At 48.8% G+C, this 71,403-nt stretch overlaps 2 protein-coding genes and 1 long non-coding RNA gene across 3 annotated transcripts in view; 1 reads left to right on the top strand and 2 right to left on the bottom strand.

Annotated features, from left to right (window-relative positions):
• LOC125137739 (uncharacterized) overlaps positions 1-925 on the top strand; it is a 6,019-nt gene extending 5,094 nt beyond the window's left edge. The window contains exon 2 of the mRNA XM_047798777.1: positions 1-925. This exon is cut by the window's left edge and continues 1,982 nt beyond it. The gene's annotated coding sequence lies outside the window, so the exon portion shown is untranslated.
• Positions 926-12,507: 11,582 nt separating this feature from the next.
• On the bottom strand, positions 12,508-15,447 carry LOC125113774 (uncharacterized). Its single transcript, XR_007131591.1, has 3 exons — positions 14,825-15,447; positions 13,439-13,530; positions 12,508-12,699 (listed from the first exon to the last, which is right to left on the bottom strand). It is a non-coding gene; the product is annotated as an uncharacterized LOC125113774 (long non-coding RNA).
• A 12,472-nt stretch (positions 15,448-27,919) lies between these two features.
• Positions 27,920-53,918, bottom strand: PRMT2 (protein arginine methyltransferase 2). Its single transcript, XM_047798760.1, has 11 exons — positions 53,743-53,918; positions 52,279-52,375; positions 46,305-46,418; positions 45,321-45,503; positions 40,896-41,057; positions 39,847-40,011; positions 32,912-33,087; positions 31,758-31,887; positions 30,868-31,004; positions 29,139-29,310; positions 27,920-28,470 (listed from the first exon to the last, which is right to left on the bottom strand). Exons 1-11 carry the CDS (start codon positions 53,901-53,903, stop codon positions 28,438-28,440), a joined length of 1,530 nt encoding a protein of 509 aa, XP_047654716.1. The 5' UTR covers positions 53,904-53,918; the 3' UTR covers positions 27,920-28,437.
• Between the last annotated feature and the right edge of the window lie 17,485 nt (positions 53,919-71,403).

The following is a 71,403-nucleotide window of genomic DNA, read 5'->3' as shown; positions in this document are numbered from 1 at the left end:
ATGGAGCCCTGGATCCCTCCTGTTGCCCACCCGCTGCCACACCTCACTGCCTCCCCCAGATCTGGGGAGAATTCGGGAGGAGAGAAGGCCCAAGGTGCACACCTCACTGAACAGAATCCACAGAGACGTGAACGGCTGGGGGGCCCACCCTCCCAAGGTGCTGACGTTGTGCAGAGGGTGTTGACTCACTGATCTCCTTGGGGCATCTCCCAAACCCGGCAGACTGGTGAGGCTGAGAACACTGACCCTAGCAGTCCTGCCCTCCCCAGAGACTCACAACACACCTGGCTTATCTGCTAAGGCAGATGGAGACAGGGCAGGTGGCGTTTCGCATCGACCATTCCAGCGAGCTGGACTCTCTGGGCCGCTGACCTCTCAGGGGACAGGGTGTAGGGGTGCAGAGGCACAAGGTTAGGAAGCCAGGCTCAGGATGTCAGCATAGCAACCACACTGTGCCCCAATCTGAAGAACCAGTTAAAGACAACCCTGAGCACATAAACTCATTTTGCAGTAGGCAGCGCCACGTTCTTTTCGTGGGGGCCTGCTGGTCAGTGCTGACACGCTGCCAGCTGTGTGACTGCCCGAGGTGATGTCCGGCTGGGGTCTGCCCTCCTCGCCACAGAATGTGCGCCCACCGCCTGGGAGCCTTCAGTCTCTTGTGAACTGCACTCTTGTCCTGGGAGCTCCAGGAACCCTCAGTAGCCTCGGTGCCGTTGGATTGTCCCAGAATGACGAATCTCTCAAGGGAACAAGTAATACGCCCTAATAATTGGGATGTACGGTGTAAGAAAGACTACACTTGGTTTAATTAACGTCTTGGAAATAACAACCTTTAATCGAATATGCATGCGCCTGGCAAGATATTATCCTTTATTCAAAAAAAGAAGACGGGTGGAGTTCCCGTCGCGGCTCAGTGGTTAACGAATCCGACTAGGAACCTTGAGGTTGTGGGTTCGATCCCTGGCCTCGCTCAGTGGGTTAAAGATCTGTGAGCTGTGGTGTAGGTCACAGATGCCGCTCAGATCCCAAGTTGCTGGGGCTCTGGCGTAGGCCCGCAGCTACAGCTCCAATTAGACCCCTAGCCTGGGAACCTCCATATGCCGCGAGTGCGGCCCTAAAAAGCAAAAAAAAAAATGTGTCTTACATGGCCAATATCCTATCCTCCTTCTGACACAATCTGTGACTTAGCATGTTAAAGCAGGTAGCATGTGCACATTTGTGTGTTTATAGTTCTAGGTGTGACTTATCTTTGGTGAGCGTAGCTTTCTCAAACCATTGTGTTTGTGGTTTGTGCCAAGCAGGAGGAGTTGAAGTAAATGTGTGTTAAAACTACCCTGACTCATGAGGTCAGATGATTGAGCTGTGTTCTTCCTTTCTCCTGATTGTGATTTGAAAATGACTTGACGATTGTCCTTTTAAGTTGGCACATATGCTTCAGGACACTGTAGACAGTTCCTGAAACATGTCCCACAGCTGCTATAATTCAGAATGTGCTGGGGAACTGATGAAGGGGACTGATGGGCCACCTGAAGACCCAGGCACGCGGTTTCTCAAAGCCAGGGCAGAGGGAGGGCTGGCCCAGGGCTTCATCGCCCAGGGCTAGGACTGGCCAGAGGGGGCGAGACGGGAGGTTGGAGTGAAGGAAAAGAGAGTGGGCTTGCAGGGTCACAAAGAGCAGTCACAGTGGCTGGAGGGGCTGCGCTGTCTTCACCCTATTTTAGATGAGTGCCACACCCACCCCTGCGGTCCCAGGTTCAGGTGCTAGGGAACAGATTCTTGCATCAGATCTCAAAGGAAAGCCCAGATTCTTTGGCATAAAGATAACCAGAGGGACCCCCATTGCCGCAGCCCTGGAGAGGCTGCATTTGGTCCCCCTCAAGGACCTGCATGGGCTGGAAACATGCCCCTGGCTTAGCCAAGGTCATGGGCACCACTCCTGCAGTGGGAGAGGGGCCGCATCCCCAACCTAATAAATGGGCTGAGAGTGGGGTACAGGGTTTTCCGGGGGGAATTTGGAGCTCTCATAGGGGATCATCAGAAGGAATGCTGTTGGATGGCATCAACAGAAAACCCAACTCTGTCTGGTTTGAACATTGAGACCCAGGGGAAAAGCCCAGGGCATAGAAGAGACTTTGGCGACATCCACTGTTGCTGGTGTTTCTCTCCACGTTTTGGTGCTGCCCTCTGCAGTGTGTTTGCCAAGCCCATGTCACATCCACACATGGCACAAGAGACACTGTCCTTCCTTCCTTTTCCTCTCTCTCAAGAGCAAGTAAAATTTCCCTAGAAGTTCCCAGCAATCACCTTCCACTGATCCAAGATGAGTCATGTGCATGCACTTGAATTAATCTTAGGAGAAGAACTCAGGGAGGATGGGGTTGCCTGGATTGTCTGGAATTTCTCTGGTAGGTCTGGGAGATGCAGAGCCCAGCACTGGATCTAGGTCCACCTTTTGTTCCCAGTGGAGGAAAGGTGGCTGGACAGTAGGCAGAGATGCCTGGGGAACCCGGCAGCCATGGGCCCTCCGAAGGCTTGGTGGGTGCTCTGTCTTTGCCTTTGATGAGCTCTGATTCCTGAAGCTGTTAGGCTCACAGGAAACCCTATAAAAGCCTGGAGACACAAGGAGACCTGTGAAAGTCCAGGGAAGTTCTCATTCCAGTTTTGGTGGAAAACCCAGCACCATAAAGTTTCTGACCTAAGCACCATAAAGTTTCTGACCTAAGGATTCAGTGCAATTCCAGTCAAAATCTCAGGGTTTCTCAGGGACCTTGACAAGTTGTATGTATGGAAATCAGTAATAAAAACATCAAGTGGAAAACTGCCAAACATTTTACAATGAGGAAATGAGGAAAGAGGGCAGTGCATTTAAAAAGACACAACCTGAGCAGAAACAAAATTAAATTAAGATGGTGACAATTTTACACCATCTTGACTGGCAAAAGTTTTAAAGTCTGGCAGTACCAAGCTTTGGCAAAGATGTGGAACATGTTGCCTTCCAGCGGTGGGAGTGTAAGTTGGTACAAATTTGGAAAGTACTTTGGCATTATAATGTAAAGTTGAACTAGGGTACACTCTGATTCAACCCAACTCTTTACAGGTACACACTCAGGATAAGTGCTTGCACAGGTATAGACATTGTGACTGCAAACACCTGGAAGCAACCCAGTGACCACCAACAAGGCAAACAAACTTGGAAGAGTCGTATGATGGGACTAATTCACCAGTGGACACCAGTGGACCACTGCTGCTGCACCAACATGAGTGAATCTCAGACATGTCAGATGAAACATGAAAACTGCAGAAGAATACATGCAGTACGATACCTTTTTTAAAGTTTAAAATAATTAAAACTAAATATTAAGAATACATGCATATGTATTAGAGAATGATAAACACAAAACATCAGAATGGTGGGCAGGAGTGGTAAAAAGAAGAGTGTGGCTGGGAGGGGCAAGAAGAGGTTCTCAGTACTGGTAAAATTCCACTTCTCTCACCAGTGGTAGGAGGTCATTTTATTATTCATTTTTGTGTATGATGCTTGATAAAGTTTAAAAGTAATTTTAAAAAGTCATCCCTATGCTTCTAGTACAAGGGATCAGTTACAAATATTGACACTTCCTAGAGTGTGGGCTCCTCAGGATATGATGTAGGGTCTTATTAATGTAAAGGGAATGCCCCAGTCTGCACACCACCAAACATCTGCTCATCCTTTTAAGCAGAAGCTGGGCTCAACCGGGTGCTTTCCCATAACAGATCTAGATGGCATTGCATTGCCTCATTTTCATGTCGTTTAGATTTTCTGCTTTTCTATTCATGGCTAAGTATACTGATTTTCCATTTTAAAAATTAAGACAAACTTTTACTTCTGGGAAAATGGATTAGACTTTTTGCTCTATTCCTTAACTAAGTACAACTAAAAATCCTGTAAAGTATATATAAACACACATAAGGAGACTAAAGCAGAAAGAATAATACAGACCAACTAGGGACATTGGGACCCAAGGAAAAACACAGCACTGAGTCCCCATTTTGCTTATTTTTTTCAGTTGATGAAGAAGCCAACATCAGTGGGCATAGATTTATGAAATCTCCAACAAAAATTGGCTCCCTCTAATCAGAAAAAAAAAAAAAAAAGCCTAGGAAGACAGAAAACTTTTAAACATAGTCACTGTATTCCAGCAAAACATCACAGAAAATACTGATGCCCTGTGCCACTCAGGTGAGCAAAGACCTAGGAGTCACCCTCTCCAGGCATCACAGATTCTCCACTCAGGGGTATTCAGAGAACGCCAGATTGGGAGCCAGGGCTTTTACCCCAATGGTTACTAACAAGGTCCTCAAACCCAGCAGGGTCAGTAGAGAGACCACATGAGGACCTCAACTACCTCCAAGCAACAATAAGGCACACCTCCTGCTCCCACCTCGGGTGGCATCAGAGGAGGCCTAGTGAGCAGTCAGGAACTTCATGCCACCCAGTGGTAATGAGTCCACACCCTGCTCTGTCATGGTGTCAGTGGAGGCCAGGTGGGGAAGAGCAAAAAGCCACTCCAACCTCTCTTAGAGATTCATATCTGTGGCAGCCTCATGGACAGCCAGAACTCACATTCCTGCCCAGAAATAATGAGCGCCCCTTACTTCAGGTGTCAGTGAGGGCCAAGTGGGGAACCTGGACTTCAATGCACACCTGGCTGTAATAAGGCAGTGCTCCCACTTACCCTGCTGAGACACTGTCAGGAGAATCCAGCTAAAATGGAAGATTTCAATAAGATCCAGAGTTTCCTAACATAATACCCAAAGTATCAGGTTTCAATGGAAAGTTATTTGTCATACCACAAACCAGGAAGAGCCTGAAATGAATGAAAAAGGATTGTCAATTGATGCCAACACAAGATGAAGGAACTATTAGAATTCCCTAACAAAGATTTTAAAGCAATCATCATAAAAATGCTTCAGTGAGCAATTATGAACACATGTGAGATAAATGAAAAAAATAGTCTCGGAAAGTAGAGAACTATAAAACATTAATCAAGGAAATTAAAGAAGATGTAAAAAAATGGAAAGATATTTCATGCTCCTGGGTTGGAAAAACTAATCTTGTAAAAATGGCCATACTACCCAAAGCAATCTACAGAGTCAATGCAATCCCTATCAAATTACCCAAGACATTTCTCACAGAACTAGAAGAAACAATCCAAAAATTTATATGGAACCACAAAAGACCCAGAATTGCTAAAGCAATCCTCAGAAACAAAAACCAAGCAGGAGGCATAACTCTCCCAGACCTCAAGCAATATTACAAAGTCACGGTCATCAAGACAGTGTGGCACTGGTGCCAAAACTAACATACAGACCAATGGAACAGAATAGAGAACCCAGAAATAAACCCTGACATCTATGGTCAATTAATCTTTGACAAAGGAGGCAAGAGCATAAACTGGGGAAAAGACGGTCTATTCAGCAAGCATTGCTGGGAAACCTGGACAGCTGCATGCAAAGAAATGAAACTAGAACACACCCTCACACCGTGCACAAACATAAACTCAAAATGGCTGAAAGACTTAAATATAAGACAAGACACCATCAAAGTCCTGGAAGAGAACATAGGCAAAACATTCTCTGACATCAACCTCATGAATATTTTCTCAGGTCATTCTCCCAAGGCAACAGAAATAAGAGCAAAAATAAACCAATGAGACCTAATCAAACTGACAAGCTTTTCCCCAGCAAAGGAAACCAAAAAGAAAACCATTACAGAATGGGAGAAAATAGTTTCAAATGATGCAATGGACAAGGGCTTAACCTCCAGGATATACAAGCAACTTATACAACACAACAGCAAAAAAGCCAACAATCCAATGGAAAAATGGGCAAAAGACCTGAATAGACATTTTCCCAAGGAGGATATACAGATGGCGAACAAGCACATGAAAAAATGCTCAACATCCCTGATTATTAGGGAAATGCAAATGAAAACTACCACGAGATACCACCTCACACCAGTCAGAACGGCCGTCATTAATAAGTCCACAAATAACAAGTGCTGGAGGGGGTGTGGCAAAAAGGGAACACTCCTGCACTGCTGGTGGGACTGTAAGCTGGTACAACCACTATGGAGAACAGTATGGAGGTACCTTAGAAATCTACACATAGAACTACCATATAACCTAGCAATCCCACTCTTGGACATATATCCAGACAAAACTTTCCTTTAAAAAGACACATGCACCCGCATGTTCATTGCAGCTCTATTCACAATAGCCAAGACTTGGAATCAACCCAAATGTCCATTGACAGATGATTGGATTAGGAAGAAGTGGTATATATACACAATGGAATACTACTCAGCCTTAAAAAAGGATGACATAATGCCATTTGAAGCAACATGGATGGAACTAGAGACTCTCATCCTGAGTGAAGTAAGTCAGAGAGAGAAAGACAAATACCATATGATATCACTTATAACTGGAATCTAATATCCAGCACAAATGAACCTTTCCACAGAAAAGAAAATCAAGGACTTGGAGAATAGACTTGTGACTGCCTGAGGGGAGAGGGAGGGAGTGGAAGGGATTGGGAGCTTGGGGTTAATGGATGCAAACTATTGCTCTTGGAATGGATTTATAATGAGATCCCACTGTGTAGCATTGAGAATTATGTCTAGATACTTACATTGCAACACAGCAATGAAAGGAAAAATTATGTATACATGTATGTGTAACTTGGTCCCCATGCTGTACAGTGGGGAAAAAAAAAACTAATAGAGTTAGCCCTGTTAGATTCTAAAAAAAGAATAAAATACATCTCTCAAAAAAAAAAAAAAAGTCTTGGCAAGTAAATAGAAAATATAAAGAACCAAATTAAAAGTTTAGAGCAGAAAAAATATAATAAATAAAAATGTAACTGTATGGGCTCAAAAACGAGAGAATGAGAAGAAGAAAAGCATCAGTGAACTGGAAGGTAGGACAAGAGAAATTACACAATCTAAACAGAGAGAAAGTAGATTGAAAAAAATTAGCAGAGCCTTAGGGACTTAGGGAGCTGTAACAGAAGATGTGATATATGTGCCATCAGAGCTCAAAAAAAAAAAAAAAAAGGAAGGGGCAGATCTGAAAAAATACGCAGAGAAATAATGTCTAAAGTCTTCCCGAATTGGCAAAAGACATAAACCTATAGATTCAAGAGCTGAGAAGATCCAAAACAGGATGAAGTCAAAGAAAGCCATACCCACACATATAGCCAAACTTATGAAAACCAAAGACAAAAACAAAAAACAAAACACAAAAACAAGCAAATAAACGAAACCTTCAAACACTAACTGAGAGATAACACCTACCTGCAGTGGAAAAACAACTTGAATGACAGTGATTTTTTTTTTTTTAATCAGAAACCATGGAGGAGGGTAGCACTACCTTTTCAAGTTCTGAAAGAAAAGAAATGTTAATGCAAATTGCTATGTCCAGCAAAAATATCATTCAGAAATAAAGAGGAAATTTAGACATTAGCAAAGGAAGAAAAATTAAGAGAATTTATCACTAACAGAACTACCCTAAAAATTGGCTAACGGAAGATGTTTGAAGAGAAAAGGAACAGTAACAGAGGAAACTCTGGAACATCAGAAAAGAAGAAAGACCATGGTAAAATCAAAAATATGAGGAAATGAAAAAGAAAAAAAAAAAAAAGGAGTTCCCGTCGTGGCGCAGTGGTTAACGAATCTGACTAGGAACCATGAGGTTGCGGGTTTGATCCCTGCCCTTGCTCAGTGGGTTAACGATCCGGCGTTGCCGTGAGCTGTGGTGTAGGTTGCAGACGCGGCTCGGATCCCGCGTTGCTGTGGCTCTGGTGTAGGCTGGCAGCTATAGCTCCGATTGGACCCCTAGCCTGGGAACCTCCATATGCCGCGGGAGCGGCCCAAGAAATAACAACAACAACAAAAAATATATGAGGAAATGAAATAGCCCTTCTCCTCACAAGTCATCTAAATCGTGTTTGACAGGTGCAACAAAAAGTATAACACCATCCGAAGTGGTTCTAAATTCATGTAGAGGAAACATTCAAGATAATTAGACGATAAATAAGTTCAAGAAATGCAAGTTAGCCGTACTTTATTAGACTTGGTAAAACACGGACACCAGTAGACTTTGATAAGTTATGTGTAAGCTGAGTATGAGGGTTCTCCAGAAAAACAGAAGACCTATAAATTAAAGCCCATGTATCTATATCGCAGGTCTGGAGCTGAGGAGAGAGGCTTGAGACCCTCGGGTGAGACCGCAGGGGCGGGCGGGCGGGCCGCGGGGAGGCCGGGCCCCTCACGGGGAAGGGGGAGCGGAGTCGTGCGGAGCGTCCGGCTCGTGGGGAGGCGGCCCGGCAGAGGGTGGCGGTGCGGCCGCGCGGGCAGGGCTGGTGAAGGGCCCCCGGTGGGGGGGGGGGGGGCCAGGGGCGGTGGCCCACCGTCTGCAGAAAGGTGATGGGAAAAGCAGTTGTCGTCCAGGGCGGGACTGCCGTCCTCTCTGACGTCACCGTACCTCCAAGTGCTCCCTAGAGGGAAGGCTTTGGTTATGTCACGGAAAAAAAGTGCTCAGAAATCACAGCGAGCCGAACCCACGAGGCCGTGCTCTCTGGAGTGGGAGCCCCTCGCTGGTCTCGCGCTGGGCCCGGCTGCGGTGCTTTGGGCGGGAAGCCTGAGAGCACTGCACCCCGCTGCTCCCGCTAAGCTCCATGACCGAAATTCGGTGGCTCCATGCAGGGGATTCCAGTGACGAAAATGAAACCTGAAAGAGGGCTGATAACCTTGTCCATTTCTATGGTTGTTGTCGTTTGTTCCTGAGAGTCGGCCTCCCTCTGCTTGTACATAAAGTGACACTCTTGTCACTCAGCAGGTGACCCGCGGAGGCTGTGTGGAGAAGAAAAAAGGCGTCGACGCTCGAAAAGTGTTTGTGACCATGGCATGCCTTTCAAAGTGCAAAGGAGCCCTTCCAGCCTTCCTCTTTCTTCCAGGTAACAGATTTGCGTGGCTACTTGGAATAACGTCCTTAAAGGGACAAAGGCACTAACTGGGGCCCCATGGACAGGGCAGGCCGGGTCCAAGGGGCAGCCTGTCCCCACCATCCCTGGAGACAACCATCTTCCCTGGTGCCTGGTCTATCTGGCACACGTTTCCTTTGGAAAAAGTAATACAGACATGTGTGTATCTAAATTCTCTCTTCTCACACAAAGAGCAGCGTACATCCACACTCTTTTGCTCCTTGTTATTGTCACTTAACAATATATCCTGGGACTCAGGCCATAGCAGTGCACAGAGGTTTTCTGGGGTTTTGGCAGCTACACAGCTCCCCATTCTGGGGGTGTCCTGGAGTTCTCTCCAGGTCTCCCATGGCTGGGCTGAGCTTATTCCAGTACTTGGCTATTACCAAGAAAACCTCAGTGATAACCGCACAGGTATCTCTGCAGGCTTACAAGGACCACGCCTCAAATGCTGACTTTAACCCTCGGGATGCGGGGGGGGGGGCGTGTGTGCGTGTGTGCACGCGCGCAGGGGAAGGACATTTGATGTGACTCGTGAGGTGATTTAACGTCTCTCTGAAATGGACGGTCTTCTCTACTGGGAAAAAAAAACAAAACCTTGGTAATCCACTCTGGGTGTGAAAAGCTTGGCTGCCAAGTCTTGAAGGGAGTCAGAGAAACAAAGATGTTAAAAATGACTTCATCTGAGGAAAAACCCAATCTTATGGTGGGAAGACAGGGGACAGGAACGATGTGAGGACAGAGAGAGGCACCCAGAGCCGGGGCGGGGGCTGCGTGCGCTGCCAAGGCTGTCCCCACAGCACCTTGCTTCGCTCCGCCCTCAGGACAGGCCGCTGCCCAGCCACGAGGACACAGGCCTGCGCTCAAAAGCCAGGGACAGAATGGTGACAGCGGGAGAGATACGAAAAGGCAACGTTTAGAGGAATCAGGTGAGCCAACAACAGCAGGCAGAGGACAGAACACCTGGAGTTTTACGGATCTTCCAGGATGGCTCTGAAGCTTGACATAAGTTTTCTGAGCAAAGGCCATGTTCAGCCTCAAAGAACAGGGTAACCTCAGCTGCCGTCTGGATCTCAGCAGAAAAGCTGCCTACAGCCACATACGATAAGCTACATGCCGTCTGTGTCCTAAAAATTCTCATCCAACAACACAGAACCGCCTCTGTGCCTCAGAGTCTCTTTGGGGGACTCCCACAGGGTTTTACAGGATGAGGGGGGCTTGGATGGACATGGGGACAGACACTGGACAATGCCGCTCCCCAGAGGACACAACTCACAGACAGTTTGGCGATGCAATCAACGTCTGGTTCTGGAGAGAATTTCATGAGCTCATGCTGGGGCAAAAACCTGTGCTATTAATATGATCACACCTAGAAAATAACCTTTTGTATAACCAGATTTCTACTTACTGTCATAGTCCATTGTGTGTCTCGAAACAGTCACATTTGTGTGATATGTGACTAGAGAAGAAGCACATACACGTACACACAAACCCTTAAACAGCGTCACTCCAAAGAGGTGTTTGCCACTTCCTTATCTTGCCTGTAGGGGTCTGATTTTATTTCACAAAATTCGGCTCATGATTTTATCAACAAGAGGCAAAGGCGGGTGTGGGAAAGGAACGAAAGGGATGCTCTGATTACTGAGGAAATGACTGCAAAAGGCACTTTGTGAAAATAAATCAGACCCAGCGGGAGGAACGAGAAGCGGCTTTCAGTACTGCTAACCAAGCAGAAGCCCCCTGTGTCGGTGAGCTTGCTGCCTTAAAAACCTCTCTAGGACGCAGTGGTTTAAACAAGGCTCATTTACAGCGGTTCAGGGGTCTGTGGGCAGCAGTGCTGAGGGGCCTGCACTGCCTCTGCTGGTCCCCTCAGGCTCAAGCCCATGTCACAGTCAGAGGGCCCTCAGCTGTGGAGCTGTGGGTTGAAAAACGGCCCTGAAATATCAGGCCCTGACCCCTGAAACCGGTAAATGTTACCTTATATGGAACACTGTCTCTGTGGATGACAGAATGAAGGATCTTGGGGCAACCGTCCTGGAGAGAACCTGGTCCCAGTCACCCTGGTCTCCGCCTCGCCTCGCGGCCCCCAGGACCAGCCTGTTCCTTATGCAGCCAGAGAGGCCTTCTCCAAACACACCCGGGATCCGGTCAGGCCTCTGCCCTCCACACGCGCCTGGCACTCCATGGCGCTTTAGACCACGTCCGAACTCGGGATCGGCCAAATGTCAGCCCCAGGAACCTCCTTGGCCGCCCAGAGCTACTCCCATCCACACCTCGTCACCACCACGCTCATCTCACTCTGCTTGCTGAGCGGCCCTGGAACACCTCCCTCTGCAGGATCCCCCGCTCTGGGAGGGGAGGCCTTTCACGTCTCGCTCACCTGTGTGTCTCGAGGACCGCAGAGACCCAACTTGCAATGAACGGATGGCCACAGTTAGGGAATCTACCCAAGGAAAGTCCTTGGTCACTGAAGAGTGTTAGGACTTGATGCCATCAAGATTGTCACTGAAAGCTTTGGAGTGGCTTTTTCTTACTTGATAGGGGGGAATTCTGTATTCACCCTGGACCCTCTCAATGCCACCAGGTCCTGTAAGAAAGAAGGAGACTGCAGGAAGCAGTATCAGGCCTTCAACCCCAGCCTCATCGTTTTCCAGGGGCTTCCCAATGCCTCTGGGGAACAAGGACTTAATTGCAGTTGCTGGGCTGGAACAAATGGGGTTGTTCCCTTAAAACAGCTCCACCTTATTCGCTTGCTGGTTTGGGGGTTGAAGGGCTTGCTGTGCAGCTGAGGTCAGTGTCACAGGGGCTGCATATCCCCTGGAGGCTCACCTGGCCTGACAGTGACACTGTGAGGCCAGTGCCACACCTCTCACCCGTCATGACTTAAGCCACCCCAAAGCCTGCTCTTTCTCTCCCTCCCTCCCTCTCCCTGTCTCCCCTCCTCTCTCCCCTTCTATCTCACCCTCTCCCTCCCTCTCTCCCTCCCTCTCCCTCTCTCTCCCTCTTTCTCAGCCTTCTCTCCTAACAAACACTTTATTCACTATTTTTGAATTCTTTCTTCAAAGCAGAAAAAGAGCCAGAGCCCTTACTGCCAGCTTCTAGCCCCTGGTGGTCTAATGGCTGGGAAGGTCCACCTGTTATGTTACAGTGAGTCTTTCTTCTCCTCTCGGACCTTCTTCTGTGCTGGGTTCATCAGCGAACAAAGAAATCGTTTGCCCAATGAAATCTACACCCTAGTGGACAGATGGGGGTGTAGAGAGAACACTGGGGTTTATCAATGTAACAAACTAGGCAGCTTGTGACCTTGGTCTTGGAGAAAAGAAACTATAAAGCGCACTTGAATGACGCCTAAACGAATTTCAACCAATGCAATTTTACCGACACAAATTCAAACTATATAAGATTTTTGATAAGGAAAATCAGAACAATATTTTAATAGATTTATTTGTATCTATATGCACATGTAAACTTGAAATTTTAATACTTAATGGATCTACTTATTTTAATGTTTATCGATGAAAGTTTCTGAACACACGCAATGGTAGAAGGGCCGTGGGCCCCGTGTGCATCACCCATACTCACCATGCATGAGCATTTGGCCGCAGTGGTTTCACTATCCTCACCTTTCCTTTTGCTGGAGTAACTTCCAAGGAAATCCCAAACGTCGTGTTATTTCACCTGCAAAAACATCCGTTGCATTTCAAACTAAAAAGGACATTTTCTTCCTTAACCGTAATGGCGTTTCCAACCTGTGAAGATTTACCGTCGTCTCTTACTATCGGCTTGTGCTCAGTTCAAGTTCACACTTTCCACACTGTCTGAACAGAAAATGCTACTTCACACTGGTTTTATGCCTGTCAGGACCCAGCATGGTCCACACACGGCATTTGTCGCTCTGCCTCGTCAGCGTGTCCTCACCACAGGCCTCAGCCCTCTCTCCCCACTTTGCGCGTGTGGCTGTCCCGTCCCTGACACTCCAGTTACCCAGTCATTCCCCCCACAGATCTCCCAGTTCCCATCCAGCTTCCTCGGGCTGCCGGTCATTTGTCGTCTCCAAGTCAGCTCTAGATGCTCCATTACATGCAGCGTGTTTTCTTTTCAAGAATGTTTAAATAACTAAATAGGGGTTTTGGGGTTTTTTTTTTTTTTTTTTTTTTCAGAATAAGCTAATGAAACTTGTGCAGACTAATTCTGTGTCACTTTGGCCAGGCAGGTGATGGCCAGATATTTAGTCAAACATTACCCTAGATTTTTCTGGGAGGGTCTCTTTTAGGTGTGATTAACATTTAAATCAGCAGGTGGAGCAAAGCAGATAATCCTACCCAGCCAGAAGGGCCTCATTCAATCTGTTAAAGACCTCAGACGAACAAACCTGACCCCGAGGAGAAAGAATTCAGACAGCGCACTGCCTCCAGACCTGAACTTCAACGTCGCCTCTTCCTGGGTCTCCAGCCTGCCAGTCTAACCGATTTTGGACGTGCCAGCCTCCACAGCCACACAAACCAGTTCCTGAAAACAGAGGGGAAGAGTGGCATTGCTGTGGCTGTGGTGGAGGCCAGCAGCTGTAGCTCTGATCCAACCCCCCTAGCCTGGGAACTGCCATGCGCCACAGGTGCGGCCCTAAAAAGCCAATAAAAAGGAGTTCCCGTCGTGGCGCAGTGGTTAACGAAGCTGACTAGGAACCATGAGATTGCGGGTTCGATCCCTAGCCTTGCTCAGTGGGTTAACGATCCGGCGTTGCCGTGAGCTGTGGTGTAGCTCGCAGACGCGGCTCGGATCCCGCATTGCTGTGGCTCTGGCGTAGGCTGGTGGCTATAGCTCCGATTCGACCCCTAGCCTGGGAACCTCCATATGCCGCGGGAGCGGCCCAAGAAAATGGCAAAAAGACGGAAAAAGCCAATAAAAAAAGGAAAAACAAAAAACAGAGGGAAGAGGAGGAGGAAGAGAGAGAACAGAGATAGAGAAGATGTGGATATAGACAGACAGACGCATATACACCCGCTTTGCCGTTTCCCTGCAGACCCTTGACAAATAAGGGACTTGTAAAAGGAAATTTAAGGGAGAATGTTTAAACAAATACAGCTTCCCCAAATAGGAAAAGGACAATACGAAACATCAAATCACTAAAAGTATTGCTAAAAGTGTTGAAGTTATGCTTGCCCCCACTTTTGGGGGTGAATTTGGGAGATGAACTTGTGTTCTCGGATGGAAAAGAGAGTAAATGGTTGAGCGTTGGGGCCATGTTTTCCTATTTATTTTATTAAAGGTCATTTAAGGAGTTTCCCCTGTGGCACAGTGGGTTAAGGCTCCAACTGCAACGGCTCAGGTTGCTGCGGAGGCAAGCGTTCAATCCCCAGCCCAGTGTAGCCAGTGAAAGGATCCAGGATTTCCACAGCTGCAGCCTGGATTCAATCCCTGGCCCAGGAACTTCCATATGCCACAAGTACGGCCATTAAAAAAAAATCATTTAATATTAATTTTGTTCTAGAACCTTAAAAACTAACACATTTACTCCTATTATAGCTTCTCTCAACCTCCACTTTTACATTTTTTTTAAGAGGTAACAATTTGTTCTTTAAAATTGCCGTGATGGTACCTGCTTCCAAAGTTGCAGTGAATGCTGGTGCTCATCACTCTGGCCATTTCCCCCCGCTCCCCCCCCCACCCCCGCCATCGTCACCATAATCTGCTTTGCTCTGGACCAGCAGAGCTCATGTGGAAGAGGAGGCACTCACTTCCAGTGAGTCCATAAAGTTGCATTTTCCTTTTTTGAAAATGGAACCCATTCCCAGGCCACACTTACTTTACTTCCAGCTGATGCGGCCCGTCTTCCCCCAAAGCTGGTTCTTTTCTTTCCCCAGAGGTACCAGCTCCAGCAGCATTAGTCACGGCCCTCTGGGTATGTGCAGTGGAGCAGAATAGCTCAAATGAGGTGCGTGCATTAGGGAGAAAGCAAGGACTTGAGAGCAATGCAGGGGCAGCCGGGGCCAGCCCAGCCCCACCACGTTTCCAGCCCACAAGGGGCCTCCGCCTAACACCCGAAATCACCAGCCACCACTCCAGCGCCTGTCACAACACATGGTCAGTCTGGTGCCTGCCTGGCAGCTGGGCGACCTTGGGGAAACCTCTTAACCTCTTCAAGCTCCGTTTATTAACCTATAAAAGAGGCATAATGTGACTTCCAGGCTCTGTGGGCACCCACGCTCATGAGTGTGAATGGAGCCAGCTAGCAAAGAGCTTAAAGGAGCTCAAGGGACACTGGACCATGGCTGGATGGCGTGCGTCTCCAGCCTTGCAGATTCCATGCATTTCCATATACCTGAGCCTCACTTTGTCCGTGTCACATGGGCTGTGGAGGTCAAGTCCACCTGAAAATGGGCGGCTACCAGAGTTCCCATTGTGGCTGAGCAGAAACGAACCCAACTAGTATCCATGAGGACACAGGTTTGACCCCTGGCCTCGATCAGTGGGTTAAAGATCCAGCGTTGCCGTGAGCTATGGTGTAAGTCACAGACACAGCTCAGATCCCAAGTTGCTGTGGCTGCGGTGTAGGCCCGTAGCTACAGCTCCAACTCGACCCCTAGGCTGGGAACTTCTGCATGCCATCATGAGTGCAGTCCTTAAAAGCAAAAAAAAAAAGGAAAGAAAGAAAATAGGCAGCTATCCCAATCTGGCTGTAGGGGATGAGAGTACCGGTTTTCACAGCACAATGCATCATATCCTGGTCAGTTTTCACCACATTGCAAAGCTGTGGACATGCGTCTTTGCCAGTATTTCTTGCATGAATAACTAACATCAATTTAAACTAGTTTTATCACATAACTTAGATATATACTAATGTGAACTACACATAAACCCAAAACGAACGTGTAAGTCGAATCCCAGCAAACCTCTGGTGCTCAGGCTGCAGCCAGCAGCCTGAGGGATGTTCCCACGACGCGCCGCGCAGCCTGGAGCAGGTCCTCCTCCCCTCGTCCTTCTCCAGGTCCAGTCCAGGCTCTCCTGGCCTTTGCACGGGGTCACTTTGTGTCCTCTTCTCGTTTCCGTGAAATCAGAGCCGCTCTTCTTGGCACCTGAGCAGTCGAGAACACAAACACACACCACACTGGTCACGCAGTGGGGTTCCGGGACGCCAGCCAGTCCCAGGGGGGCTTTCATCAACATTTCGTCAACATTTTGGGCCTTGACGGAGACCAGGTCACGTCTAACGTCCAGCGGGAGATCTGCAGACAAGGGGAAGGCAGCATCCAGCCCTAACCCACCCAGGCCCACCCAGGCCTTGCTGGGGGTCACCCCCGGCTGGGGGTCACAACTGTCCTCACGTCGACCCCCTCTCATGCCTGGGGAGGGGTGCCACCCAAGAACCTCCTCCCCCGCGCACGGCCAGCTTGCTCTTCTTGCAAGGCAGGGGAATGGACACAGGTTGCCAGCACCCAAGGCACAGCTTGAGGGGAAAGACTGACCCAGTTTCCTCCAGGTTCCAATTCACTGAAGGGACCTCGAGAGCCCCCAGCTCTGAGAAGCCGCCAAACACGCGAGGCAAAGGACCCCAGGCACCAGCGGGCTTCAGGAGGGCCACGCAGCGTGGAGGCCAGCTTCGGACCTGAGTGAGGCTGCCCTCCGGTGGTGGCAGGACAGAGGCTCTGATGACAGACAGAGGCTCCCATCCACCCAGAGGGCCAGTGTCCTGCGCCTTCCACATCCGCACTCCGCCTGCCCTGTTCAGACTCACACCTGCGTGGTGCTGGGCCCACCGTGGGGAAGGCGCTCCTGTCCTTGACGCCAGGTGAGATGCAACTCTGAGGACGCCTCGGCCCCACTGGGCTGAAAACCGCCCTCAGCTGCCTGCATCCCGCCCCTCTCGCTGTGGGTCAGGGTCCCACGCAGGTGAGCAGCCGTCTGGCCACACCCAGAGGACTCCCAGGGAGAACTGGCCGGGGTGCAGGCGCAACGCCAGCGGCAGGTCTTCTGCGCCCACACCAGGGGGGGGGGCAGCCCCTGCCGGGCGAGGTGAGCCCTTCGGGGTGATTTTCCTCCGAGACCTGCAGAGAGATGGTGGGGCTGGCGGCTCCCGCACTAGAGTTTCATCTGAGTTCACGCGGCTGCACGCGCATTTATCGCTCCCCGCTGTGCTGCTGCCCCTGACAGCTGAAGTCCAGAGAAAGGAGCCCCGAGCCCTGTCTGGACCCCTGGGGCAGGGCGAGAGCATGTTTTGTAGAGAGCCAGCCAAGTGCGCCTCTCATGAGGCCTTCCTGTCACAATGTTGAGATCGCTTCATGGCCCCTGGGGTCAGACACTCACAGCTGTCCGCTCGAGGATGTGAAGGACTGGGATGGCAGAACGACACAGCAGGGCCCCGGGCCGAACGTCGCCTTAACCCGAGGCTCACCGGGGCCGTGGCAGCCCTGGCCCCACCTGGGCCCCCAGGACTGCGCCTGCTTCTCCCACACGCCGGACCACGTCACCTCCCTGGGCTGCTGCCTGGGACCCTCACAGCGGGTTTGTTCTCTAAAGACGCCCATGAAAAAAGTACCAAAATGGCACCATAAGCGCAGCCCTTGGTGGATGGGTGACGGAAGATTTGCTGCCAGGGGCTCTCTGGGAACTGAGCTCTGCAGAGCCAAGGGGGCCGTGAAAGGCGTCACCACAGCCCGTGAGACTCTGCCCGGGATGGGCTGCTTCCCACGCCAGGGCCAAGGTCACGCACTGACACGCACACAGCCACCCACAGACACACAGATTCCAGTCTTCACGAGAACCTGCCCAGACTCAGCCCGGACCAGAGACACGCAGCACGCTGCCCCTCCGGAAACAGCCCTCCGCTGTCTCGGGCCTCAGACCCAGCGGAAGAAGGCAGCGGGCGGTACCCGGGGGCGCATTTGCGGTTACAATGTGGCGAGGAAAGGTGCCCGTCTCTGCAACAACGCACTTGTTCTACAGGTGACATGAGGGTTGCCCATGCCCTGGGCACAGAGAGAGGCAGCCTGCAGCCTCCTGGGACTGGGCAGGGCAGGACCCAACAGCGCGGAGGGTTCGAAGCGGGCAGTGTGGCTGCGGTCACGTGGGATGGCTGAAGCCCTGCTCCCCGATATGTATATCAATCACAAAGAAACAGCTGTGGTTTCACTTATTTTCTCTATTGTTTCCTACTTCACTGATTTCTCCTTTGATATTTATTATTTATTCAACTTACTTTGGGTTTAATCCGCTCCTTCAGTTTCTTCAGGTAAAAGCTGAGATTCTTAATTTGAGAATTCTCTTCTTTTCTAACACAGACTCTTTTATTGTGGTAGAATGTACGTAAAATAAAATATACCATTTAACCATTTTTTAGTGTATGGTTCTGTGGCACTAAGTATTATATAGGCTCCTTTTTTTTTTCTTTTTTTTTTCTTTTTTTTGTCTTTTTATGGCCACACCTGTGGCATATGGAAGTTCCCAGGCTAGGGGTCAAATTGGAGCTGCAGCTGCGGCCTGCACCACAGCCTCAGCAACACCAGATCCCAGGCATATCTGCAACATACACCACAGCTCATGGCAACACTGGATCCTTCAACCCACTGAGCAAGGCCAGGGATCGAACCCTCGTCCTCCTTGATAATAGCTGGGTTCATTACCGCTGCACCACATTAATATAGACTTTTAATGGTATATAGACTTTGGTATAAATGGGAGCTCCTATAATATAGACTTTTAATGGTATAAATTTCCCTTAAGTATTACTTTAGCTTCATCTCCCAAATTTTGGTATGCTATATTTTCATTTTCTTTCAGTTCAAAAGAGATTCTAACTTCCCACTCTTTGAGGCATGGATTATCTAGAAATGTTTTCTACTTTCCAAATATTTGTTCCTTTTCTAGATATCTTTCTGTTATTATCTTTCTAAACTAATTTCTGCTTTCATTTTTATCTGTAGCTTCTTCCTGCTTTAAACTTCTTCAACTGATTGTTGCTTCATTTATCTTTATTCTCTTTCTTGTTTTCCTAAGCTGATGGTTGCTTCACTTATTTGCATTCTCTTTTATTTTATCATGTCATTGTCTTTCATTTTATGTGATCTCACCTGCTTTTCCACAAGGGCTCCAAAACGATTCAATGGGGAGAATAGTCTTTCCAACAGATGGTGCTAGGACAACCAGGATCCCTGAGTAGAAGAACGAAGCTGTGTACCTTCCTTACGCCTTTCACCATACACAAAAATCAACTCAAAATGGGTCCTAAATGTAAGAACTAAAATTATAAATGCTTAGAAGAAAATACAGGAGTAAATCTTCATGACCTCGGGTTAGACAAAGCCTTCTTAGTTATGACACCAATGACACAAGTGACAAAAGAAAAATAAATAAATCGGATATCATCACAATTAAAAACATTTGTGCCACAAAGTGAAAAACAACTCTACAGAATGGAAAAAAATATTTATAAATAACGTATCTGATAAGGGACTTGCATCCAGAATATATAAAGAACTCTTACCATTAGCAAAGGATCTGAATAGACATTTCTCCAAGGAAGATGCAGAAGTGGTCCAAAAACACATGAATAGACACCCAACATCATTAGTCATTTGAGAAAGGCAAGGCAAAACCACAACGAGCTGTTACTTCACACCTACACGGGTGTCTACAATAACACTTATTTAAGAAGACAAAACAAGGGCTGCAAGGATGTGGAGAAATGCAAGTCTTCCTCCGCTGCTGAGAGGATATAAAATGGTGCAGCCACCTTGGAAATTAATTTGACAGTTCCTCAAAACCTACACATACAGTTACCATATGACCAGCAATTTCACCCCCAGGAAGCTACCCAAGTGATATGAAAATATTTGCACAAAAATTTGTACATGAATATGTTTAACATCATTATTCATAATAACAGCCAAAAAGTGGGGGCACCCTCATGTTCCTCGCAGATGAGGGAATAAACAAACGGGGACCATCGTCCTGCCGTAAAAAAAATGAAGTTTGATATGTGCTACAATTGTCGGGTGGGATAGGACAGGACTCAGCCCCGGGGATTCAAAGCAGACCATGTATGGTCACCCCACACAGGAGGCCTGCGATCAAACGGTGGGGACACATGCAGGTACCAGAGGGAGGCTCCCCGGAGCACCTCCCGATGAACTTGTTCCCTCCAGGAACCAGTCAGAGGATCCAAACACGCCCCCCATGCAGAGATCAGAACAACACACAGCCCTTCCACGCCCATGGCCGGCGGGCGGAGCGGTGGGGGGGGGGGACATCTGTGGGCCTGGGGCCAGAGAATAAGGGCCTGTGATGTGGGGATCTACGGCCGTCCCTACCCAGGGCGGCCCGCGCTCTCTGAGCGCCTACATAGAACTCGCTGGACACGGCTACCCGACTCAAGATTGCGACCTCGGGGGCAGCCAGCAGGAACGGCTGGCGAAAGGAGCCCCGTCGGAGCGGCCACACTGCGGTGTTGGTTCCGGGGGAAAGTCCCTCCGACCCAGAACCGGTCCCTCCAAGGTGCCAGCTCCTGCCTGGAGAGACCACCGGCCTCCCGCCCTGCGCTGGGAAGCCCGCTGGCTCTGGCCCGGAGCCGCTGCAGCGCTTCTCGGCCGCACGTCCTAACCCTGCTGCATGCAGGCAAGGACCGAGGGGGACCGCGCAGAGCAGACGAACCTGACTCAATGTGATCTTGAAAACATTGCACTAGATGAAAGAATCCAGTCACAAACTACCACATATTGTAGGATTCCATTGATATGAAATGTCCCAAATAGGCAAATCCATAGAGTTAGAAATATTCTAAAATTAGATTGTGATGATGGCTGCACAATTCTCTGAATGTAGGGTGAGTGAAAATGCTGCTGCTGCATCAGTAAAGAAAGGATGTCACAGCCTCAGCCACTGCAGCCCAGCCGCCAAGAGTGAGCCCTGAGGGACTCAGGAGGGGAGAGCACAGAATGTGGGCCCCGCAGCCGGGGCGCACACAGCCCGGGCGCACAGCAAAGGAAGGACCTCAGTGGGCCCAGACTCTTGCATCTTCCCAGGCACAGAAAAGCACTAGATCCCTTAACTTGAAATGTTGGGTTTTCCTTAACCAACAGTAATCGTTCCATGTCCCACCACCTGGGCTTCGTGGCTGGCTCCTCCCTGGCCTTTCGGGGCCCCTCAGAGCCCAAGTCCTCAAGTCCTCAGAACGCCCACCAAGTAACACAGGATCCTCAACTTGCAGGCTGTGCTGTTTTCCGACAGTAGTGACATTCTAAGTGGGTAAAGTGTATGATATGTAAATTAAAACCTGCTTTAAAAAAGCATATGTGAAACAGTCACAGAGTTTGCTTTAAAACAAGTTTGGCTGACGCCTCAGGCACTTTTTGTGCCGCTGCTCTTGCCACTGCGTCTAGTCCTGTGTCTGCAACCACAGTGTGTCTTTCCATAACCAAGCAGGACCCTGAGGCCTTCCCAGGGTGGCCCCAACTCAGGCCTCCACCTGCCTTATTATCTATAGTCAAAGAATCAATTTAATTGGAGAAGTGAGAAAATACAGAGAAAAAGGAAAACAGGCAAGCAAGACAAAATAAGTACAGTTTAGCCATTCAGCAAAGTCGAGGACCTTTAGTTCTCCCTCAAGGACCACAGACAACATTCGGAGCCGTGTCCTTGGAGCTGTTCTGCGGGTGCTGAAGCCCCACTGGGTGGAAGGCGTTAACTGTATGCTGCCCACAAGCTCGCAGACCCCCGACCAGAGGGGACCGCAAGGTTGATGGCGCTGTGACTCGCAGACCCCCGACCAGAGGGGACCTCAAGGTTGATGGCGCTGTGACTTGCAGTGACCTCCGCGCCTACCAGTGGGGAAAATGTCCGGGCGCTGACCATGCCCCGCTCCTCCAACAATACCCGACTCCTCACTACCCCTCCAGGAGGGCACGGGCCTTGGGGCACTAACCTGTGTGTCCCCTCTGCCTGGCAATTAAAGCTACTTCTTCTGTTTCCTCCAGCTCTGTCTCTGCTTTCTCTTTGGCATCAGTGCACAGAGGCAGCCGAGATTTTGGCAACACTATCTGGCATAAGAATCGATTAGGCTCTTGCACTTCCTTGCTTTTGTTTGCTCTGTCTGGTTTCATTTTTGGCTACTTGGCCTCGGCCTACTCACATTGTTCTCTGTTGCTCCCGTAACAAGCACAGTTTTTTCCTCGACAAACATTCCCCTAGGACCTGCCAGGAGGCAGGCACTGGGGTAAAACGAGATGAGAGACACGAGCTTGCCTTGGGGGACCTACACGGAGAAAAGGAAAATCAGCAAACAGCTAAATGCACCTGTGTCACACACTGGGGAGAAGGCAACAGCGCGGTGACCGAGCGCCACATGCGGACAGGGCACAGAGAAAGCGTCTGGGGAGGGAACGTTTGAGCAGAGAGTCAGGCGGAGGGGGCCCTTCGGGTCTGAGCAATGTCACCCGTGCGGTTTGCTGGCTCTAGAATCAGGTCCACCCTCATTGCCCGTGGGGGTCAGGTGCCCGTCTGGTTTTGCTTTGCATTTATTTGCAGGAGATGCCTGTCAATGAAAAATGAATCGGTTGATCTTAGAAAGACATGGTGGAACACAACTCAAGTCAAATTTGAGGGTTATACGCTGGGAAGACCACCTCGCAAAGTTCTGTTCTGGCCATCAGAAGTCCAGGCACAGTTACACAAGTTTCTTGAGACAGAGGGCTCTGCTGGCCACCCTCTGAGAGTTACTCCCAGACCAGCAGCCTCTGTCACCCTTGGGGTAAACATCAGGACCTTTCCCGTCGCAGCTGTCCCCGACCCGCCATTTGTTGGGGTTTGCTCTCCAGAGGGAGGTTGCTTATTTTCTCTGTGGACACAGAGCACAGCCGTCATCTCAGAGCGAGGTGGGAAGGAGCTGGGCTTCGGAGAGTGGGGGCTGGGCACTGTGGGGCCAGGGGGCAGGGGGGGGTCCCAGCCCTGCTGGGGGTCCCAGCGCCATGAGGCTCCAGCACTGAGGCCTCCCTGCAGAGTAACCTCCTGTCACTCCCGACTCTGCTGCAGAGAAGCCCAGCTGGAGGACCGGGCAGAGGGGCTGCAGGCCCTGCCCACGGGGGCTGGGGGGAGGCTGGGAAGCAGCCTCCTCAGAGCCAGGGAGACACCCTCCCAAGGCGCCAGTCGTTTGCGCCCGCTCCTCTCCGTTCAGACACGACCCGGGTGGTGGGGAGGAGAGGTGAGGAGAGGGGACCTCCGATCCCTGCTCACCGCCCACGAGGTCCTCGCCATCCAGTGCGGTCCTGCTCCTGACCTCTGCCCTCTCCTTGAACTTCCTCCCCAAGACCTGCCCCCCGACTGTCTGTAGACACCGGCCTCTCGCGTCACTGGACAGAGACCCCAGGGCGGCCTGCCCGTGGCCCTGGCTTCCTGCAGGCCCTCGTCACGGGGACCCACCGTCCAGCTCCAAGCTCAGGAAGCGTCTGCTGTCCCTTTGGAGGGTCCGCAGATTACACAAACATGCTCTGGCTTCCACCCCGTTACTGAGGCTGGTCCAAATGCCACCGCGACTTCGGAACCCCTGGCAGGTCCGCCCGCCACTTGGCCTTGGGTGGTTTGAAGAAGGTCACCAACCAGGCAGGACTGCTGCAGAGCCTCCAGGGGCCACACCCACGGCCCTCATTCAGCGTCCACAGACGCCCTACTGCACACCAGCCTCCCGCAGAGGGCTCTTCCCACTCACGCCCCAAGAAGAGCCCCGTCCTGTGGCTCAGGTCTGGATGTTCCCCCAGGTGGACGGCCCACCAGACCATCTGCGTGGTGTCTCCCAGAGGCTGCGGGAGGCAGGGGCTCTGTGTCCTGAGACCCATACTCCGCCGTGGCCAATACCAGGGAAGTGCCCAGGAGCTCAGGATCGGACACAGAGGCCAGGAGACAGGGCAGGGTGGGGGAGGGGGTAGGTCAGTAGAAAGTCGCCACACGGAAGCACAGGCGTCAAGAACGGAAAACCAAGAAGACCGAGACTCGTGTGGAGCCCAGTGAGTCGTTTCCAACAAATGCGTAAGAGAACCTAATACATAGAAGAGAGAAACTAGGGCAGAAACAACATGCAAAGCAAGAATGACTCAGAATTTTCTTTTCTTTTCTTTTCTTTTCTTTTTTCTTTTTTTTTTTGTCTTTTTGCCTTCTCTTGGGTCGCTCCCTCGGCATATGGAGGTTCCCAGGCTAGGGGTCGAATCGGAGCTGTAGCTGCCAGCCTACACCAGAGCCACAGCAACGCGGGATCCGAGCTGCGTCTGTGACCTACACCACAGCTCACGGCAACACCGGATCCTTAACCCACTGAGTGAGGCCAGGGATCGAATCTGCAAGCTCATGGTTCCTAGTCAGATTCGTTGACCACTGCGCCACGATGGGAACTCCTCAGAATTTTCTAAGACTGACAAGCAACATCAACCCACAGATTCAAGAAGCTCCTTGAAAATGTAATAAAACTGCTGACATCCAAAGAGTAGACATTAACGGCAGGAGGAGGAGAGTCACGGACGCTGGGTTCTACCGCAAAAAAGCTGCTGCGCTGCAAACCGAACCACCCTTCAGGCAAAAGGAAGACTGACCACCAGCGGCAACTCGGGGGCCCACAGGCCAGGGAGCTGCTTCTTGGGTTTCAGAGCAGCAGGATGCCCCAGCCCAGGGCCTGGCGGTAGAACCATGGAGCCCTCGCAGAGAGCTGCTCGGGTGGCCTGAGCACAAGGGTCACTGCCACCCCAGTGGGCCAGAGGGCAGAGCGTCAGACCAAAGAGGACTTTGTCCACCACGGGAACTGGTGGAACGGCCTTGCTAGGTCCGGACCTGCCTGGAGCCACACCCTCTCATTCCTTCCAAGTACCCCTTTCAGAACGGGCGTGGCTGGCCTATGCCTCTCCTCTCCCTGCGTTTTAGAAGCACATAATTTGCGTGGTTCCGTAGGTCAGAGCTAAAGAGGAATTTTGCTTCTGGATGAATCTGCCTCGAGTCTCACTATATCTGGTTTTGATGATATTTAGATGAGACTGAAATTTAGAGTAGAGGCTGGAATGAGTGGAATTTTGGGGCTGCTGGGATGGAATGAACGTATTCTGCATGTGAGAAGGGCATGGATTTGGGAGGCCAGGGGGCAGAATGCTATGGACTAAACCACATCCCTCCAAATTCATATGTTGAAGGCGTCTTTGCTTGAGCTGCTGTTACAGAACATCACAGACGGGTGGCTTGTAAACAACAGAAACGGTCATCTCACATTCTGGAGGCTGCAAGTCCATGATCAAAGCACCAGAAGATTCAGGGTCTGGTGTGGGCCCACTTCCTGGCTCAGTCTTCCTGCTGTGTCCTCTCATGGAGGGAGGGACCCAGGGAGCTCTCAGGGGCCTCTTTTATGGGCACTCATCTCATTCATGGGGCTCCATCCTCGTGACCTCATCCCCTCCTAGAAGTCTCACTTCCAAATACCATCGCACTGGGGATTAGATTCCAACATGCGAATGTGTGGGGAGACAAACATTCGCTGTATGGCACAGCCCCCACCTGACTTATTTGGAGATGGGGCTTCAAGGAAGGAACAAAGGTTAAATAAGATCACAAGGGTGGAGCCCTGACCCAGTGGATTAGTGACCTTACGAGGAGCCGCCTGAGCGCCCGCTGTGAGGACACACCCAGAAGGCGGTCAGCTGCGAGCCAAGAAGAGGGCCCTCGCCAGGAAGCAAACCGGCGGGATCTTGGTCCTGGGCTTCCCTTGCTGAAGCCACTTCGCCCACAGAGTTTTGTCTTGACGGCCCAACCTGACCGGGTCAGTGTTTACATCCTCCCTCTCAGCAGCTGATGGAAGCGGCAGACAAAGCACCAGGCCAGACCCAACTCTCTGGACAAGACAAACGACACACTTAGAGCTTTGTGTTCAACGACAGTAGACGCACTCGCCTTTCAATACGGCATGAATGCAACTGGCATTGTTGTGTCAACAGTCGACAAATTTCAAAAGACTGCAATCACACGAGTTCATTCTCTGACCGCAGTGAAATTAAGACAGAGAGCAATAAGGAAAGACAACGAGAAAAGAGTACCTTCTGAAAGTAAGCCACACACTTCAAATAATCCACGGCACAAGAGAAGAAACCGTAACAGAAGTTAGAAACATCTGGAACTGCATGACGCTGAAAATACATCATAATACGGTGTTGCAGCTAAAGCCGCTCTAGAGGAAAATTCAGGTTTTGATGCATGTATTAGAAAAGGAAAAAGGTTGAAAATTAATGATCTACGCTTTTACCTCACATGGGGAAATAAATCTTAACCCCTCCCTATATCAACGTTGCTCTAGCGAAAGGAATAAAATATAGCTATAAAATAGAATATTAGAGAGTATCTTTATGATTCTGGAAGGCAAAGATTTCTTAAGCAGGAGAGAAAAAGCAGTGAAAGAAAAATAACATCGGAGTTCCGTGGCCTGGCGGGTTAAGGATCTAGCATTGTCGCGCGGTGGCCTGGGTACCTGCTGTAGCTCAGGTTCCATCCCTGGCCTGGGAACTTCTACATGCCACAGGCGCAGCCAATAAACAAACAAATAAATGCTGCAGTTTTTAAAAAATAAAAAAATATTTAGAAAAACAATGTTAAATTGGACAATATAAAACTTAAGAACTTCTGTTTATCAAAATAGAGAGTGAACAATAAGCCGCAAGGCAAAAAAGATCTTCACAAAATAAATGTATGACAAAGGAATCCTAGCCCGATTTTATCAAGAACCTATGCAAAATTAATTAGAAACAAACAACGCTGAAAGTAAGATGGGCAGAGAACTTGAACAAGCTTTTCAAAAGCAGGGCATCCGGATGAGCAGGGATAGAGGAAGCCGCATCACCATCAGGGAACTGCATCCTCAGACCCTACACCCACCAGGAAACAGACAAGAGCCAGTGTCAATCCGAGGAGCTTTGCGTATTTCATGTGCTGCTGTAGTGATGCAGGTTCTTTGACGTTGAACAACTGTCTTTCTTAGGAAAGCGGAACACCTAGGTGTGTACTGGGCAGAAGCGTGTACACACACACGTGCACCAAACACAGAAATGTTGACCTTCACACCAGCCGTAACAGCTCAATGTGGAAGGCGACCTAACAGCGGAATAAGACACCTCAACGGCGCGGGCATGTGGCAGTAGACACACAGCAGCGAGGCAGTGGGCCACACTGCATGCAGCCCACAGGCGAGTCTCAACACGGGAACTGGAGAGGACAGACACGGAACACTGTCCTGGACCATGTGGCCAGGGCCGCGGGCTCTCAGAGGTGGAGGTGCCCACCTAATCGCGATGCCCACCTGCTCCGTGCCTGGCCCACCTGCTGCCCTGCTCACACCTCCTCACCTCCTCGCTGGGCCCTCACACGCCGCAGGGGCGGGAGCCTGGTGGGGCCCCTTTTATAATGAAGGCACTGGTCCCCTTGTGGGCCCCACCCTCCCACCGCATCACCTCCAAAGGCCCGCCTCCCAGCTCGACAACTTTGGGGTTCGTTTTCAGCACATGAATTTGGGGAGGACACAAACGTTGGGTCCACAGCGTGTTCACAACATTCCACTCATACGACTTCCAGAACCAGGCTAGTGTCCTCCAGTTTCGGAAGCTGGGCCTCCTCCCTGGGGGGGCCACCAGGGCGCTGGTTACACGGGCGTCCACTGTGCAGAACTTCATTCTTTGTACACTCATGACCGTGCAGTATGGGGGGTGAAAACTGTATTTCCATAAGAAGTTAGCCAAAAACCAAAACCACACACACCAAATAACGCAGATGCACACCCACTGGCATGAAAGTTTCTCCATAATATTCAATGGGAAAGGTTACAGGGCAACGGACACAGTATGATCCATGCTTTTGAAAAATAATGTATATATATCGAAAGCAAGATACACCCCCAACGTTCATTTATTAAAAAATATTTATTGAGCATATACTATCTGCCAACACATAATTTACCTGGAAGACGTCGCTACCCCTGGATGACCCCATGCAGCCCCATCACATGCATCGCGCCTGCGGCTCCCAGGCTCTGCCTGACCCCACGTCTGGCGAGCTGAGTGATGGGCCGAGGGCAGGAAGGACACACGAATACAGGACGCATGACAGCCACCTTCACAGGAGCACAGGGTTGACGTGTGTGTCCTACAAGCTTAGAACTAGACCTGGCTTAGGGACACCATGCCACCAACTACCCACCAGGGACACCTGGAGACCCAGCCCCGTTCTAAGGACAGGAGGACAGTGACAATGGCAGGGGTAGTTCTGCAGGGCCCAGTGCGCGGCACCGAGCCCCCACCCCATCCAGGTGAACTTGGGTCCAAGGCTTTCACAGGACACGCGTGCCCATCCAGGTGCAACTCCAGCGAGTCACGTCCATCCCTCCAAGACATGACGCTGTGTCCCAAGCAGCTTTGCTGGTCATCTCCAGATGGGAAAGACTTTTTCCCCAACCTGAAAAAGACAAAGAAAACACACCAATCAGGTAAGAGACCACTGCAGTTTGATTAACATGCAGTATTTCCTAATAATACTTTAATGACAAGAGTCTGGCATTCAGGTGCAAACTTTTAATGACAGACATTTAAACTTTTAGCATACAATTAGCAGAAAGCAAAGCACAGAAGAGGCGCTACAAAAGAAGAAACCACTTTATTTTCTTCTCTCTCCTACATTAACCCTGAAGACGAGGATTTTCAGGGGCCTCTGGGAGGCCTGAGCCGGGAGGGGCCGCCCGGCCACATACTTAAGCCCTCAAACCGCCGCCACAGCCAGAACCGACTGAACCCAGGGCCACATGGCCCACGAGGCACCACAGCCCTTGGGAGGCTCCGACATCCTGGCCCGCGGCCCCTCTGCTCCCGGGGGTCTCCTGGACACACGACCGACAGGTGGCCCTGGGCCTGTCTGGTCTCTACTCTCACTGACTGGCCGCAGCCCAGAGCAAACGTCCCACCTCCCTGCCTCCTCCTCCCGTCCTGTAATAAATAAGAAAATGACGCAGACAAGGTCTGGCCACGGGGTCTGGCAGGGTGGGAACAGGTGTCTGCCACTGTCATCACCAGAGACCGCCACCTCCGGGACCAGCACACAGCACATGGCTCCACCGCTCAGTATCTCACCTTCTGTGACGCAGGGTCTTGTCTCGAAGTGACAGACCAGCTCAGGGTGACGGACATGTGCCGTCTCCACACTGGGTTTCTCTGCAGCACGACCGTGCCGGTGACCACATCTCCCGCCTGGACAGGGACGGGCTCGTCCATCATAAACAGCACCTGCTTCCAGTGGGTGGTGCTGCAAGACAGAGGCACGATGTCACCCTAGCCTGCCCCCTGGGAGCCCATCAGGACAGATGCATCCCTGCCCTGAGATCAGACAGCTTCATGGGACACTGGGCGCGGGTGCCCAGACAGTGGGTCCCTGGGGCACCTCTTCCCAGGCCCCTCTTGGGGCAACACAGCCTCCAAAGCTGGCGTAACAGTGCCCCCCAAAAGCCCCCTCTCTAAGCTGCTGATGCCCACAGCCCTAGCTTCTATGGTTAGAGAGAGACATACACTAATAAAATCGTGTCCAAAAAGAGTTGTTATTTCTGGAGTTCCCGTCGTGGCGCAGTGGTTAACGAATCCGACTAGGAACCATGAGGTTGCGGGTTCGGTCCCTGCCCTTGCTCAGTGGGTTAACGATCCGGCGTTGTCGTGAGCTGTGGTGTAGGTTGCAGACGCGGCTCGGATCCCGCGTTGCTGTGGCTCTGGCGTAGGCTGGTGGCTACAGCTCCGATTCGACCCCTAGCCTGGGAACCTCCATATGCCGTGGGAGCGGCCCAAAGAAATAGCAAAAAGACAAAAAAAAAAAAAGAGCTGTTATTTCTGTGAAAGTTTGGTTGTGAGCAAGAAAACTGCAGCATCTGCAGGGAGCAGCTCCCCACCCCGCCCCGCCCCCATCCTGTAAGTTCTGTGGATCTGATGCCTGAGGCTGGTGTGGCCCCAGGTCACACCCAGAAGCAAGGTTCTGGCTGCCTCTCCCGCCTCATGTGACATCTCCCTGACTCTGAGCAACACCCTCAGCCAGGGCGGGGGTCTCCCTCCAGGTCCACACTCCACCCAGTCCCCACTGCCGGCAGGCGCCTCAGTGGGAAATGCCAGGCACATACAGCTTAGAGTGGTTCCCAAAGTGCCTCCCTGCAGGGATGCACGCACCTGCAAACCTGCTCTGCCCTGGAAGGAGGCCTGGCCGAGACCCCCTCCCTGCCCCCCAAAGGCCGCTCGGTCAGTCAGCTCCTCCTCCTGCTCAACTTCCACAAAGGATGCTGGGGATGCACAGCCCAAGGCCAAGGGGCGTCTGCGACCCTCCCTGGGCCACACGGCGCAGTGGAGCATCGGGGCAGTTCCCGGAAGGGGCAGGGGAAGCCCCCAAATGAAGGCCGCGCCCGTCCGGCACCACAGCGGACAACGTGAGCACCCCAGGAGCGAGTGTGCAGCCGTGAGATATCACGGCACCAAAACTGCGTCTCAGGAAACATCTGCCTTCCCCAAAGCCGGAGCATAAGCCCCTGGGACCCTGCTGACGGCTCCACTGCTTCTGTGTTAGATGGCGAAGCAGGCTTTAGGGCCTCGGAGGGCGGGTGGAGCCGGACCCCCCCTCCCCAGCCCCGTCCCAGGAAGCAGATCCAGGGCGCAGGGCGGGGCCCGGGCCGGGGACGCGCCTCCACGCAGCCCTGCCCCAGCGCCCCGCACCCGCCACGCCGCCCAGGGCTCAGCCAGGTCTGGAGGGACTTGGGGGTCACCTTCCCAGGTCACTGAGCTATAACTTGGTGACTCCACCAGGCCCTCTGCGCCTGGAGGACACACTCACGGGTGTAGCGGTCCCGTGCTCAGCACCAGCTGCGGCTCGTCCTCTTCCAGGTTCTGAAACTGGACACTGAACCAGGCCGTGAATCCGTGCAGGGTGCCTGCCTTCTTGATGTCAAAGCACAGATCGCCCTTCATGGTCTGCGTTCAAGCAAATGCATGAGAAGGGGGTGCGCCCCGGGACCCCACAGCGGAGCACTCCCCCAGGTCGGCCTCGGTGGGTGTGACGCAGTCCGCGACTTGCTAGTTTAGCTGAACGCACTAAAACCCGTATTTCCCCAGGGAAAAAAGCAAACTAAAAAACTTGCCTCCGATGGTCGAAAGGGTTTTGAGCAATTTGGGTCTCATTTGCCTAATTTTCGGTCCCCAAACGCAAGCGGAATACTCTGTCTTCTCAACTCCTTACACAAATAGAAAGCTCCAGGCTGAGTCTCTACGACCCCCAGACTACCTAAAGCCTAGAAAGTTCCGTCTGCACGTGTTCGGCCCATCTAAGTTCCAGAAAGAGGCCTCCTCTATCTCAGAGCAGCCTTTAAATGGGGCCGTCCTGAATCCACAGGCGCCACCTTGTGGCAACAGGAGGTAAGTGAAAGAATTTTTAAGAATCTTGCCGTCAATGGGAGCTAAAAAAACTTAGAAAAAAATTTTAATTCAAATTCCATGATGAAACATATAATTTATTTGAATGTTAAGATTCAAAGAACATTAAACATAAATCTAAAAATAACTGAAGATGTTAAGGACCTTAACTACAAAGAAAATAACGTAAAAATACAAGAAGCAAAATCAGAATAGAATATTAAAAAAAGACTGGGAAAATCAATAGCAAAAGTTGAACTCATTTACTTGAAGAGCGATTACTTGACAAAGGAAGGAAGGGCCATCTCTTCTCACCTCGAGATCCGCAATCTGCACTGTTCTCATGTCCAGCTGCAATATGGTGCACGGCTCAGAAAGACAGTCTTCTGGTTTCAAAATGTGGTTGTATTTGGGCTTCGAGAAAAACTCCTTAATTGCTAAAGATCTGGGGGAAAAGGCAACGTAACTGTTCAAGGTCACTGACCCACATCTCAGGCTACGCTGCCCGCGTCCTGTGCAGCAGGAACCCCGACTCACCGTCTGTGACCCTGGGGGTGAGAGGCAGGGCCGAGGAGGCCCACCTGCCCCAGGAAAACCGGCAGCCTCCAGTCTCCAGACATGCAAACTCCACTCAGGGCCTCCTGTCCGTTCTGTTCCTGTCTTTCCTTGTCACTTTATCAAGATGCCAACACTGGGCAGCATGAGAACCCCCCCCCCCGCCCCGCTCTTTGCAAAACCTTCCCCGCCCTTCCTACACATCTGTCTACAGAACCATTCTGTCAGAGGCCTCGCCCCTCCAGTCCCTCTGGGATTTGGGATGAGAATGCAATGATTCAATACATTAACTAGGGAAGATTCCACACCTCTATGTTCTTTGAGGTTTTTTAAATAAAAAATAAAATAGCCCAGAGGCAGCCATCTTGCTACCAACTCCCCACCTGGGCATCTGGCAGGCGTCCAGACTCATGCAACAGAAGTTTCTTGCCATTTCTGGTAACAGGGGGCCCCTCCCTGATTCCCAGGGCCCTGGCAGGGGGAGGACCCTGCAAATGCCGCCATCCTTCTCAGAAGAGGCGCTTGAGAAATGTGCTCTTGTGAGGAAATAATTTTGTTAAAACCTGAAGCCCCACAAGTATGTGCATATGTTGAAAGCCAGGAAATCAACTATTTTGGAGCATTGTGGTTTTTTGCAAAATGCCAGGAATGACTTCACTAACACTTTTCTGACCCTTATTAAAAATGCATGGCTCTTAGTGGGAACGTCTATTGTTTTCACGGCCTACACGTCTGTTTTTCCCACCATAGTTGGGGTCTTATAAATGCGGCCTCTCAGCTGCCACCACATCTGCTATCAGTTCAAAGACCCATAAGGCCACGTGCGCGGTTCTTAGTCCTGTAAGCGCCGGAGGTGAGGTTCCGGACCAAACAGGCCCCGTGCGCGGAGACCCGCCGTCCCCCGCCGGACTCACTTGAGGGCGCTGAGGTCGAACTCGTAGGCGTTGTCCCAGAAGAGGACCTTGCTGCGGTAGTCCCTGTCGGCGCTGCAGGGCACCAGGTGCAGCGCGGCCGTCGTCGGCCAGATGACCCCGCCGTCCTTCAGCCACGCGTCGCGGGCGTAGAGGATGGACTCGATCATGAACTCGAACTGGGGAGGGAAACACACCGAGACGTGGTGCCCGAGGCCGCGTCCGCGCGGCCCCGAGCGGCTTTCGGACGCTCCAGGGCGGCCGGGCAGAAGGAGTTGTCACCAAAGAGGCTCTGCGCTGGGATTTTGCGCACAGGAGGGTTCTGTGAGCGGTCTGGGCACGTCCGAGGCAGGAGAGGCTGCGCCGTCCTGTTCATCACTGAGGCGTATTCGGTGCCTTTTCCGCTTAGGCTCCTCCCGACCCCCAGTGGGGTTGCCGGAGGCGGCCCGTCGCAGGTCAGGGAGATCCGCACAGAGAATCAGGGCTTGCTGGAGCAGAAACCTCCCCTGGATCCAGGGTCGGGGGGCAACAGGAGCGTAGCGGACCGGGTGCTGGGCAAGCCCGTGAGTCAGCAACTCGAGAAGGGCTCCGTCAGAGGGAGCCCCCAGTAAACAGCAGAGAAGAGACCCCTTGTGATTCTGGAAAGGTTCAAAAGGAACCATTTGAAAGACACCAGAGTATTCTGTTCTAAACAGGGTCTGCCCGCAAGAGAAACTAGGTAACCAGAGCCTACCAGCTGGGAAAGAGAAATAGCCAACTTGAGCCCCCTGCAGCTGTGCTGTCCCCCCCAAAGGGGGAAAGAAATGAGATGCACTTGTAAGTTCACAGTCTGGAGGCACAGGCTCGCCAACACCGAGCCCCCTGGAGGACCACAGAGCACGCCTCTCCCCACGCACGCCACCGTGTCACGAAAGGCCTGTTTACACAGCTCCTTATCGACACAGCATGCCCGGATGCCAGGAAAAAGACTACAAGACATACTAAAAGGCAAATGACCCACTTTAAGCGACACACCAAGCCTCAGACACAGGCTCAGACACGGCAGGAGTGTTGGAATCATCCGACTGGGAATTTAATGACTATGCTTAATATGCTTCGGGCTCTAACGGATAAAGTGGACAGCACGCAAGAAGAGATGGGCAATGTGAGCAGAGATGAAAATTCTTAGAAAAAAAAAGCAAAAATAACTGCTCAAGATCAAAAACAATGCAACAGAAATGAAAGATGCCTTTGATGGGCTTATTAGGAGACAGGAAACAACTGAGCCTCAGGCCTCTGAGCTTGAGGAAATGACAAGGGGAGCCCCCAAAGCTGAACAGCAGAGAGAACACGGCCAAGAAACTGGAACAAAACACCGTAGGACAACTGCGGAAGCTGTAACAGACAGAACGGCGGTGCCAGGAGAAGAATGAGAACCGGGAACAGAAGAACTGTTCCAGAGCACAATGATGGAGAATCTCCCCAAATTAATCTCTACCACCAACCACACAGCCAGGACTGTGGGCACACCAAGCAAGACAAAAGAAAAAAGTACAACTGGGCGTGTCATTTTCAAACCACAGAAACTCAAAAGTTAAAGTCCTGGAAGAAGCTGCCGGGGAAAAACACCTTGCCGGCACGGCTATTTTAGACATCCTGCTGCCGCACACCTCCCAGGGACATAACTTTCGTGTGCACTGAAAACACATTTTCACGTGACTCCCTTTACTGCAATACTGGCTTTATTGTGGTGCTCGGGAACTGAACTCGCAGTATCTCTGAGGTCTGCTTGTACCTCAGAAACACATATCTACATAAAGAAAGGAAAGCCCTGACTGCCGGTCACCGTGTCGGTGCTTCGCCACCGCGGAGCAGCGTGGCCACGGACAGGATTTTTACCAGTTGTATTTACAGTGCTGTCTCACCGGGCCATTGGAATTCAGAGCCTTCTTTGCTTATGACAGTGCCATTTGCAACAAGGAAACAGGTCGGTGTGAGCCAGAGAAAGTGTGACCTCCCTGCCCGGGAAAAGGCAGTGCTGGCATTGGCCCTATTTCCTGAGCCGGTGACATCACGGATGACCATTTCAAAAAGCTCAAGGCACACGGCTTCAGCCAAGAAGATGCCTGGGATATAGCTGCAATTTCAGCTTTTCATGCCATGTCCAACCACCTTGCTGATTTTGTCGATCTTGTTCCCAACAAAGAATTCTATGTGATGGGCAGAACCAGTCATGTCAAAGACACGGGGAGGGAACCTGCTTCTCCCAAAGTATAAAACCTGAGCGGAAAGGCCAGTGGCTACATTTCCAGCACCTTGCACTATTATGATTATTTGCTGCTGGCACATTGCTTTGTAAGACATCAGTCAGGACGTAATTTTTCAAATCGTTTCGTCAGTGGATGGGGAAGACAGTTAATAAACGTGTAGCCTGCCTTCTTGATGAGATAGAGCCTAAGGAACACGTGACACCTGGGCCTGGGGGAACCTCTGCCAATGTTTTAGTTTTGTTGTGATCTGAAAGGAGCACTGGGGCAAAGGACGTCAAAGGATGCTTTAGGCAGTTCTGATGAACTGTTATCTGTGGATTCCAGCAACGGAACTTGAACATCTTTGAGCTTTTACAAGTAGTTTTATTTTAAAAATGCTGTAAATCAACTGTAATTTAAAATTTTTAAATAAAAAATTAAAACAGTTATATGAAATTACATAGAAATTGGTCTATACAGGCAGTAGTTTGAAATCAACTCCTTGTTAGCGTGATGGGTTTTAAAGGCCCTCAAAGGCCGTGGGAAACAGCAATGGGCACGAAGTTGTTCTATCTTTAGTGCCACCTCCATTAACCTCCAGCAGGTTCTGCTTTTTCGCCGAGAGGCTGTAAAATCAGGATCATCTCAAGAGAATATTAGTCCTTATGTGGTTTAGTCTTATTTTAGGTTTTAGTAAACATTGTTTGGAACAAGAGAGGACTCATATTTTAAGGAGCAAAAAAAGGGAGTTCCTGTTGTGGCTCAGTGGTTAACGAATCCAACTAGGAACCATGAGGTTGGGGGTTCGATCCCTGGCCTCGCTCCGTGGGTTAAGGATCCGGTGTTACTGTGAGCTGTGGTGTAGGTCGCATACGCGGCTCAGATCCTGCTGTGGCTTTGGCTGTGGTGTAGGCTGGCAGCTACAGCTTCAATTAGACCCCTAGCCTGGGAGCCTCCATATGCCTTGGGAGCGGCCCTAGAAAAGGTAAAAAGACCAAAAAAAAAAAAACCAACACCAAACCCTGACTTACTAAATGGCCTGCTCATCGTGTTGTAACCCCACTGCCTGAAGCTTGCGGCTACCTTAACTTTTCAAGAATCATTTTCATTCTCTAACTGACAGAGGTATATGCAAACCTACAAAATGTTTTTGTTCCATTTGGCTTCTTAAGAGTCTCTAAATCGCCAGTAAACAGTTTGGGGGCTATAGTGAGTTAATTTCGAATTGTCTCAACTGTGAAATGTGATTATCTTGATACAGAAAAAGAAAAAAAGAAAAAGCCCTGAAAAGAAGTAAATGAAGATGAAATTAAAACTTTTATTTTTCCTACTCTTAGTTACTCTAATAACTTGCTCAAAGTAAGAGCAACACGGCACGTGGCCACGTGTGATTGTGTGTGACATCCACGCTTACGCACAGTAAGACGGATGAAAATGGTGATGCAAGGGGCAAGAGGGGGAAATCACAGTTACTTTGTCATCATAAAGTACCCGTACTGCCCAGGAAGCGCCACAGTGCCAGGTGAGAACAGACCTGAAACAGCTATAAATATGTATTAGAAACTGTAGGGCCACCATCTTAAAAAAGCAATGAAGAACAAGTATAGCCGATATACTAAGAAAGGAAAGAAAATGGAGTCATTTTATCAAATGGTCAATTAACACCTCAAAAGGCAGAACACCTAAATATATGCAGACAATATCAAGAGAGTTGAAGGGAGAAATAGACAGCAATATAAAAACTGCCAGGGGCTCCAACACCCCATTTCCAACCATTTTCAACAGAAAATCCTAACAAAATCATAAGGTAACACTGGACTTAAACTACATTAGACCTGAAAGACCGACAGACGTACAGACAACACCCAGGCAGCAGCGGCAGAGAACACGTTTCTCAAGCACGCGGAACATCCTCCAGAATAGATCATACATTAGGCCACAAACCATCTTGATAAATTTAAGAGGACTGGCGTTCCCGTCGTGGCGCAGTGGTTAACGAATCCGACTAGGAACCATGAGGTTGCGGGTTCGGTCCCTGCCCTTGCTCAGTGGGTTGGGGACCTGGTGTTGCCGTGAGCTGTGGTGTAGGTCGCAGACGCGGCTTGGATCCCGCGTTGCTGTGGCTCTGGCATAGGCCGGTGGCTACAGCTCCGATTCGACCCCTAGCCTGGGAACCTCCATATGCCGCGGGAGCGGCCCAAGAAATAGCAACAACAACAACAAAAATTAAGAACAGGGAGTTCCCACTGTGGCTTAACAGCAATGAACCCGACTAGCATCCATGAAGACGTGGGTTCAATCCCTGGCCTTGCTCGGTGGGTTAAGGATCCGGCGTTGCCACGAGCTGTGGTGTAGGTTGCCATGAGCTGTGGTGTAGATGCGGCTTGGATCCTGTATTGCTGTGGCTGTGGTGTAGGCCGGCAGCTGTAGCTCCGATTCGACCCCTAGCCTGGGAACCTCCATATGCCATGGGTGTGGCCCTAAAAAGACACATGAATAAATAAATAAATCAAATTTTAAAATTAAAAAAGCTGAACTCTTAGAAGCAGTAGAGGTGGCCAGGGGCTAGCGCAGGGGGCCAGGGACACGGCAAAGGCTGCAAAGGGGCACAGCCGTTCAGGCAGGAGGTCTACTGTGCCACGTGCGACCACGGTCAATAACGGCGTAACAGAAATTTGCTAAGAAAATAGAACTTAGGTGTTCTCACTTTAAAGAAAAAAGGTCAAATGTGAAGTCATAGGCACACCAACCAACTCAAGGGCCAATTCAGTGACAATGTATACAGATAGCAAATCATCACTTTGCACACTTACGTATCTTATAGTTTTGCCAACTATACCGCAATAAAAGTGAAAATAGATGTGAAAGAAATGAGCTTCAAGAGGAACTTAAAAACTGAGAGTTTCTTAAATTTGGAAATGATCTACGAAGTGAAAACTCCACCAATTTATGAAAATATGTATCTTAAGTTTACATTTAGCAACGTGTATTCACGTCAGGCTCTGCACCAACGTATGTCTGAGCACTGAGTTAATTTACTCTTAATTCATGCTGAGTAATTCCCTACCTGTAGTTGCTTCACACACACACACACAGAGAAACAAAAAAAGCTGACCCGCCAGCCCATCCTTCTGTCCCCCTGGCCCTTTCCTCAGTGGCCCTGCTCAGCCAGCCTGTCCCTAGGGGCCTCTCCTGCGTCCCCAAGGCCCCTCCCCCAAGCGTCCCTGTGCTGTCCTCCTCCTGCCCTGCGGGCCTTGCCCCAGCCTGCAGTTTGGGGCCCCCACTCCAGGACCTCCACTCCACTGCTTCCAAGTCACCTGACTCACACAGAGTCCAGCGACACAGAGCATCTGAGTGCAGTCTCCCCGCTGGACACATGTGGTCCCGCACCTGCCCCTGGCACTGGGCTCTGGGGACATAGGGTAAGGACACTGAACCCGAGCTACTGCCCCCTCCTCCTCTCCGCTCCCTCCCCCTCCTCCCCGTCCCCACATGCTCCCTAGACCCTCCCCTCCCCACAATGGGCAAGTGGACAGTCTCTGCTGTGTCCCCACTGCCCCCCGGCGCTCAGCAACATCAGCTGGATGTGCACTGGTGCTCCGGGGCCAAAGGTCAATGCCCACCTTACAGGCCCTTTTTTCCTATGTGTCCTCTTAGGAAGCCATAGATGCTATTAACAGCCAAATTATATGCTGGATGTTGATCCTATTGACACTCGATCTCCAAACAAAGGGCTAAAAGCTCAGTGTCATTTGCTGTCATTTTCCTCAGTCTCCGCAATCGCTAAGAAGCTGTAACATCCTCATTATTCATATAAGCTACTCACCTGCTCTTTAAACGGATTTCTTGCTGGAAGCACTGGTGGTGGTCCCCTCGCCTTCACCCAGATGTCATTTTTCTGGCTTTTACAGACTAAACTGCAGACTGAGATGTTTCACTGTACCATCTTAGGCCCCAAGATGCTGAGCCAGAAAGGGGGCTGGGCCGAGGGTTCAAAGAGAGGTGGACCTGCAGGCCCTACTCCACCCACCCCACCCTCGCCTTGGAGCACAGAAACTGCATGCAGGGCGGGTGGGCAGAGACAGAAAACTCTCCACTCCCAGCCAAGAGAGACGGGGGAGAATGGCAGAGAGCCTGGGCCTCTGGCTGGGTCACAGATGCTCAAACTAGGGAGCTGCAAGAGGGCGGGAGGCCAGGCTGGGACGAGAAACGAAGACTCTGGGGCATTAAGAAAACAGCCTCACACACAGAGCACTGGATATTCATTCGCAGGCTCCCAAGAGAACAGAGTTTATGTAAATCACCCGCCATAACGTCACATTAACTTTGACTTAGCGTTCTCATAAAAGCACTTTTTTTCCAATCAGTTAAAAATTTAAGACACTGAACCAATGTTCACACAGGAATCCATTATATATCGTGGGAGGAAAAAAGTCCAACTTAATCATGACTCATGAAGATGCCAGACCCCAAACCAGCCGCCCCGCAGTCCCCACTGCCCCCGACATCCGCACTCGCCCCACTGCTCCGCTGCCCCCGACATCCGCACTCGCCCCGCTGCTCCGCTGCCCCCGACATCCGCACTCGCCCGGCTGCTCCGCTGCCCCCGACCATCCGCACTCGCCCGGCTGCTCCACTGCCCCCGACCATCCGCACTCGCCCGGCTGCTCCGCTGCCCCCGACATCCGCACTCGCCCCACTGCTCCTTACCAGCAGGCAGGTCCCCATCCACTCAGACACCAGCACGTCCACCTTCTCCGGCAGCACCACGTCCTCCACCTTCTGCTGGAACACGGTGATGATGTCGGCAAAGCCATTCTGCACGACCAGCTGCCCCGTGTGCTGGGCCATCTCACTGGCCTCCACCGCGTACACCTGCAGGACAGAAGCCCCGTCGGTGCATGGCCCAGCCCGCACCGCGGCCGCCGTCTACCTTCCCCAAGCCTGGGTCACCTCGGCTGAGTCAGTTCCCGCCTCAGGGAGAACGACGGCGACAGAGGAAAGCAGCGGGCCGCCCTGTGCTGCCCCCACCAGACAGAGCCCTGGGCAGGAGCTGCCTCCAATTCTAACTCCACCTTCGGCCTAAAACGCAGACCTGGGGCTGCAGGTGGACAGAAGCCTCTGCATGCCTATGGGCCGCCTCCTCCAGGGGCCCCCTGGGTAAAGCCCAGGGGCCTGGCTCCCATACACACAGCAACACAATCCCTAACCAACACAGGAGAGTCTTGGCGCTCGACTGAGAAGCTGGACCTTTAGACTACATGCAGCCAATTACAAATCCAGGTTCTCAGAAGGTCCTGAATTCCAGCAGGATATGGATTCAGGTGGTCACTGCACTTCATCCACCGGTGTCAGGGGCCATCCAGAGGCTGCCCCTCTGCACGGCCCAGACGGACTTGTCCCAAAGGCCACTGGAGGCCCAGCACGAGCCACAGAGAGTGGTCCGCCCTGTCCCCGCCAGCTGGTCACTGCCTGGACAGCGTCTACAGAAGCGACCCAGCCCAGACACACGGATGCACGTGTTTCCCAACATAAGTGAAATAAACCGTCCACAGAAACACCCCACCAGATGCAGCTACTGGGGTGTTCTCTCTTCCGTCCGACTCCACCCTGAGCTGTCTGGTGACTCACATCCCAGCCTCTGGCGGGCTCAGCCTGAAAGGACATGCCGCCCCTTTCCCCGAGTGGTACCGGCACACGGCCGACGCTTCGCCGAGACCCAGCCCAGAGCCGCCAAAGGGCCGCGGCCCGGCACTCACGGCTCTGGGCTGAGCGTAGTGTGCACAGAAGAGGCTGATGATCCCGGTCCCACAGCCAACATCCAGAATCACTTTGTCTCGCAGGGAGTCTTTATTCTGCAGGATAACGCTGTGGTACTTCGTCGTTCGAGGCTGGTCTGCCAGCATCTCCAAGTGGAGTTTCTAGGGGTTAAGACACAGGAAGGAAGGGCAACTGCCTGTAGTTGGAGCCATGCTGAGCTCTGGCTTGAGATGGAGGGTCAGAGCCGGACCTAAGCCCTCGACCCACCACCCCGCACCTAAAAACATGAGCAACAAAGAGTTTAAAAAGTCAAAGGGTCACAATACGCCAAAAGAGACAAATAAGAGCAGACAGTGAAGGGACGAACTCAGGAGGTGCACCTCCCCGAGCCAGGTGAGCAGAGAAGCAGAGGCGGTACGGATGTCACGATCCGTTCCCACCCGGAAAGGCAGTTACTGCCACATTCCCGACCAGACACCACCAGGCCAAGACCCACCGAGAGAGTAGATGAGCCTGGGAGAGGCTAGCGGCATCACACAGGCCGACCCATGACCCTCTCAGGCAGAGCCCAGGAGGCCTCACACATAAGCCCCTCCTTGTTTGCTGGAGGGAGGCGGCAACCCCGCCAGGCCCCCGGGCTGAGCGTGGGGACGCCAGCTGTGTCAGGGGAGAAACACCAAAATCTAAGGACTCGCCCCATGGATATCGGGCCAACCTGGGCAGGCAGAGAGAGCTCCTCCAGCATTTCCTGAAACCACTGAGGGCGGCCAGGGCCTCACTGCCAGCAAGGCTGTGCCCACAGCACCCAGCCCCTCACCCCGATCCACAGAAGACCCAGCCACAGAGAGCACCACATGGAGAGAGACGGGCGCCAGGCCCCCCAGACGGTGTCAGCACCAAGAGGAGGTCTGCACGGGCCTCACAGAGAGGGACAGAGGGAGGCCACGGGAGTGGACCAAGTCGAGACCCAGCTATCCCGCCTGCAGGGTCCGCCCTGACAGGGGTCAGAACCAGGATGCGCAGGCGCCGGGGAAGAGGCCAGAGTGGCTGCAGGCGCTTCAGAGCAAAGAGTGTTCCACGGTCACAGTGACACAGGATTCATTTCAGAACAAGGACATAATTCTAAATGTGTTTGCACCTAAGAACAGAGCTTCAAAATACACAAAGCAAAAAGCAATAGACAAACTCACAATTAAAGTAAGAGACTCCAACACCATTCTCTCAGTAACTGACATAGGCAGAACATCAGAAAAGCCATAGAAGAGAACAAGCCTATCAGCCAATTTAATCCGACTGACATTAACAGAACACTCCACCCAACAATTTATAATAATACACACAGTATCTAGGAACAGATTTGACTAGAAAAGCACCTAACTTTGAATGACCAACACCTTAAAACCCTGAGACACAACACAAGACTTCGGAGATGAGAAGAGTCTGTGTGTTATCACAAAGACGTCACTTCCCCGTAATAATGCGCACTTCCCATGCGACATATCAAAATGCCACCCGAGTGGGGGGAGCACAACAAAATGATAATAAAATTAGTTTCAAAAAAAACAGACAAGTGAAAATGCTAAAAAACAACAGAAGAACTACTGGACACTGATTGCACCAAGAATCAGCTCTATTTCAATTTCTTCATGAATCTTCTGTGACTTTGCTTGACCTCAGCTATTAGCTTGATTGAAAATCAAACTGATAATTTCAATGTTTATCTGACACTAGTTTTTAAATTAAAGGCTTAGTAAAAATTTTAATTAAAAAAAAAAATAGAACTTCTAGAGGCCTAGCTGGTCCAGTTGCTAAAAGGCTACAATAATGAAAAGTACCTGGAGCTGGAGAACTAAGCAGATCAGTGAAACAGAACAGAGATGCCCAAAACAGACCCTAGAAATGTGTCGTATGATAAATGTGCGTTTCACATTTCACAGGAAAGGAAGATTATCCAAAAGCGGGACAGCTGGATAATGTGGGGAAATCAAGTTGAAATGCTACCTCTTCTTTACAGAAAGTAAATTCTAGATTGATTTAAATATTTCATTGCTGGGGTTCCCATCATGCCTCAGTGGAAGCAAATCTGACTAGCATCCATGAGGATGCAGGTTCCATCCCTGACCTCGTTCAGTGGGTTAAGGATCTGGTGTGGCCGTGAGCTATGGCGTACGTCGCAGATGCACCTCAGATCTGACATTGCTGTGGCTGTGGTGTAGGCTGGCAGCTACAGCTCCGACTTGACCCCCAGCCTGGGAACCTCCATATGCTGAGAGTGCAGCCCTAAAAAGCAAAAAAAAAAAAAAAAAAAGACACACACACACAAACACACAAAAATAAATATTTCATTGCTAAAATTTTGATGACAAAAGTTCTGAAAGAAAGCATGGATATTTATAATCTCAGAGTGAAGAAGGTCTTGAAAACAGAACAAAAACCCAGAAGCTCCAAAGAAAAGGCAGACACATTAGACCATATAAAGATAACGTGCACCACAGGGGGAAAAGAGCAGCAAATGGTAAGTGTGATACATCTAATAAATACAAGGAAAATGGCCTAACATATAAATTGACAGAAATCAGAAGAAAAATGGGCAAATTATATGAAAGTTTACCAGAAAAAATAAGAAATGCAAAGGGCCAATAAGATATGAAAAAGATCAATCTCACTTTAAAAAAAAGGAAATCAAAATCTAATACATATTTCATCTTTAAGATTGGCGATCTTTCTTCTCTGTGACACTTTGCGATGCTGAAGAACACATTTCCCCGCTGTTGGAAGGTGGACAATCAGCACATCTCTGGGGCGCAGCCTGGCAGGACCCACCCACCCAATTACAAAAATGCGCACGCGCACAGGCAAACGCACGCCGCACCCACGCACACACACACACGTCCTCTGAATCTACCCGGCGGGAGCGCTAGCAAAGGGTTAAGCAGGACTTCTGCAGGAGGACATCCACTGCGGCGCCGCTTGTCAGGACAAAAAGCCACTGAACAAGCAAATACAGTCCTTTTTAAAATCGACACAATACACCTTCAAAATAATACACCACATGAGTGAGAGCAAGGCGGAACTATTCTTTTTCTATAAATTTAAAAGGATAAAACGGGCGTAGCTTAGATTTGGAAGAAGCATCAACACAGCTACTGAAAGAAATCTCAGGAGCCAAGCGAGGAGACGGGCCTTGGAGTCTCCCTGTGTCTTTTCAAGCAGATGGAAACTCCGAAGCATGTTAACGCATAGTAGTTTTTCATTTTCTTTAACCTTTTTAATTGTGAAATACGACACATCTACAAAAAAGTACACGAAAAAGTACCTACAGAGTTTCCCTAACACAGTTACACGGCAAACACGCTGCACCACGCCCGGAGCCTGCCAGCCCCAGACCTGCCCACCCCGCCTGGCCTGTGCCACCGCCCGAGTTTCAGGGCAGCCAGCACTGCTCTTGGGAGCTCACCACTTACACACACTCTCATGAACAAGGCCTCGCCTCACCTGGCAGTTTTATGTAATGGAGTCAAACGTAAGGTGTTCTTTGACGACTTCTACTCAACACTGCATTTGCCACATTCGTCATGCAAATATCTGTTTTATCTATTTTAGAATATAAACTGAGTTGTCTGGACCACAAGAATTTGGGTCTTGATTCATACTGAAAAAACAAATAAGCTAGTTATTTACAGATATTATTGTTGATTTACATAACTTTTCTGTATTTTTAAGTAAAATTTATTACTTTTTTCTAAAAACCGAGAAAAGGTCCTAGTTCCATTGCTCAGACAGTATCTCTAACTAGGGCCCAGCACAGTCCAGCCCAGAACCTGCTTCTGTATGGCCTACAAGCTAACAATGGCTTTTACATTTTTTAATGTTTTCAATCAAAGAAGAATATAGTACATGAAAACCACATATGAAATTCCAATTCCCAGCATCTCAAAGTTTTATTGGAACACAGCTCCTCTCACTGATGCTTTTTTTTTTTTTTTTTACTGCTGCTTGGGCATTTGGATCGCAGAGCTGAACAGCTAAGCGAAGAAAACGTTGGGAGCTCTAAAGGAACAGAAGCCCAGAAAATATTTTTAAAGTTAGATCCTAAAATCCAAAAATAACACGAAAAACAGTCATCGAATTATAAGAAAAGTGAGCCAAAGAAGGCGATCTTAAAACTAGAGAGAGCCCAACTCCACTGGGACAGTTTTGGGGGCGGTGGTGCAGGAGGTGGTGGAGCAAGAGTCTGGGGGCAGGGGGCGGGAGTGTGGGCCGGGCCAGGGTGGGGTAGGCTGGGGTGGGGGGGAAGGTGGCAGGGCAGGGGGGGCGGGCTGGAAGAGGGGGTTGGGGGGATGGCGGCGGGGCGGGGGATGGCGGTGGCGGCGGGGGGGTGGGGGACGGCGCGGAGGGGCAGGGGGATGCCAGGGGAGTAGTACCAGCGTTCCATAGCTGCCGAAGTACTCCTCATCCTGCCAGGAGTCCTCCGGGTCCCAGTCCTCCAGGTGCTTCCCCAGGTGGTTGGCTGGGATGTACCCGCAGCAGCCGGCGCGCTCGCCCCACCACCAGTCCGCAGTAGTTTGTCTCAGAATGAGAATTTTTTCTCCTCTCAAAAAGCTGAGCTATAAAAAGAGAAATGAAAATTAAAGAAAAACTGCAGTTGGTGTTTCAGGTATGGCTCAGTGATAAATTCCCCATCACCAGGGCCCAAATCACAGCAATTTCAAAAAGGAGTCAATGTGTAATTACATCAACTGACAATTTATGAAAATGATACCAGGAAAGAGATTTTGTGGAATATCTACATGAAACAAAAGCACACCCTAATTGATGTTTTCTAAAAGAAAGATTAAACATTTTTAAGCAGCTTAAATTTTTTAGAACAGAATTTTTTTTCTGACTGCACCTGCAGCATATGGAAGTTCCCAGGCCAGGGTTCAAACCAGCGCCTCCAGAGCAACCTGAGCAGTTGCAGCTGGATTCTTGAGCAGCTGCAGCTGGATTCTTAACCAACTGCACCACAGGAGGAACTCCTTCGAAGAGAATTTCTAACAGCCCTGTAACTTAGCAAGGTAGCTGATACAGTTACTAGAGGCTTAGCTAAGAAATTCCTGCTACAAAGTAAAGAGAGCTACAAACATATTTTTATTTTACACCCAACTTTTCATTAACTGGCATAGGTTCTAAATAAAGGTTTCCAAGCAGAAACTGAGGCAGGGGCTTCTCCCTGTTCCTGAGCCAGGGATCCTGCACATCAGCCCTGGGATCTGAATCTGGGAGGCTGGGAGCGTCAGGCACCGACCTCCTGGGCTCTGAAGATCCTGAGTACTTCTTTATTTAAACCTGCTATAACTTCTGCAAATCGTGTATCTAATTCTGTCCCTGAAATGCTGAATCCATAAAGCATAAGCCCACGTGGTTACCTGCGTCTCGTCGGTGGCAGAATAGTCTGCGATGGCCACGAACTCCTCGGGGTGCACACCCCCCTGGAGGTGCTCCTCCTCACCGTGGGCGTGGGCGGCGGGGTCCTCTCCCTCCTGTTCAGGGGCAAGGCGGAAGGGGCAGTGACTGCAGGGACCCTCTCCCCCCTCTCCCTCCCCGTCAAGCCACCTCTCTCTCTCTTTTGGCTGCAGGTAACTGGCATGGTTTCAAACCAAGATTCATGTGGCCACGTTTTCATCGTGGCTGAGGGGTCACCTTCAGCAGCAGAATCGAGGGACTGCCCCCCCCCCCCGTCACCCTGCCTTTACGTCTCTGGCACGAAACGATGTACGTCCTCAAGGAGAGTATCAGAGAAAGACACGAGAAAGGCACTTGGCGTGTCTATTTAGTGAGGGACCCGGGTCACCAGCTGTGCTTCTGAAAGTGATGACCGGCCCAGGAGAACCAGACCTGTCTCCGGACAGCAGCCCTGGGGCCCGTCAGAGCTGAGGGCAGAGCCGGGCGCTGGGACAGCACTGCTGCTGGGGACCCGGAGCAGGCACCCTAGGGGCTGCGTGACTCCACCTGACATCAGGATGGCTGGGGACACCCCGGGGGTGGCACATTTAAACAAACTGTCCTAAACATAAACACCATTCCTGTTCATTTCAGAAAATATGTGAAAGTGGAGTTCCCGTTGTGGCGCAGCGGAAACAAATCCAACTAGGAACCATGAGGTTCGATCCCTGGCCTCGGTCAGTGGGTTAAGGATCCCGCGTGGCTGTGGCTGTGGTGTAGGCGGGTGGCTACAGCTCCGATTAGACCCCTGGCCTGGGAACCTCCATATGCCATGGGTGAGGCCCTAAAAAGACAAAAAAAAAAAAAAGAAAGAAAAGAAAAGAAAATACGAGAAAGCACAAGAGTCCACAGAGGAAAATGAAAAGTAACTGTAGCCCTGCTCATCGGTCAGAGATGACGCTGCAACAGATTAACACCTATAGCGCCTCAGGCTGCTTCTTCGCCGCACAGGGAACCTCCTTTTGTGGTGTTTACTGGTCCACACTGTTCTGCCTTATGACATATTTTCCATTTATTAAATTCTGAACATTTTTCCCAAACGATTAAATAGACTTCTACACACATTTTCAGTAACTCACAGTATTCAATTCTATGAATTATTGTACCTTATCAAATCTTGTAGTTGGGGATAAACTGTTTTCAGTTTTTACTACTATAAACTATGTTGAGATGAAATGTAATAGGAATCGGCCTATCCCTGACAATTTTCCAAGGATAACTTCCTGAGTGAAATTGAGGGATCTGGGTCCATGGCTTTTGCTATCACCATCCGGCGTCTCCCTGGGGGGGAGGGGGCAGCCCCCACCCCCCCCCCCGACTCCTGCCCACGAGGAAGACACCTGGATCCACAATGGAGGCTCATCTGCAGCCTCCACCAATCTGATGGGGAGGGGTCAGCTCTTCGTTACTTCCATTTGCCTTTCTTTGGCGATTCGTGAGGTCAATCATGCTTTTAAGCATATGCTGGTCACTTTTTTATTTTAGTCACTGCCTGTTTTGTATCCTTGGCACTTTTTCCTATCACAGTAACACGACAGACTTCAGCGCGCCCTCATCCCTGCTCCACCCGCATCGTCACCAGCTCACCGCCCTCCCTGACTCTCAGGGTCACCTGGTGAAGTGTCAAGAGCATGGAGAGGCACAGGGGTCCCCACACCTCTCCATGCTGGTGTGTGTGTGTCTCCCTCACAACACACACACACTCCGTTTACTTTTTCTTCTGAAACAGTTTTTTGTAAAAGATATCACAGACACTTTTTTTTTATTTGCTTTTTTCACTCACACAATATCTAGTGAAAACCTCCCCAGCTGCAGAACCCTGACTTGAAATGGCCCGTGGCCATACAGCACAGCGGGAATGCTGCCTGATTCTTCATCCTCTCCGACAGACTTTCCCCTTCGCGTCCAGTTTCTTACCCCCATAAACGTGTGTCCGCTTTATTCTTACGTCATGGCATAAGGATATTTATCCCTATGGGACACTGACAGGGCTGGAACCAGAACCAGTTTTCATTCAAATGTGCATCAGGTTCTTTCCATAGACGGCGCAGCACCTCACACTTCATCGGCAGTGCCAGCGTGACCATCTTAATTCCCACCAGGGTGATGGGCGAAGGCTCCAGAAAAGGTAAGTACGTGGGGAAACACTATGACTCGTACTTGATTAAAAAGACTTTTGACTGAAAAGTACAGAGAAACAATAATGATGTATTGTGGCGTTTATAACACATACAGAAGTAAAACATGTTCAACAATAGCACAAAAAAGGGTGGTAAACGGAACTAATTTTGATGATTCTTACATTGTGAAGTGGTCAAGAAAAAAAGACTGAAATAGGTTAAGGATGCGCATCACATTTCCTTGGGTAACCACTCGAATAAAACAAAAAGGTACGACCAAAAGCAGTAGAGGAGGTAACACGAAATTGTGGAGAGTATTTTATTATCTGAAAGAAGGCAAGACTGGAGAAAGGCACGAAGAAGAAGTGTGACCAACAGAAAGCAAACAGCAAGATTTTAGATTCATTACGTCAAATGTTAACAGACTGAATACTCTAATTAAAGGGCAAAAATTATCTGACAGGAACGTAACAGACACAACTATAGGCTCTTTACAAGAGAAACACTTTAAATATAAGGACTTAGACTGGCTGAAAATACAGGTATAATGTGTCTGTGTACCAGGCAAACTCTAAGAAAGCTGGCGCAGCTCTATTAACGCAAGACAAAGCAGGGGCAAGGCAAGAGGTATTAAGAGATAAAAAAAAGAGACTTAATAAAAAGAAGAGGGTCAAGTAATATAGACAACCAAAAAACTACTCTAAACTTATGCACCAAACATCAGAGATTCAAAATGTATGAAGCAAAAAGTGACATCTCCAAAAGGAAATAAGCAAAAAAAACAAAAACAAAAACAGACAAACCTACAATCACAGTGAGATTTTAAAGCTCTTCTCTCAGTAATCAAAAGAACAAATGGACGAAACATCAAACCAGATATAGAGATCTGAGCAATACTAACAGCCCATGTAACCATAACAACTTTGAACACTACACCCAACGACTGCAGAACACTTAGTCTCTGCAAGTGCATGTGGAACACCCATCACATAGCTCTCATGCCGAGACAATAAAGCAGGCTTGAATGAATTTCCAAAGACAGACATGTATTTTCTAACCAAACATAATCAAACAAAAGTTAACAAAAATATAGGAGTTCCCGTCGTGGCGCAGTGGTTAAGGAATCCGACTAGGAACCATGAGGTTGCGGGTTCGGTCCCTGCCCTTGCTCAGTGGGTTAACGATCTGGCGTTGCCGTGAGCTGTGGTGTAGGTTGCAGACTCGGCTCGGATCCCGCATTGCTGTGGCTCTGGCGTAGGCTGGCAGCTACAGCTCCGATTCGACCCCTAGCCTGGGAACCTCCATATACTGCGGGAGCGGCTCAAGAAATAGCAACAACAACAACAACAACAACAAAAAGACAAAAGACAAAAAAAAAAGTTAACAAAAATATAAAATTTCAAAATGTTTAGAAATTAAGCAACACACTTCTGAATAGTCCAGAACATTTCTAATTTGCATTGTGATATATGAGAAAGTATTTTAACTGAAAAATAACGAAAATACAGTGTATTTAAATGTGTGAGATGCAGCTAAAGCAGTGATTAGAGGAAAAGTTAGAAATTATAAAGACATAGATTAGAAAAGAAAGGTTTAAAATCAGTGATCCAAGCTTCCATCTCAAAATGCTATGAAAAGAGAAAACTAAACCCGATTAGCATAGAATAAAGGAAATTAAAGCAGAAATCGAGGAAACAGAAAACAGATGAACAAAGAGGAAGTTAACAAAGGTTTTTCTGAAAATGTAAAATTGCTAAAATCCTAAAAAGACGAAACACAAATTGTGACTGTCCCGTATCTCTTCTGTAATGGAGAATGAATGCTACTACCAGGATGAACACAAATATTACTGAAATATTTTCCTGACTCATAAGAGGTCAGGAAAACTAAAATAACAAGATACCATTTTAACCCACAGAATGACCAAAATTTCAAAGTCCGATGCTCTCAAGTGTTAGCAAGCACTCTGGACTCCTGGCAGACCTGTGAACAGTAAAGCCAGCTGGCAGAACAACTCGTCATGTAATAAAACTGAAAATACAGTCTTTTCCACCTTGCAATGCCCATCCTGGAGCACATGTGCACAAAGAGACACACTGAAGGATGTTCACTGCAGCTCTGTTTGAAGTAGAGAAAAACTGGAAATAATGTAAGCATCTGACAAAAAGGAAGGGAGGTAAAATGAAGCAAACATCTAATGTGTAACAGTGAGACTAACCAGACCTACACACCCATCTGGAACACCCCACAGGAACCACGTTTCAGAAGTAAACCAGCTCTGCACACACATTAAGAACAAATCTCTTAAAACTAACACTGGTGGAAAAGGCAGGCTGCAGAGTACAGAAGTAAATATGACAAACTTGTTACCAAGTTTCCACTTCTATGTAAAATGTATTGGATGTTTGCAATATTACACTGTAAACATTCCAATATTTTTTTAATTTCTCAAAAGACATGCATGAAATTAAAACATTTAATAATTAATTTTAAGAAACAGATGAATGAGATGACCCAACTATAAATAAAATTTCTATATATAAAAACCCAAATGGGAGTTCCCATCGTGGGAACGAATCCGACCAGGAACCATGAGATGGCAGGTTCAATCCCTGGCCTCGATCAGTTAAGGATCCAGCATTGCTGTGAGCTATGGTGTAGGTCACAGACGTGGCTTAGATCTGGCGTTGCTGTGGCTCTGGCATAGGCCAGCAGCTACAGCTCCAATTAGACCCCTAGCCTGGGAACCTCCATATGCTGTGGGTGCAGTCCTAAAAAAGACAAAAGACAGGGGGGAAAAAAAGAAAACCCTAATGAATTTAGAACAAGTAGAATGAAAAGGGAAGAAATGTTAAAATTGATACCACAAACATGAAAATGTTTCTTTAAAACGTTATTTATTGGGAGTTCTCATCGCGGCAAAGCAGAAACCAATCTGACTAGGAACCATGAGGTGGCGGGTTCGATCCCTGGCCTTGCTCAGTGGGTTAAGGATCTGGAGTTGCTGTGCCTGTGGAATAGGCCAGCAGCTATAGCTCCAATCAGACCCCTAGCCTGGGAACCTCTATATGCTGTGGGTGTGGCCCTAAAAAGACAAAAAAAATTATTTATTAGAGTATTCTGGTTTTTAATTTTACATAATCAACATTCCTTGAAATTTAAGGTGATTTTGAATGAAATTATATATGTGTCCCAGGTGGAAAAGTAGTATATATACATAAGTCTTTTCTAATGTGTCCATCCTGTCTTTAACATGTTATGTCTGGAATGTTTTTAAACAACTGAAGAAAAAAAAAATGTGGGGAGTTCCCTTCATGGATCAGTGGTTAACAAACCCAACTAGGATCCATGAGGATAAGGGTTCAATCCCTGGCCTCGATCAGTGGGTTTAAGATCTGGCATTGCCATGAACTGTGGTGTAGGTTGCAGATGCAGCTTGGATCCAGCGTTGCTGTGTAGGCCTGCAGCTATAGCTCTGGTTCAACCCCTAACCTAGGAACTTCCATATGCCACAGTTGCAGCCCTAAAAAAAAAAAAAAAAAAAATGCATTCTTCACAACCTCAAATACTAAAATGGAATCCCAGGATGCCCAATGCCCAATTCAGAATGTCATCTGTGACTCTTATAAACAGTGCATTTCCTCCACTTATGCATCCACTAATTAGTGGCCACCTTCCAAGGTTCAAGGAAAGCGTCATTACTCTGGGCTAAGCTCCACTCTCTGTAGTGGTCCCAGGGTTTTAAACACAAGTTCTCACATAGCAGAACTGAGATTACCTGCAACTCACTGCTGGAGCAGTCACCTGGTGTTGCCATAGTTCCTTTGAGATCTGCACATAGTTGCCGCTTTAGTGTTTCATTTTCCCCTCCATTCCTATTTTAAAAAGAGAGAGAGACTGAAAATACTTGTCACGCTGCATAATAATTCAGTACACAAAACTTCTACGGTCCATGAAAAAGGTCCTCTACAAATGAAATAAATGTAAAGAATGAACAGAAGTGAAATTTACAAACACAATTATTTATAAAACCAGTTGAAAGCATTTAAAATTTATGAACTCCAAACAGTGTATATTCTCAACACTAGCCTGCAAGGTGTTAATTGTACTCATTGGCCGAAGCTTGTTAGTTTCTGTTTCATCACTGGCTTGATTTAAAACAATAACCTGATGTCAAGTCTTTCCTTGGAACGCTGACAGCTTTAACTCCAATTAAAATTTCCTACCTGGGGCTTTAAAGTGCTTCCACTAAGCCTAACCAAGGTCTGCGTCCCCCACAGCCCTTTATTCTCATTCCCAATCTTATTTTTCCAATGACATTATAACCCAGACTATGCTTAGATGGATGTGTTTTCAATCATACAACAATTCAGTAAAATGTGTGCTTCACTTCAATCAAAACCTTATACTTCTTTTTTGTGATGTCTTTGAATAAAAATACCAATATACTGCATTTCAATTGGAAAACAATGCACTGGGGCGGGGCGGGGTGGGCGTGTTGAGGACCAGACGGGGCAGGAGGCCGTCTGGGCTGGAGTTGGGATCAGGGGTCAGGATGAGGCAGGACAGGGCCAGGGTGGTGGGCCGGGATGGGTAGTCGGAGCCTGGGGCCAACCTGAAGTGGGGGCCGATGAAGAAGGCAGGCCAGGATTGGACAGAGCCAGGATGGGGCGGGGCCTGAGGCCAGTTTGAGGCGAGGACCTGGGACAGTAACAGGCAGGGTCAGGGTGGGGCGGGGCCAGGATGATGGGGCGGGGCCCAGATGGGGCGGGGGGGCGGTCGGTTGAGGGGCGGGGCAAGAAAGGGGTGGGGGAGAGGGTCAAGGATCCAGAGGGCCAACCGGGAGGAAGAGGAAAGAGAAATAGAGGACAGGAGGATTAAGGGACAGGCGGGGGCACGAGGCAGGTACGGAGAAAAAAGAATGTGATGTGCGATCTGAGCGGGTGAGCGGCCCGGGTGTCAAGGTCAGAGGGTAAGTGGGCGTGACGCTGGGGCGTGGCTAGCGGCTGGGGGCGGGGTGATGGGGGCGTGGTCGGTGGGCGTGGCCCGGATGGGGCGTGGCCCGTGCGCTGAGCTAGCGGGCAGCAGCCGGCACAGAAGCAGGAAGGCGCGCAGAGGTGTCGAAAAGGGGCGGCGGTCTCAGCGCGCCCGCTGACGCACACGCCGGAGGAAGACCCCCCTCATCTGACCTGTCTTCCTTCACGCGCGGTGCAGTCTCCCGAGCTGCCCAGGAGAAACCTACCTCAGCTGTGTCTCTCCGCTGAGGTCTGCGTCCACACTACCGGCACGGAGGGCAGCCAGCTCCCACCAAGAGCAACAGCCACCGCCTTCGGCCTGCGCAGGCGCATTGTGCGCAGGCTGTCCGCGTAGAAGGCCCCGCCCTAGAGCCGGCTCCACACGCATGCGCCAGCGTACATGCCCCTCGGTCGGGACCGGGAAGCCAAGGCCCTCGAGCGCGCAGGCGCGGCGCGCCCTGCCCAACCAGGAGTCGGACCTGGAGGGCCGAGCGCCCACGCAGGCGCCTTTCGCAGGTCCTGGGGTCGCCCCCGCTCCCAAGGGTCCGCGTCCGGAGGACGGGAGCGGAGGGCATGGGGACGGGAAGCCGTTCTGGTCTGGGGGGGTCAGAAACCCTCCTTGAGTAACAGAAGTGGCTGATTTCTGGGGCGGGACCACCTTTCTGGCGCTTTTTTTGTAATAATTAAGTTAACCTTCCCGTCCACGTTGTGAAGTGCAAACCTCCTCCTGTTCCTCTCTCCACTTGACGGATGGAAGCAGAGTGATTTTTTATTTTACTAAGAGGAAGTTTGGGATTTAAAGGAGAACAGTGTTATTGCTGGTTGCCAGGTGGTGTATACTTAGACGTGGCTAAGATGGTGTTTTACGGGTATTTTACCAAAATTTTTAAAAAGCGAGAACACAGATTACCCATATGTGAACTGGTGATTGGCACTTGTCTTCTGCCTCTACACAGACTGCCTCATGAGCCAATGCAGCTGCCGACGCCCCTGAAAGGAGCTCAGGCTGGAGACCAGGAGTGAGGCCCTCTGTGCTCTGGGAAAACTCTCAGAACAGGTCTTCGAACAGATATTTCCAGAAGGTTTTATGTGTGTAATTCTTGCATCTCCTCATGCCTAGAAAAGCACGGAAAATCCTTCCTTCACCGTGACGCTAGCGCTACCTTCTGGAGACTAGCAGCAAACTTCTGTAAAAACGTTCGCTTGGGTCCGTGCACCTCCCGCCTCACCAAAACCACAGGCACACTGACGTGTCCCGAGCTCTTTGGAGCGCTATCTCAGAGCTATCTGAAATGCCGCCTCCAGAGCTATAATCCTCATTTTGCCCCAAATAAAACTTAATTCTTAACTATTAGGTTGTGCATATTTTTTAAGTTGACAAATATAAGGAATGAAAAAGGAATTCAGTTCAGATTCATTAGTTTTTTTTTAAGATAATAAACTGACCTGAAATTTTGTGCAAAAAATTTAGCATATAAACTGGACAAATTCCTTGAGGAACACAACTTAGGGAAACTGCGCAAGAATATTTAGAAAATCCACATAGTTCTGCATCTGCTAAAGGAATTGATTTCATAATTTAAAGTCTTGTTACAAAGAATATTCCAGAACCACATGGCTTCACAAATAAAAGCTTCGGAACATATAAGGAGAAGATGATACTAATGTTACACAAATTCTTCCAGAAAATAGAGAAAACTGAGATACTTTGTAACTGGTTCCATGATGCCTTCCTAAACAACCCTGCCATAAAAATACTAAACTGGAGCTCCCGTCGTGGGCAGTGGTTAACGAGTCCAACTAGGAGCCATGAGGTTGCGGGTTCCGTCCCTGGCCTTGCTCAGTGGGTGAAGGATCTGGCGTTGCCGTGAGCTGTGGTGTAGGCTGCAGACGCGGCTTGGATCCCGGGTTGCTGTGGCTCTGGCGTAGGCCGGTGGCTACAGCTCCGATTCAACCCCTAGCCTGGGAACCTCCATATGCTGTGGGAGCGGCCCAAGAAATGGCAAAAAGACAAAAAAAAAAATACTAAACTGGACACAGAAAAAACTTAAAATGGCTAAGCACTGTTGCTCACCACCCTGTCTACAAGGTTAGGTCGTAACCCCTGCTGTTGAAACAGTGCACCCTGAGGAGAATTCAGGGTGAGAAACAGGAAGAGACACCCTGTGCTTTGGATATATAGGCTCAGACACTTAGGTGCATACTTTAGAAAGAGTTCCAGTGACCCAGATCCTTGCAGCTTCCCATACATAGAAAAGCACTCGAATCATTAACTTGAGCTATCTGTTCTTTGTGATAAACAGTAATCTTTCACCAAGATGTATGCTTGAAATCATACATAAACTCCAAAGGGCTTCTCCCTACATCTTTGGAGCAGTTCTCTACTCAGAGCTGTAATGCTCGGCAAGACCCAGAATAAAACTTGAACTCACAACTCTTATGTTGTGTGTCTGTCTTTAACTTGACATTAGTAAAATCAATCCAATGGTATATAAAATGGTTACTAACCATGACTGAGTGTGGCTTATTCTGGAATGAATATTTAATATTTAAAAATCAATCAATGTTATTTCCACATTACAGATCATAGGACCAAAAAACCTATGAGCATCTGTATACGTGCAGAAAAAACATTTCGTAAAATTCAACTCCCACTAAACTCTCACAAAACTGGAAATAGAAATATCTTCATCTATGAAAGGACACAGATACTTAATAACAAAATAGTGAATGCTTTCCTCCTTGGTTCAGGCGCAAGACAAGAATGTACTCTATCACCATTTCTTTCCTGCTTTAAAAAATCTTTTTTCTTTTTCTTTTTATGGCCACACCTGCAGCATATGGAAGTTCCCAGGCTAGGGGTCAAATCTGAACTGCCGTCTATGCCACAGCCATGGCAATACCAGACCTGAGCCACATCTGCAACCTACACTGTAGCTTGCATGTTTTCAAATTCTTAACCCACTGAGCAAGGCCAGGGATAGAACCCATATCCTCACAGAGACAACGCTGGGTCCTTAACCTGCTGAGCCACAACGGGAACTCCACCTATCACCATTCCTATTCCGCAGTGTACTAGTGGTCTTACCCAATGCAAGAAGGCAAGAGAAAGACGAAAGATGTAAAGATTGAAAGGAAAAAGTAAAACTGTCATTATTCATAGATGACATGATTGTGTATTCAGATGATCAAGATGATCTACTAACAGGAGCTCCCACTGTTGTTCAGTGGGTTAAGAGTCTAACGGCAGGGGCTCAGGTCACGTGGAGGTGCAGCTTCAAGCCCTGGCCTGGGACATTCCATATGCTGTGGATGCGGCCGTTAAAAAAAAAAAAAGTAATCTACTAGTAAAGTATTACAATTAATAAGCGAATTTCTAAGGTCTCTAGATGGAAGCCCAATATGGAAGCAATCAGTTGGAAATGGAAATCTAAAATTTTCATGTGCAATAGAACCGAGTAACCTCAAACGTCCTCTATCCTCTAGTACCTGACGGAACTGGATAAACACACGCCCGCACGCCCACGAGCACACACGCACGCACACGCAAGCACGCACGCACACGCACGCAGTGTGGATGATATAGAAGATCGAAACAACACCGTCACACCCACGATTGAATTAACAATCAGATTAATACACCAAACAACTGCGGAATACACCCTATTATTAAGGTCATGTGGAATGTCAACCATGATAGACTGTGTGCTGGCCTATAAAATAAGTCACAGTAAGTTACAAAGGTTGAAATCTTAGAAAATGTTCCCTGAATGTAGTGATAATTAGAAATCAATACAATGGGAGTTCCCATTGTGGCACAGCAGAAATGAATCAGACTAGTATCCATGAGGATGCGGGTTCAATTCCTGGCCTTGCTCAGTGGGTTAAGGATCTGGCATTGCCATGAGCTGTGGTGTAGGTCGCAGACGTGGCTCTGATCCCGTGTTGCCATGAGTTGCAGTGTAGGCCGGCAGCTGCAGCTCCAATTTGACCCCTAGCCTGGGAACTTCCATATGCCATGGGTGCACCCCTAAAAAGCATTTTTAAAAAGGAAGAAAGAAATCAATACAATAAGAAATATAGAAAAGTTCCGATATTTGAAAATTAAGCAGCACTCATCTAACCCACGGGTGAAAGGAAGAAGCCAAAGAGACAGTGTTTTCAGCTTCAAACTGAGTGTTAATGCAAGTGGTCCGAACGCTGCATCACCCCAAAATCCCCGCGTTGACATCCTGTGGTGTCGAGAAGTAGAGCGTTTCAGAGGAGACGAGGTCATGAGCACAGCGTCCTCATGAAGAGGATCAATGTGCTTAGAAAAGGACCCCCGAGAGCTCGCAGCCCCTTCCTTAGTGAGGACGCAGCGAGGAGACAGCCATCCCCACCCAGAACGTCCTCAGCAGACTCCGAATCTGCCAGCACCATGACCTTGGACTTCCAGTCTCCATGACTGAGAACCACGTGGCTAGTTGTTTATGAACCACATGGTTCGTGGGTTTTGTGTTATAACAGCCCAAACAGGCAAAGGAATGTATGTTAAAATTGGGGGTGCACACAGAGCAGAGCTTGGAGAGCTTTCAGTGCCTGCGTTAGAATGGAAGAAAAGTGAAATCCACCATCTACACTTACAACTTAAGAAGCTAAAATTTAAATAGAAAAGAAAAGCAAATTTTAAAAAAAGTCAGGAAATATTAAAGACATAAACATAAATTAATGAATGTTGGTTCTCTGAAAAAGTTAATAAAATCAATAATTCCTAGCAAGGTTTATCAAGAGGAAAAAAATAAAATAAAAAAGAAAACTGTCAATACTAGAAGTGAAAACGGGGACCCCATCCCAGGTGACACCAGCATTAAAAAAACAAACAGAAGACCATGACCCACTTTGTACCAATACGACTGATAATTTGTATAAAATGGACAACCTATTTAAAGGCATAACTTACCAATACTGACATAAGAGAAAATAAAATATATATAATAAATTAAAATTTTTATGCAAAATCTTCCCACAAAGAAAATTCCAGCCCCAAATGGTTTCAATGGTAAATTCTTTCAAATGCGTAAGGAAGAAATATCACCATTATCAACAAAAAAATCAATCAATAGTAAATCCAAGAAAGAAAGAGGAAATTCTTTTTGCCAACTCAGGATTGTAAGCCTGGAGACAGTCTTTCAGAAAGCTTTGAGGATTGTTTCACCCATTCCGGGTCAAAGCAGTCATGTACGTTTTGAGACCACAGGTTATACGTCAGATGATATATTGAGAGTTTACACAGTCCAAGTCTGCGTGTACAAAGTGAGTAGGGGGTCGTGGCAACCCTTTACCAGATCGGGGGGAAGGAGGTCTGGTCGGTGCAGGTGCATAGCACACACTAAAGGCGGGGGAGGGAGCCCAAATGAGCAGAGAAAATTTTTATATTTAAATTTTTCTGGCTTTGCCATAAAATGAATTTTATTTTATCACCAATATTAAAGAAAATCTTGAGAAAATAAGAGATGGGGGGTTCCCGTCGTGGCGCAGCTGAACGAAATCCAACTAGGAGCCATGAGGTTGCGGGTTCAATCCCTGGCCTTGCTCAGTGGGTTAAGAATCCGGCACTGCTGTGAGCTGTGGTGTAGGTCATCAGCTACAGCTCCGATTCGACCCCTAGCCTGGAAACCTCCATGTGCCATGAGTGCGGCCCTAAAGAGCAAAAAAAAAAAAAAGGAAAATAAGAGATGGACACTTCCTATTTGTTTTATGAGGCAAACATAACACTGATACAAAAACCAGACAAATACAGGGAAGAAAATTACAGACAAATATACTTCATAAAAATAAACAAAAAATTCTTAACAAAATATTAGCAAATCAAACCCAACAATATATGCAGAGGACAATACATTGTGGCCAAGTGGAATTTATTCTAGTAAAATGCAAAATTGAACTAACACTTGAAAATCAATCTAATTCACCAATGTAACAGAATAACACTTGAAAATCAATCCAGTTCGCCAATGTAACAGAATAAAGAAGAAAAATCATATGATTATTTCAATAAATAAATAAAGGACTTGACAAAATTCAAAAGCCAATCATGTTTTTTTAATCTCAGCAAAAATAGAACTTTTTTTTTTTTTGTCTTTTTGTCTTTGTAGGGCTGCACCCAAGGCATGTGGATGTTCCCAGGCTAGGGGTCCAATCGGAGCTGCAGCTGCCGGCCGACACCACAGCCACAGCAACGCAGGATCCGAGCCGTGTCTGTGACCTACACCACAGCTCAGGCAACGCTGGATCCTTAACCCACTGAGCAAGGCCAGGGATGGAACCCACGTCCTCATGGGTGCTGGTCGGTTTTGTTAAATGCTGAGCCATGACAGGAACTCTAAAAATAGAACATTTTCTATCTGTAAAAAACCATCTAACAAAAACCCTATCACTAAAATCATATCTAATAACATTATATTGAAAGTTTTCATTAGAAACGAGGCAAATGTATCCACTCTCACCACCTGCATTTAACATTTTATAGGAAATCCTGGCCAGCACAATAATGCAAGTATGAAATAAAATTCATACTTTATGGCAAGACAAGAAAAATTCAAACAAAAAATTTTCTCTGAACTTTGGCCTCCCCTCTCCCCCGACTCTGCACAGTGTGTCTGCATTTTGCATTGACCGGAACTCCCCGTGGGCAAGAACACCTGCTCAGTCGTAAAGGACATTCTCGCAGCTCCCACAAGACCCCTCCCTAAAGATAATACTCCTTCTTGATCTCAAAAGGGGCCACGAGGACTACTTTGTACTAACAGGTCTGGATTATGCAAACTGCCTGTGTCATTTACCATACAGCCCATTGTCTCAGAACCTCTGTAACTATGCGCCAAGCTCTAACAGGTGGAGCAGCTCTCAGTACTTTCCGAGAGGCTGTTCCCAGGTTATAATAGTCAATTTGGCTCAAGTAAAATTTTCCATTTCTTAGACTGACTGATTAATTTTTCATCAACACAAGTAAATCAATAAATAAAGGTATATGTGTTAGAAGAAATACAATGAAATAAAATTACGTATATCCCCAGACAATTAGATTGTTCGCATTAGAAGAGACTAAGGAATCTATAAAACCATTAGAACAAATAAGTGAATTTAGCAAGATGGTGGGGTATAAGATCAACCCAGTGAAATAAGTATGCTTCCATTTATTAGGAGCAAACATCAATGATGAACTTTAAGGAGTTCCTCTTGTGGCTCAGCGGAAACAAACCCAACTAGTATCCATGAGGATGCAAGTTTGATCCCTGGCCTCACGCAGTGGGTTGAGGATCTGGCGTTGCTGAGAGCTGCAGCATAGGTCAAACACGTGGCTTAGATCCCTTGCTGCTGTGACTGTGGTGCAGGCCGGCAGCTGTAGCTCCGATTTGGCCCCTGGCCTGGGAACCTCCATACGCCACACCTGTGGCCCTAAAAAAAAAATGTATAATAGCATTGTAAACACCCAATAATTAGCTTTTTGAGTATAATGAAAGTGCCCAACATCAAGCTTTTCATTGCTGAGGCAAATACTCCAAAGAATCCATCTCAGGTCAGCACATCGGCAGCCCAACAGCTAGAGGAAGAGCCAGGCCACCTACTCATGAATTTCCCTTTTTCAGGAAATATCACTTGACCCTTGGATGGCTTGCTTTTCCCCTCCTGCCCCTTAAGTCCTACTCTTATGCTTTAAATTCACCAATGAACAGTAAGCCTGAAAACCCTTGGCCCCATCCTCGACCCCAATAAAGGCAGAAGCCCAGAGAGAGAAGCCTCTCTCCCTCCTCCCCCATCCCGCCCACGGTGAGCCCTGGCAAGACACGTACCTTCCAGGGCACATCAGCGACGAAACTTATTTTCTCAAAGCTCCCAGGTGGTGGATGCTGAGGCGCGTCTTGCAGTCACAGTGAAAACCACAGGGCTGGTCCAACCACAGCCTTGGCTCTGGGGGGGAAACGTCTGGGAAGGCTCCATCGACAGCGAGGGCCCCGGCATTTGTGGCTGATAGCATCACTACAGACAGGCTAAGGCTGACCAGGTAAGCGTCAACATGAAGTGCTTAAAAATAAATTTAACAAAAAGTGTGCAAGTCTTTTCGTTAAAACTATTTTTTGAATGCTGAGAGAAATTTTGAAAGCTCTAAATAAGAGGAGAGAGATCCATGTTCCCATAATGGAAACTCAATATATTTAGGAAGTCTATTTCCCGCAATTTGATCAATACATTCAACAAAATCCCAAACATAATCCCAATATGCTTTTCTTCTAGAAACTGACAAAATGATTCCAAAATTCATAGGGCAGTGAGTTCCCTTCATGGCTCAGCAGTTAAAAAACCTGACTAGGAACCATGGAGGTGCAGGTTCAATCCCTGGCCTCACCCAGTGGGTTTAGGAGCCAACGTTGCTGTGAGCTGTGGTATAGGTTTCGGAAGCGCCTTGGATCCTGAATCGCTGTGGTTGTGGAGTAGGTCCGCAGCTACAGCTCCGATTCGACCCCTAGCCTGGGAACTTCCATATGCTGCAGGTGCGGCCCTAAAAAGCAAAAAATAAAAAATAAAAATTTATAGGGCAATTCAAAGGACCTGTAATCACAGAACATTCTTAAAAGAGAAGAGCAATATTGTAAACTCTCTCTGACTTCAAGAATTATTATAAAGATATAGCAATCAATATTATAAAGATAGAGCAATCAAGACAATGTGGAATTAGCCAAATGAAAGGCAAGGAGATCAGTGGAAGAGAAATTCCAGAAATAGAACCACATTTCTACAGTCATTGATTTCCAACAAAGGTGCCCTAGCAACTTGATGGGTTGAAAAAGTCTTTTCAAAAGTTGCTACAGCATCGTAAATCAAGTATACTCTAATAAAATTAAATTTAAACCAAAAAAAAATTGGGCTATAGGAGTTCCTGTCATGGCTCAGGAGAAACAAATCCAGCTAGGAACCATGAGGTTGCAGGTTCGATCCCTGGCCTCAATCAGTGGGTTAAGGATCCAGCGTTGCCAGGAGCTGTGGTGTAGTTCGAAGACACGGCTCGGATCTGGCATTGCCATGACTGTGGCATAGGCTGGCAGCTGCAGCTCCAATTCAACCCTAGCCTGGGAACTTCCATATGCCCCAGGTACAGCCCCAAAAAGCGGAAAAAAAAAAAAGTCTACAAATAATAAATGCTGGAGAGAGTGTGGAGAAAAAGGAACCCTCCTACACTGCTGGTAGGAATGTAAACTGGTACAGCCACTGTGGAAAACAGTATGGAGGTTCCTCCGAAAACTCAATGTAGAACTACCATATGATCCAGCCATCCCACTCCTGGCCGTATAGCCAGAGAAAATTATAATTTGAAAAGATACATGCACTCCTATGTTCATTGCAGCACTATTTAAAATAGCCAAGAGGTGGAAGCAACCTAAATGTCCATCAATAGATGAATGGACAGAGAAGATGTGGTACATGCATATAATGGAATATTATTTAGCCATGAAAAAGAACGAAATAATGCCATTTGCAGCAACATGGATGGACCTAGAGGTTATCACATTGAGTGAAGTGAGACAGAAAGACAAATATCATATGATATCACTTATATGTGGAATGTAAAAAAAATTTTTTTAAGATTCAAATAAGCTTATATACAAAACAGAAACAGACCCACAGACTTCAAAAAGAAACATAGTTATCAAAGAGGAAGGGGGAGGGATAAATTAGGAGTCTGTGATTAACGTATACACATTACTGTACATGGAGTTCCCGTCGTGGCACAGCGAAAACGAATCCGACGATGGAACCATGAGGTTTCAGGTTTGATCCCTGGTCTCGCCCAATGGGTTAAGGATACAGCGTGGCCGGGAGCTGTGGTGTAGTTTGCGGACACGGCTCGGATCTAGTGCTGCTGTGGCTGTGGTGGCCACAGCTCGGATTCAACCCCTAGCCTGGGAAACTCCATATGCCACAGGTGCGGTCCTCAAAAAAAAAAAAAAAAAATACACATTACAACATATAAAACAGATAACCAACAAGGACCTACTGTATAACACAGGGAACTATAGTCAATATTTTATAATAATCTGTAAGGGAAAATAAACTGGAAAAGATTATATATTTATATATATATATATATATATATACAGAATGTACATATAGAGAGAATATATAATTCCATATATATATATAAACTGACTCACTATGCTGTACACCTGAAACTAACATAACACTGCAAATCAACTATACTTCAACAACAACAACAAATTTTTAATTAAAAAATAATAACCACATGATCTTGGGCTTGACACGTAGTGTTCATTCCTGATTAAAATGATTGATCACTGGTCAACAGAGAGATTCTACTATTGCGTTCAGTAGACGAGCAAGCTCCCTCCATCTGGAGACCCAACATCGCCGTCGCCTTGGAAGTTGTCTGCTGAAGTTCATTTCCCTGGAGCATGAAAAGCCAGGGCAGAGCGGCCCGCCCGCACCAGCACCTCGCACCTGACCTCTGCTCAGGGAGCTGCTTCTGTCTGACTTCCGCCCACGTTTCAGCGGTGACAGTGAGACGTGCACCATGACCCCCGTGGGGTCTGGACGTGCAGGGTGGCAGAGGGCTGAGAAAACGGACGACGTGGATATGACTGAGAACCAAGCGCGTCTCCTACAGAAAGTACCGGGGGGAATGTTTGAGAGAACAGAATAGTGAGAACACAACGACTAGCAGGAACACTCGGGGGGCAAACGAGGAAGCGTCGTTCGTTAGCTGAAAACAGAGTGTGCAGTAGGCAAGCCACAGGTGTGGGGAGCATCTTGCATAGACGTCAGTGGGATTTTCATGGTGGTGGAGGATTGCTGGGCTGGACTGACCTATTAAAGGCTTCTCAAAACTTGAACTCTATGGGAACAATTCCTGATTATAAAATAGTGAGTGTAGAGTGTAAATTTTAGACAATATGGAAAGCACAAAGACCACATTTCAAATCCCCTGTATTTTTATTTTCCAGAAAAAAAAAATGATCAGTGCTTCAGTAAGAAGAAGGCCTGCAGACCCAAACTGTTTGGGTTTTTGTTCTATCCTCACCACTTCCCAGCAGGGTAATCCAGGCAAGCTGCTTTGACTCCAGGCACGGGCTTATTCATCTGGCAATTACTGCGAGAATGAAATGAGAAAACACACATCCAGGAATCAGAACAGTGCTTTTCCGGGGTAATAGCTCAATAAAGTTTAGATATTATTATACTGTGAGCATTCCTTCTGTTGTTACATGTTTTTTCAATTAGGCAATATTCCCACAGTGTTTATAATATATTTAACCAACATCTTCCCATCAGGAATTTTGTTTCTTCCTTCCTTCCTCCCTCCCCCCTCCCCTCTTTCTTTCTTTCTTTCTTTTTGTGGCAGTCACAGCTTGCAGAAGTCCCTGGGCCAGAGATCGAACCCATGCCACAGCAGCAACTTGAGCCACTGCAGAGACAATGCTGGATCCTTAATCCACTGAGCCACATGGGAACTCTGTTTATTTCTTTTCATGATTTGTCTGTGTGTATGAATTTCAACATTGCTTGACTAAATATATTGGTGTCTTTTTTAGAAACAGAAGGGCAGGCAGTCCCACTATGGTGCAGTGGATTGAGAGCCCCGTGTTGATGCAGCTGCGGCGGATGGCTGGATCGAAGCTGAAGCTTGGATATGGTCCCTGGCCTGGGAACTTCATATGCCGTGGGTGTGGCCGGAAAAGAAAAACAAAAGAAATGTAAATATTTGATGGATAGAGCGCTAAGTGTGGGAGACTTCGAAGGTCATCCTGAAAAATAAACAGCAGGAATGGTGCCAGCAAAGTGCATTTACTTGGGAATGGCAGAGGAATAGCAATTCAGGCCATGCCCGCTCTGGCGACCGCGGCAGGTCCAGAGAACACGGGAGGGGAACATGACTTTTAGAGAAGAGGGGTGCTGGGAGGGGCTCCTCCGAAGCACCGTCCATGGGAGCGAAGGGAGGGCGATGGCAGTGGCAGTTTCTCACTGGCTGGGCTATTGCCCAGCAGGCAGAAAACCTTCCTTTTCCTGCTGGTAAAGTAGCTTCCTGCTGTTCACACTAAGCTGCAAGGGAAGGGACCTGCGGGAGAGCTCCCCATTCAGGGCTTCCTGACTCCACTTTAGATGAGATTTCTCTTAATTTTTACCCCCCAATGGCCAATGCTCTGCAGTTTTTCCCTGCAAGAAGTGGACCCCTTGAATGTGGGCTGGCCTCATGACATCCCCACAGAAGTTACCAAAGTGATCCCCTGCAATCTCCAAGTTTAGGATTCAACAGGCCATTCGGCTTCCAGCTCCTGCCCTTGAAACTCTACCACCGGGTGAAAAGGCATAGGGGAGCCTGCTGGATGATCGGAGCTCGTCCCTCTCTCTCTGTCTCTCTGTCTCTCTGTCTCTCTGCCTCTCTCTCTCTCACACACACACACACACACACATACACACACACGACAACTAGTCACCTCCAGAACCCAAACCACCTGGCTGACCAGTAGTGACCCAGACACAGAAGTGAGTCCAGATGAGGCTGGCACAAGAAGTCTCCAGCTGAACAGACCCCAGATGGTCCATGCACCAAATCACATGCTAAGTAATGACTGCTGTTTTGAAACACTGAATCTTGGACAGTTTGTGTGCACCAAGAAACACTAATTAAAATCATAAGGAGATGCCCCCACATGCCCATCAGAATGGCTAGGTTTTAAAAGGCTAAAAATACCAATGCACTCGTGAGTATCTCGAGTGACTAGAGCTATGTGTTGCTGGGCTGGGGGATGTTAACTGGTGCGATTACGTTGGAAAGCTACTTGGCAGTTTCTAGTCCAGTTAAATATATGCCTAGCCTACGATTCAACAATCCTGCTCACAGACACGTGCCCTCCTAGACGCTGCATGTGTGCGTCAACAGACAAGCCCAGGAAGGTTCACAGGGGAGGTGACCGCGAGGGAGCAGGATGATTGAATAGTAAGTTTAAAATCCCACTAGAGGATTAATGACCACTCCAGAAAAGAATCCGGTAGCCTAGCAACAATCCACACCACCTGGAGGGGAGACCAGGCGCATTCAAACCAAGAACCCTGGTAGTAAAAGCACAAGACAACAGATCCGGGGTCTGAATCCCGTTACATGAAGTCAGGGGGTTCCTAGTCCTTGAGGGGGAGCTTCTCTGCACGTAGTCCAGACCGAAATGTAAGAGAAAGCGGAAAGAAACGAGGTGAGAGGAGAATTATACTGAAACCTGAGATGCCTCACCATGTTTTAGCATATGTCACCCCCTTTTGCTAATACACATATGATTGAAATAGCCCCTGACAGTCCCCACGTAGGGTCAAAGGATGAACCGGATGTGAGCGTGACGTCTCCTCCCTCCCCTCTCCTTCTTTGATTCTAAAATGCAGCCCCTTTGTTCCTGCCTGCCCCTGGTGTCTCTCCCCCATGCCCTGCACCAAAAACCCCTCTCTGCCTGCCACTTTGCCCCACGCTGAAGCCGTCCTGCTCTGAGAAAAAGCTGCCCTGAGCTTCAGTACATCCTGCCACCAGCTCCAGCTGAAAGACAGTGGGTTCAAGTCCCATCCTGGAGGTTTGAGGGACAATCTGAGTCCCACCCACGAAGGAGTGTGGTTGCAGGGGGAAGGGGCGTGAGCAGTCTTCTGGAGTGTTCTATGCCTTTAAAAGGATAAAAACGTGTGTGGTATGCCAAGTGAGTCACGCAATGTAAAGAGCACCTCGGCTGACGTTAATTTTTCAATGTCTTTACTGATATATATTTTTATATATTTATATGTGCCAGTCCTGTTGGTAAAGAACTTGTAGCTAGAAGGTGCACTGTGATGGTTTTAAGTGGCTGTAGATTCTTTGACACCTTTCCCATCACGTCCCTTCCCCCTGGATCTCGTCCCCTCCCCCTGGACCTGGGTGGCTCTAGGCCGTCGAACAGGAGACCAGCAGTGCCGTCTGCCTCTGCTGGAATGCTGGCCTTGGGACCCGCCTTCTCGGAGCCCAGTGACTGTAAAAGCCTGAGCCGCTCAGGGACCCATACACTGTGCTCCAGATGTCAGGCCCAGCGGAGACCAGCCTTCAAGCCACCTCTCACCAGGTGCCAGACATGCGACTGGGGAGCCCATCCCCATCATTTGCACACCATTCTGGCTGCAGCCCACACACTGTGCCCTGACTGCCATGCCGGCAAGACAGCACGGGTTGAGGCTGTTTGCTGGTGACTTCTTGTGCAGCAGTGGTAACTGGGACAGAGTTTGGTGCTTTGAAATGGGTGCTGCCAAAACCGAAGCCGAAAGCCTGCAGGATTAGCTCAAAATAAGGTAGAAGCCAGGAGGGCCTGCGGGCCTGGGAGTGGGGGCTGTCAGTGAAGGCAAAGAAAGCAGGGCAGTGCCCTGGAAGCGGAAGGAAGGAGCCCACTTTTCCAGGGCAGGGAGTGGGGCACCAGGGCTCCCGGCGTGGAAGTGGGGTTAAGCCGACTCCCAGGCAGCAGAGAAGGGCCAGTGGGTGTCTTGCAGCTGCAGGACTAGTCACACCCGTCAGAGGGAGCAGCTGGAGAGGAATTACCCGATTTTTCAAACAGAACCTAAAAGAGCCACGATTGGCTGGGCTCAAAAATGAAACCAGTGTTCAGCCCCAGTCTCTCTCAACTGGACATTCTGGAAGAAAGCCGAGCTCGGGGCAAAGGCCTGCACTGTCCGAAGTGTGTCTCAGGGTAAAAGTAAGAGAAGGCGCTGCCGTAAAACCCTCCAGGACTCCCAAAGAGTGTCATTGTCCCCACAAGCCCGTCCAGGTGGGCACAGGCCTCCCGAGAACCTTTCCACGGCCCTAGAACGCTCTCCTGTCCCTCAGCCTCCGAAACCCCAGGGCACGGGTCGCAGAAGTCCCATGGGGCCAATTGGAAAAGGGCCCTTTTCAACGCGATTTGGGTGGAGGGTTTGTCAAATGGAGCCAACATCCATGAACTTCGCAGGCAACGCAGTTACTAAGGGAACTGTGCCAGCGGGACCCACACAGCCTGCACTAAGGAACCAGAGCGGGCGCAGCAGAAAGAGGCGCTGAAGCCCTGACCCTCTCCAGGCAGACAGGCTGCGACACGGAAAGGAAGGTGGGATGCGGGTGGGGGGTGTCAGAGCCCGCCGCATAGATTCACCCACCTCCGCTCCGCGCTCCTCGCCTCCCATGTCCCCTGCAGAGCTCTGTTCTCAGCCCCCGGGGCGGAGGCCGGGGGTTGTGTGGCGAGTGGATGGAGCTGCGTCTTGATCTAAGAAGGAAGCGTTTCTGAGGCATTCGCCCAAGAGGCGCCCCAGCACGTGGACCAGACGCTGGGGCGCTGCCCGCCAGGAGGGGGGGGGGATGAGTCTGGCAGCCTTGGGGGTTGACTGCACCGCCAGTGCCCGCAGCTTGGCCAGGGGGCAGTGGTTCCTCCAAAGCGGCCCCAACAACACCTCGCTCCCCACCTGCTCTTCCCCAACGTGGCCTTGCCACCTCGCCACCCTCCCCTCCCTGTGATTCCGGGATGGACTTCCACCGCCTGCAACCAAAGGAGCATGCAAAAGCGACCTGCCTGACACTGCACTAGGTCAAACCGGGGCTGCAGTTTCCATCTGTCCCGGCGGACACTCCCTCCCTCCTGCAGCGTGAAGCTGCCTGACCGGAAGCTGACCTTCCAGACACCACCTTGCTGGTGGTGAGACACACCATGAGAACGGTGTCCATTTATTCAGTTTTATTATGGTGGCCAAGTTGCTTTAATTTCCAAAAATGTTTGTCCTTCCTATGATTTTAGCTAAGTATTCTTTACATTTTTTTATTTGCATTAGCACTCAGTTGTACTATTAGATAATAAACATACCTGTGGATATTTCAGTTATACTAAATTTTTAAATATAGTGCCAATTCTCTACTGTGTCTTTTTTTTATAATTTTTTTTTATGTTCCCACTGTACAGCAAGGGGGTCAGGTTATCCTTACATGTATACATTACAATTACATTTTTTCCCCCACCCTTTCTTCCGTTGCAACATGAGTATCTAGACAAAGTTCTCAATGCTATTCAGCAGGATCTACTTGTAAATCTATTCTAAGTTGTGTCTGATAAGCCCAAGCTCCCGATCCCTCCCACTCCCTCCCCCTCCCCCTCCCATCAGGCAGCCACAAGTCTCTTCTCCAAGTCCATGATTTTCTTTTCTGAGGAGATGTTCATTTGTGCTGGATATTAGATTCCAGTTATAAGTGATATCATATGGTATTTGTCTTTGTCTTTCTGGCTCATTTCACTCAGGATGAGATTCTCTAGCTCCATCCATGTTGCTGCAAATGGCATTATGTCATTCTTTTTTATGGCTGAGTAGTATTCCATTGTGTATATATACCACATCTTCCGAATCCAATCATCTGTCGATGGACATTTGGGTTGTTTCCATGTCCTGGCTATTGTGAATAGTGCTGCAATGAACATGCGGGTGCACGTGTCTCTTTTAAGTAGAGTTTTGTCCGGATATATGCCCAGGAGTGGGATTGTGGGGTCATATGGATCTACTGTGTCTTTAACTTTGTTTTTATTTATTTTTTTATTGAATTTTCTTTCTTTCTTTCTTTCTTTTTACAGCATGGGGACTCAAGTTACACATACGTGTATACATAATTTTTTCTCCTATTGTCGTGCTGCGTTGTAAGTATCTAGACGTAGTTCTCAGTGCTACACAGCAGGATCTCATTGTTAGTCCATTCCAAAGAAAATAGTTTGCATCCCCAAGCTCCAATCCCTCCCACTCCCTCCTCCTCCCCCTGGGCAACGACAAGTCTATTCTCCAAGTCCATGACTTTTCTGTGGAAAGGTTCATTTGTGCTGGATATTAGATTCCAGTTATAAGTGATATCATATGGTATTTGTCTTTCTCTCTCTGACTTACTTCACTCAGAATAAGAGTCTCTAGTTCCATCCATGTTGCTTCAAATGGCATTATTTCTTTCCTTTTTATGACTGAGTAGTATTCCATTGTGTATATATACCACTTCTTCCTAATCCAATCATCTGTCAATGGACATTTGGGTTGTTTCCATGTCTTGGCTATTGTGAACAGAGCTGCAATGAACATGCGGGTGCATGTGTCTTTTTTAAGGAAAGTTTTGTCCAGATATATGCCCAAGAGTGGGATTGCTAGGTCATATGGTAGTTCTATGTGTAGATTTCTAAGGTACCTCCATACTGTTCTCCATAGTGGTTGTACCAGCTTACAGTCCCACCAGCAGTGCAGGAGTGTTCCCTTTTTGCCACACCCCCTCCAGCACTTGTTATTTGTGGACTTATTAATGATGGCCATTCTCACTGGTGTGAGGTGGTATCTCGTGGTAGTTTTCATTTGCATTTCCCTAATAATCAGGGATGTTGAGCATTTTTTCATGTGCTTGTTCGCCATCTGTATATCCTCCTTGGGAAAATGTCTATTCAGGTCTTTTGCCCATTTTCCCATTGGATTGTTGGCTTTTTTGCTGTTGTGTTGTATAAGTTGCTTGTATATCCTGGAGGTTAAGCCCTTGTCCATTGCATCATTTGAAACTATTTTCTCCCATTCTGTAATGGTTTTCTTTTTGGTTTCCTTTGCTGGGGAAAAGCTTGTCAGTTTGATTAGGTCCCATTGGTTTATTTTTGCTCTTATTTCTGTTGCTCTGGGAGAATGACCTGAGAAAATATTCATGAGGTTGATGTCAGAGAATGTTTTGCCTATGTTCTCTTCCAGGACTTTGATGGTGTCTTGTCTTATATTAAGTCTTTCAGCCATTTTGAGTTTATGTTTGTGCACGGTGTGAGGGTGTGTTCTAGTTTCATTTCTTTGCATGCAGCTGTCCAGGTTTCCCA

This window comes from Phacochoerus africanus, chromosome 1 (genome assembly GCF_016906955.1).
Source record: "Phacochoerus africanus isolate WHEZ1 chromosome 1, ROS_Pafr_v1, whole genome shotgun sequence".
In the NCBI taxonomy this organism is placed as follows: domain Eukaryota; kingdom Metazoa; phylum Chordata; class Mammalia; order Artiodactyla; family Suidae; genus Phacochoerus; species Phacochoerus africanus.
Note: the sequence above shows the minus strand (reverse complement) of the source record. Positions and strands in the feature narration are given on the sequence as shown.

Excerpts from the sequence above, each read along its gene's own strand:
- PRMT2 (XM_047798760.1), bottom strand. The coding sequence starts at position 53,903 with ATGCGTGTGGAGCCGGCTCTAGGGCGGGGCCTTCTACGCGGACAGCCT. Across the intron at positions 46,419-52,278 it reads GCTCCAGCAGTGAGTTGCAG|GAGGGAGAGGACCCCGCCGC; the intron begins GTAATCTCAGTT and ends GCCCCTGAACAG. Across the intron at positions 41,058-45,320 it reads TCGGCAGCTATGGAACGCTG|AAACTCCACTTGGAGATGCT; the intron begins GTACTACTCCCC and ends CTTAACCCCTAG.